At 38.2% G+C, this 57,237-nt stretch overlaps 3 protein-coding genes across 3 annotated transcripts; 2 read left to right on the top strand and 1 right to left on the bottom strand.

Annotated features, from left to right (window-relative positions):
• Positions 1-8,947: 8,947 nt before the first annotated feature.
• On the bottom strand, positions 8,948-14,541 carry LOC115927761 (cytochrome P450 2J6-like). Its single transcript, XM_030994016.1, has 4 exons — positions 14,019-14,541; positions 11,498-11,677; positions 10,257-10,450; positions 8,948-9,309 (listed from the first exon to the last, which is right to left on the bottom strand). Exons 2-4 carry the CDS (start codon positions 11,659-11,661, stop codon positions 8,948-8,950), a joined length of 720 nt encoding a protein of 239 aa, XP_030849876.1. The 5' UTR covers positions 11,662-11,677; positions 14,019-14,541.
• Positions 14,542-17,863: 3,322 nt separating this feature from the next.
• LOC578695 (retinol dehydrogenase 12) lies at positions 17,864-24,863 on the top strand. The gene is made up of 9 exons (XM_030994015.1): positions 17,864-17,950; positions 18,795-18,880; positions 19,873-19,958; positions 20,295-20,366; positions 20,700-20,841; positions 21,905-22,128; positions 23,066-23,222; positions 24,241-24,367; positions 24,776-24,863. Exons 2-9 carry the CDS (start codon positions 18,796-18,798, stop codon positions 24,861-24,863), a joined length of 981 nt encoding a protein of 326 aa, XP_030849875.1. The 5' UTR covers positions 17,864-17,950; position 18,795.
• Positions 24,864-27,689: 2,826 nt separating this feature from the next.
• LOC115927508 (retinol dehydrogenase 12-like) lies at positions 27,690-39,889 on the top strand. Its single transcript, XM_030993524.1, has 9 exons — positions 27,690-27,905; positions 29,940-30,050; positions 31,732-31,817; positions 32,260-32,331; positions 33,028-33,169; positions 35,988-36,208; positions 36,759-36,915; positions 37,945-38,071; positions 39,200-39,889. The coding sequence occupies exons 2-9, from the start codon at positions 29,966-29,968 to the stop codon at positions 39,291-39,293; spliced, it is 984 nt and encodes a 327-aa protein (XP_030849384.1). The 5' UTR covers positions 27,690-27,905; positions 29,940-29,965; the 3' UTR covers positions 39,294-39,889.
• The last annotated feature ends 17,348 nt before the right edge of the window (positions 39,890-57,237 follow it).

Raw genomic sequence — 57,237 nt, 5'->3', positions numbered from 1 at the left:
GTCACCATAAGCAGTTTGCTCTGCAAAAACACTGAGTGTGTCTCAAATAGACATGTTTACTAAGTGATTCAAATATGGATTTTTTTTTCTTTACTTGGGATGACCTAGTAACAGGTATTCCATTAATCTGTCATTAATGAATGAACTACAGTACTTGGAATCCAGTTTGTATACGTACTTGTTGCTATGTCTGGCAATCTGTCAGGTTGTCTAGAACAACCTCTTTTCCTTCCAAAAAGTATGCATAAAATTTGAATGTGTTAGTAAACGGGTCTATTAATGATCTATAAGTGTGATTGCAGGTATACATATATATATATATATATATATATATAAGAGTAAAATAATGTGTTGACTTTATTCAAAACAAAAGGTTAATCTAAGACTCAAATGCATGATACCATCAAGTGAACACCCAAGCAAACAAAATGCTTAATTATATACAGCCAGTATAATAAATATTATACCATCTACAAATTGAATTTCCACATCTACGTTCAATAATAATAATCCGTTTTATATAGTGCTTAAATCATCAAATATGTGTCTAAGCTGCAGCACGTGGCAGTTTTTATTCAACCTGTACATTAATGACATAACATCTTAGGATTTGCAATTGATCATTAATCTGATGTAATACAGATAGACTTCTGGGTATTGTGCAGTAGTGGGAATGAGCTGTGCTCTGGAGATTCAACTGAAATGAAAAGTACTGCATGTATACTTTCAAACTAAGGTGGTTTTTAGGGGGGAAAATATTGATAAATGTGTAAAATATAAATGAAATAAACATGAACTTGTTGTTGGTACTTTGATAGCAACAAGTGTACAATCCGGCTGGGGAAGTCCCATGTTGCTTTTACATACAGTATGAGTAGAGTGTACAAGAGGAGTCTCTTAATCAGACTGGGGACCGTCCCCTGTTGCATGTACATCTGTATGTGAAAAGTATGTTACATGATAGTCACATCTGTTTCATTGACATCAACTGGAGACTGTCCTTATTTGTTGCACATCTATGAAGAGTGTGTTACCTGGTACCATACGTGCTTACAGTGCAATTTGGGGACCGGTCTTGGATACATTCCAGCGAGGCAATTAAAGGACCAAAATGTATACAACCCACTTAAGGGGACTGAAAAATAAAAAATGTCACCAATAATTATGAACAATTCAAATTAAAAAATCATGCAAGATAAAATACGTAATTATAGATGGAATAGTAAACAGCGTCTTTTCAACCCCTCGTGTTCTCTTGGCAAAGACGTTTTCCTTGAAACCACAAAGATCACGGATACACACCTTACCTTGATACACCAGACTAAATAAAGGTATGTCACCATGCTTTATATGGCGCCAAAGTTGAGGGAAACAGTTTTATATTGTCCCATTTTTTCTTTAGAAATATATCCAAACTGTATTCTGAATATAAGTCGCGTGTTGCCATGGAAATGGCGTTCATATTTAAAAGGATGCAGATTTGTGTAGCCAATTTTAATGCACCTGATTCACAATTCATATTCGGTTTCTTTGGTTTTTCTATCAATATGAAGAAAAGGAAATCTTAACAAAACATGTTTATGTAATCGGCTGATTAAAATTAGTCATCTTCACCTCTAATAGTGTTTTCTGTTCCGCGATTGTTAATGAGCTCGCGTTTTGACGTACTCCTTAATAAATATAGCTGATCATAGTTATAATGTAGAACTAGATTTGACCCTATCTGAAATATTCATTGCAAGATATAACAATTATTGAAAGATAAAAGAATAATAAAAAAAAGTTATTTAATAAAATGTCCCAGACGAAAACATGACATGAGAAATGATTGTTTCTCTCTCTCTCTCTCTCCATTTCTCTCTCCATTTCTCCCTCCCTTTCTCGCTCGCTTTCTCAGCACACTTTTTCATCCTCATCTCTGGTACGGTTTTCCGCTCCGCTATTTGCTTTTATTACGAAAGTATTCCTTTCGATCTTGAGAAAACTATACCATAACCTTGATATGGAGAAATAAAACACGCCTGATAAATGAGAACAATGTTACTGTAATTATAAAAAGTACCTCTTTTGATTGTAAATCTCTGTTGCATCAAAATGATACGAACAAATGTTTATTATGGTATATTTTCGGTACTAATATACGTAGGACGTTATACGTTTTACTTTGTCTCTCCGATGAATCCCACCCCACCCGCTCTGGATTCCTCTTTAGTTTCCATTTTGTTATCATGATTTACATTCAAAAGTTTTACTTTTTATAATTATTGTCCAGTATTATTCTTCTTATTTCGATATCACAAGGCGCTCGTTCCGTGTTTTGTTATTCATTTATCTCAAGATCGAAAGGAAAGGAAAATCAAATAGCGGAATGGAAACAGTACCAGAGATGAAGATGGAATTTGGCGCTGAGAAAGCGAGAGAGAGAGAGAGAGAGAAAGAGAGAGAGAGAGAGAAAAAATAATTTCTCATAATCATCTCTTTGTTTGGGACATTTTGCAATATCACATCCTTTTGCTCAAGTAGGTGGACAACATTATAAGAGAAAGAATGAAACATTATCTCTGACTCATAAACAACAACAAATAGCAAGAATACCCTACACAAACAGAAAAATCATGGAGAGGGAGATAAGGACAAGAAAATAATAAATAAACATGAAAAGAGAGGATTCTAGCGGAAGATGATATAGGGGAAACAAAATAGTTTGTAACTATTGCTTGGAGAGCAAAATAATTATTCTGTATTTATTTACTAATGTAGAGGTTTTGTGGTCGAGTGGATGCGTCGCCGGACTGTCGATCACAAGGTCCGCGGTTCGAGTCCCGCCGCCGCACTAATGTCCTTAGGCAAGACATTGATCTACATTTGCCACACTCCACCCAGGTGAATGAAATGGGTACCTGGTAGGGATTTATTCCTTGAAATGCTAGAGCGCCGTATGGCAGCCGTGCTAAAGCCGGGCTAGGATAATAATCGGGAGCGCCAGGAGGGTCAAATCTGACTGACATGAGCGCTATACAAGAACCCACTATTATTATTAAAGCGTTTTGAGTATGTTTATGTATTGGCGCTATATAATTATCAATATGTATCAATGTATTGACAATTTTTGACAATTATAGTATGTTAGTATTTATTGACAAAGTATACAAACAAATATGACACAGACATATTTGCAAGTATTTGGGACTTTATATATAGAAGACGCGAAAAGAGCTATATCTTTGTCTTTGGCCCATTATCCTACAGCTAAGTTACGTAAGAGGAGCAATGAACGTGACCGAAGGTAAGGTCATTGTCATGGTTATAAACTCCAACAATAGAAGAGCGGATGTCAGGTTAAGGGTATGCATTCTGGCATTCAGCATGTATATACTACATATATAACCCTGTTTTTTTTTTGTTTTTTTTTGTTGTTGTTTTTTTTTTTTTGGGGGGGGGGGTCTTGTTGTTTTTGCAGTTGCTTTTGTTTAAAGAATTTTAATGGGATCACGTTCCGACATACTCATAAATAAAAATTGTTAATCATATAACGTAGAACCAGATTTTACCCTATCTGAAATAATCCTTCAAAGATATACAACCATGCAAGATAAAGCAATGAACAAGAATATGTGATAAGATAAAATGTCACAGACAAAAAGATGATTATGAGAAATTGTTTCTCTCTCTTTTTCTTTCTCTTTATGTATTTCTACCCTCCCCCCTCTCTCTCTCTCTTTCGCTATTTCTATATGTCTCTCTCTCTCTCTCTGTCTCACAGAGAGAGAGAGAGAGAGACATATAGAAATAGCGAAGAGAGAGAGAGGGGGGGGGGAGGGTAGAAATACATAAAGAGAAAGAAAAAGAGAGAGAAACAATTTCTCATAATCATCTTTTTGTCTGTGACATTTTATCTTATCACATATTCTTGTTCATTGCTTTATCTTGCATGGTTGTATATCTTTGAAGGATTATTTCAGATAGGGTAAAATCTGGTTCTACGTTATATGATTAACAATTTTTATTTATGAGTATGTCGGAACGTGATCCCATTAAAATTCTTTAAACAAAAGCAACTGCAAAAACAACAAGACCCCCCCCCCCCCCCAAAAAAAAAAAAAAAAAAAAAAAACAGGGTTATATATGTAGTATATACATGCTGAATGCCAGAATGCCACCAATTATACCCTTAACCTGACATCCGCTCTTCTATTGTTGGAGTTTATTACCATGACAATGACCTTACCTTCGGTCACGTTCATTGCTCCTCTTACGTAACTTAGCTGTAGGATAATGGGCCAAAGACAAAGATATAGCTCTTTTCGCGTCTTCTATATATAAAGTCCCAAATACTTGCAAATATGTCTGTGTCATATTTGTTTGTATACTTTGTCAATAAATACTAACATACTATAATTGTCAAAAATATGTCAAGCAAATAATCTTTGGATACTGTATTGGCAGATATATCTGCCAATATTGTTCCGCCATTTGATTGTATGCCGGCATCATTCCTTCGTTTACATTATTATAACATATCCCTGCTGATGTACACATATATACATTATATTTATTATAGGAAACGAAATAGAAAACGGGCAGCTGATAATGTCGAAATGAGAAGAATATTACTGTACAATAATTATACAAATGTTTATAATTTAGTATTTATTATACGTCGGACATTATATTATACTTTACTAAAAAGATATAAACAGACAAAAAAAGAGACGAACTAAAGAACAAATCAGAGTTTGGGGGAGGGGGGGACAGACAGAAAGATATCATAATAATAAATACAGTAATACAGTACAAATAAGTCTAACTTTCTATACCCCCCCCCCCTCTATCTCTCTCTCCCTCTCCCTGCTCCTGTCTTTCTAGCTGTCTCTCTGTCTATCTGTCAATGTCGTTTTCCATCTTCATCTTTCAAATTTTTTTTCTATTCCGCCATTTGCTTGTAAGCCGGCATCATTTGTTCCTTGAGATTAATTATTATAACATATCCCTGATGATGTACACATATACTATGTAAAGCTCTGTTGCGTCAAATCGATATATTAAAAAAATGTTTATTATGTGTCGGACATTATAATTTTTTTTTTTAAAGAGACAAACTAAAGAAAACAAATCGGAGCAGATGGGGGTGATCGGAGAGACAAATATCATAAAGATAAATAAAGTATACAGACTACGTACAACTTTCTATCCCCCTCTCTCTCTCTCTCTCTCTCTCCCTCTCTCTCCCTCTTTGTCTGTCTCTTTGTCTTTCTGTCTATCTGTAAATTTCGTTTTCCATCTTCATCTTTCAAAAAAAAATTCTATTCCTCCATTTGCTTGTACGCCGGTATTATTCCTTCTTTGAGATTAATTATTATAACATATCCCTGATGATGTACAAATATACATTACATGAATTGAAGGGAATGCCAACAAACGGCTGATACTGTCGAAATGAGAAGAACATTACTGTACGATAATTATACAAATTAAATTTTGAATGTAAATCTCTGTTGCATCAAAATGAAATGAAACGTTTTATGTTATCGCAGGAAATTGTATACGTCGGACACTAATTCGCACAAAAGAGTAATCTAGAAAAAGGGGACAACATTATAAGAGAAAGAATGAAACTTCCCTTTTTATTTACAACAAATATTACTGTACAATAATTATTAAGAGAGACAAATATCATACAAATAAATACAGTATACAGACTACGTCCAACTTTCTACCCCCCCCCCCCCCCCTCTCTCTGTCTCTCGGTATCACTGTCTATGTCGTATTCCATCTTCATCTTTCATAATGTTGTCTATTCCGCCATTCACTTGTATGCCGTTATCATCCCTTTATTGATTATTATGCTATATTGGCGGTACTATACGTCGGACATTATACTTAAGCCAAACGATAATTATAATCAAACAAAAAAAGCGACAAACTTAATAAAGAAAAGGTCTGAGCTGGGGGGGGGGGGGGGGGGGGTGATCAGAGAGACAAATTTCATAAAAATAAATACAGTATACAGACTACGTCTAACTTTCTACCCCCCCCCCCTCTCACATATACCTTATATTTATTAGTAAAGGGAACGAAATAAAGAAGGAGCGGCTGATAATGTCGAAATGAGAAGAATATTACTGTACAATCTTTATAAAAAGTAAAACTGAAGGATGCATGCGGTCCCCTGTTCCATGTACAAGAATGATGTCTTACTCGCAACCTACGACACTTTGCTCAGTCAGAGTGGGACCGTCTCTTTTCGCAAGGTCCGGAGTTCAAATCCCAGCCCGGCACGAACGTCCTTTGGCAGACAAGACGTTGATCTACATTTGCCACTCTCCGCCCAGGTGCTAAATGGGTACCCGATAGGATGCGAAAGTTAATGTGGTTTGCTTAGCATATATTGTGAGCCTCTGTATGATGCCTGGATAGAATGCTCCCCAGGGACTGGAAAATGTGCATACATTGTGTGCAGGCAAGCCTGAATCCAATGACCGGGTAATAATATATCTGTAAAGCGTTTAGAGACGTCGTAGATCTTTTAAGCGCTATAAAAAAAATGAATATTATTATTTTTATTATTATATAAATTGATATTTCCTAATACCTTTGCCAATCAATCTCCTGAATCAGACTGGGGACCATCCCCTGTTGCATGTATGACTAGTTTTATTCCTGATTCTTATATTTGTATCTATATTGTTTTAGGCGTATTTGTCTGTGCAATTATTACATTTGGCATGCATCATTGTGGGAAATATTTTTATTCATTTATCTATATATTTTGTAGACTACGTCCCCATTTCGGAGGATTTATGTGGCAAAATTGAAAACGTCCCCGGAAGCATTTAAAAAAAAATAGTCCCCGATTAGAAGGATTAACAAGTATGTGTGTACTTGGGCATAAACTGAAGTTCTTAGTTTCCAATTTCAAACTTAGCCAAATAGACTTGTTTCTGTTTGTTCATTTTGTGAAATAACCATTCCAATGATGGAAGATTTCCTTGAGCAAGTAGAGATTGACCCATTTTTTGCGCTGTTGCTTGCAAATTGCAGTAGGCCCATGTGTTTTGTTGCATAATTCATGATTATGTACATTTGCTTGTTTAAGCAAAGTTGAATTGTACATTTCAGATAAATAATGATACCCATCACATTCCAGTTTGTTATGTTTGGTAAAATTTTTAGTAATTGATGATCCTGACAGTCCCATTGTGTAATGTCTGAATTTCCACATTTTTAAGTTGTTTTGTCATGTCAGGGATGTACATGTAGACATGAGTTTGGAGCTTGCCTGGAGAAAATCAAGTTGATGCAGGGCGAGCATATTTTTATACCGCTTTTTAAAAAAGGGCACAATCTATACTGGAATGGTATGGGAGAAGTTGTGCAGTATCTGGAATTGAAGAAGATGTGCAATGGTATTCAGATTTTCTATTCTAAGTTTAAATTGAATCATCACTACGTGTAGAACTAAAGTACATGTTCAGGTAAAGTTGTGACACTGGGCAAGGATAATATGACATGATTTTCATGGGGAAATACATATATCATTGTCTACATTGCTCCCCCTTTTTTTCTTACATATCTTAATACCATACCCATTATGTATTGTTGAAAAGGATGTCTTTTCGAGAAGGAACATGTATATGTATTATGACATGAAATAAATTGAAAAAAAAAGCAACAAACAAAAGAATTGCCCAATTTCAAAGTTACTTTGTGTGAAATTTATACTCGGAGCTGTGTGTGTGTGTGTGTGTGTGTGTGTGTGTGTGTGTGTGTCGAGGGGAGGGGGGGGGGTGGTATACTTCTGTGTCTGGAATTGTGAGTAAACAGATGTATGAGAGGATATGTTTATAATGTGTGTAAAGGTATTGATGTGCATGGATTAAAAAAAAAAAAAATCTCATTTTTATGAGTGAGTTGGGCATTGTCTATGGAAAGGGAGGGGGGATGGGTCGGATTGTTTTTGCCAGTGATGTCTTTATTTTATGATGTGGGTTATGGTTGCATGCTGATTAACTCCCCCCCCCCCCCCCCCCCCTACCCCTCTTATGAGCAGCAAAACTTTTGGTTTGGGGGATGCAAGCTAGGTTAGCTTGTATATGGACATTCAGCCCCCTCCCACTTTTCCATGTACGGGGGGGGGGGGGGGGGGGGTTGAGATACAATACAAACAATAGCGCGAGTTGCTTTCTGGCTCGCACAGTTGTGTTTGAAATGTGGCCGACACAACACAGTATATTATGCACTTCAAAGTTTATACATGCACTGCGCGCGCGCGGTAGACCGGGCGAGTGAAACAAAATGGCGTCAATGCGCAAGTTGTCGCTACTCTCTATATATAGGTACTCTAGTTCTGACTAGTGTCCCTTTATTAGTTCTGACACCGCGGACCAAAATAAATACATTTTTCGGGGCAATGTTGCAAGGAAAACGGCTCTAACATAATAACGGGCAGAATCGGGCAGCCAAATCTGGTATCAACTTAAAGCTTAGACATCAGAGAAAATGTTGGTAATAAAATTCAAGCGAAAATTCCTGGAAATCCAAACATTTCCTCTGGATTTATAAAAAGTAAATCCCCAAACATGAGTTTTGGCGCACTTTGGCTCCTCCCTGGCCCACTGTGCGATGGTCACCGATCAGGCATTGTTTGCTATATAGAGGGCGCAAGTAGCTATAAGTACAGTGGATATTTAAATCAATAAACTAGCGCAAGAATATCAATAATCTATTTTGTCTAAAACTAATTGTCCCACGAGATCAAACACCCACTACACTGATGGTCCACAAAACGAAAAACAGAGAAGACCGCCATTTTCTATAGAAAATATACTATATTTCCTTAAGTATTTTCTTATGTATTTCCTTGTTTTGTTTGCCTCGTGGCCTGTCGGTATAGTGAATCTCTTGTAAATGTCAATGCCAAAGTTAAAGTAACAACTCTAAAGAGTTGCTACTGGATCATAATGTCCAGGCCTATTTGGAACAATTTTTTTCTTCTCAAAATCTTCTTTGAAATAGTGTAATAATAAGAGTAATGAGGTCTTAGACATACGTGTTGGAACTCTGAATCGTCGTACTTGTACTGTGTCCCGAAAATGACAGTGCAGATGACGTTGGCTACTGCTTGTCCAACGAGGATGCTGGGGTCAAATGGAGACCCTTTCGTCTCTTTGATAGCCCTCCCTAGCTGGGCCATCTCGGCTGCGACGGTGTCTTCGTAGCTCTTTTTGCCGACCCCGAGGCTACGGAAGACGGAGAGAGTGAACTTGCGCTGCTCCTTCCACGATTGTCCAGCCCCAATCAGCAGACCTGCTGTTGTACCGAATTACAGAAGACGTGAGATTATTATTTGGAAAATTATTATTAACAGACATTAATCAAGCAATGATTTGAAGGCAAATAGTCCACAAACTAGTAAATTATATTATTACAATTTATTATTTCAGTTTTTATTACTGATAACTGAATTGTTTATATTACTGAAGATTTGGCGTATATATTCAGTACTGAATGTTTGCCATTAAACTACTACCAACAACAACAACAACAACAACAACCGGTAACGCAATGTTTGGGATGTTCATGATGCATTCACCTTTTCTACCATGACATTCTTACAATGTGCATCGAAACCGCAGGACTTACTTCGACAGGCAAATACCACGTTGTCTGCAATTATGTATAAAGCAGGCCCCGTGGCACTGAATAGGGGCTACCCTGTGTTTTTAAAGAAGACTGAATCATAAATCAATAAATAATCGTGTTGCGTCATTGGTATAGATACATACATGTAGATGATAGAAAGATAAATGGATTTGATTTAGGTCTTCGTGTCTGGCAGTTAAAAACTGAAATGAACATGAATTACAAGGACAATTTCCAAAGGACATTAACATGATAATATGAGATACCAATAGGTCACTTCCGCAATGCAATCGAAAGGAAATAATAATAATAATATCGGATATTTATTTATTAGCGCACATATCCACCCTCAGGTGCTCAACGCGCTCAAATAGTACCCCGGCTCTGCCAGGCTACCGATTTCGGTGCTCACGGCATTCAAGGAATTCCTTCCTACCCGTCCCCATTTACTTCACCTAGGTGGAGTGTGGCAGATGTAGATGAATGTCTTGCCAAAGGACTTTAGTGTCGCGGCGGGATTCGAACCGCGGACCTTGTGATCGACAGTCCGGCGACGTATCCACTCGTCCACGACACCTCTACGTGGGAAGCACAATCAAAAGTCATGTACTTACAATTAGGTTTGAACCCAGAGACTTCTTCTGTCATGCGGCTCCTGGGTTTGCCCTGGAGATCGGGGTGTCGGAAAGCCTCCGCGACAGCATCATAAGAGTTCAGGAGTACCACCAACTGTGGACCGATGTTGAAGGACGTGATCTCACCGTACCTGTCGGCCCACTCCGAGAGCAGGGCGAGAGGGTCAGAAGTGCTACCCCCAACAAAAAATGAAATAGGCCTTTACATGGTTGCGTGCAGAGCCATCCATTCACAGAGTTTGACCAACCCGGTTCGAGTTGGACACAACACTGCGACTACTGCTTTGTTGGGCAAGCACAAATTAAGAGAATGTTGTAACCAAGTTGGCCAAACTCTGTGCATAGATGGCTCTGGTTGCATGTAATTCAATTCAATTTTTTATTTCTGTTTCCAACAAAACATAACAGATCAATTATAATCATTTATAGAAATTAAGAAATACATACTGGAAACGGACGGGTCCACTGAAAAGAGATGCTTGTCCAAATTGTGGAACCCTCAAAATAATGGGTAATCAAATTAGGCGAACGGTGATTGGGACCAGGTCCCACCCCTTCGCCGTGAAATACACATTTTCAGGCCTCCGTCACGAGGTGTCAAACGACCTCATAATCGGGCAGAAAGGTGTCTGAAAATGTGGGTTTTATGCCTAAGATATCTCAGATGCAAGTCCTCTCCCACAAAACCGACAGTAATTTACTTGTTGGCTGCCCTATGAAATTAAATATGATAGATAGATGAAGCCGTACGCGAATTTTCTCTTTAAAGCCTCCTATACACTAGTTTGGCCAGGAGGGATTAGACCTCCCTGCACGGTCACTGACAGGAGGTTATCTCATCAAATCAGCTCTCAATTAACATAAGGGGGGGGGGGTAATAGGGGACCAATGGTCACCGATTATCCGTTGTTTGTTATATAGAGGGCGCAAGTAGCTATAAGTAGTACAGTGGGGCTTTAATATATTTTTATTCGTATATCACAGTCACATCGAGAAGCCGACTCCAAACTGATAGATTCATGTTAAATCAGTAAACCAAACCGATCGATTGTTGGTCATCCAGGATAAAGCATCTTCCTTTAACCCACACTGTGCGATTAAAGCACTTTTGTACAAACCCTGCACGTAAATCCCTTACATGATTCTGTGTGGCATTCTAACAGATGTTGGGGGTTCAATTCGTTTTCGGTATCGTCGGTGTGACTGAGGTATTCATTTACCCGATAAATTTTGAAATGACCCCAAGGAGGGGCAGTCCCGTCGGCCCGGGTGGAAGGTTCTTCGGTAGCCTCATCAGGTGCTTCACAAACCACGCAGCCACTAGCCCAACCAAAGCCGTTACCAATAAATGATAAGGCGTTAACTGGTGCCATCTGAAGTCCATCGCAGTATTATAGATTCTGGAGATAAGCAAAACAGAAGTCATTGTTTCATTTCATTATAGGAAATATTTTGTAAGCATAAATTAAAGTATGACAACTTGATCCTCTATATTTTCAGGGCGGGGGCATACTGAACATATTTTATTTATAATCTAAAGAAAAGACTGAAATTGGTATCCTAGTGAAAGAAAAGACTTAAATGTTTTTATGTAATATCCTCTTTTCTTCCCCCCAAAAAATGATCCTCTGACGCGTGTTTGCTATGTTGTATGTAATTATGCATGCACAATATTGTTCCATATGGCGAAAGGCATATCATATCCACGTACATACCCTCTTTAAAACAGTACTGGGTTCAAGTAAAACATACGTATAAAATCCCACATAATTAATTTGCTCGGCATGGATATATCTTTAAATAAGTTTTTCCTTGGTTCCATAACCAAAAGGCCATTATTTAGTGATTAAGATATTTGCAAAATGGTAAATTATGGGCATACCTTTCCTCCAAGGCGATGGGATGTTTTGGATATCCAAGCAAGCTGATACGACTGTTACAAGCACTGTATGATCAATCCCAGAGTACGGTCAGAGTAAATGGAGAGCTGACAGAGTGGTTCAAGACAACCGTAGGAGTCAGGCAGGGGTGTGCCATCTCCCCACAACTTTTCAACATACTCCTCGAGCTAGTTATGACCATGGCAATGGAGGAAGTCCAAATAGGAGCTAAAATTCAAGGAACCTGCATAAACAACTTACGTTTTGCAGACGACATCGTCTTGATAGCCGAGACTCCAGAGGAACTGCAGACACTGGTTGATAAAGTCTACAAGGCAAGCTGTGACCTTGGTCTCAAGGTGAACATAGCAAAGACAGAAGTGCAAGCTATTAGCAAAAGCAAGTGCAACCTCAACATTGACATAGCCAACGACAGACTAAAACAGGTGGAAGATTTTGTGTACCTGGGAGGGAAAATAGCAGAAAACGGCTCAAGTACAAGTGACATTAAGAATCGTATCAGGAAAGCAGGGGCAGCTTTCCAAAGGCTAAATGACATTTGGACATCAAAAAGCATTAGTAGCCACACGAAGATGCAACTGTACCAATCACTCATCCTCTCTATACTGCTTTATGGGGCGGAATCCTGGACAGTTAAAAAAGAAGATAGCAACAGACTTCAAGTGTTTGAAATGGCATGCCTTCGTCGCATAATGGGGGTGACAAGACTAGATAAGATCCGTAACACACACATCAAAGAATCCCTCAACCTCGATCAAGATGTTATGGACAAAGTCTCCACTAAAAGACTCAAATATTTTGGCCACGTCCTAAGAATGAAACCTACAAGATACTCCAAAATTGCCGTGGAAGGAAAGGTCACAGGAAATCGACCCAGAGGCCGTCCACCCAAAAGATGGCTTGACTGCATCTCAGAGGACTGCAAAGCAAGATCCATACCAAGGCTGACAGATGCATCAAGACTGGCTGCTGACAGAAAAACTTGGCATACCATCACCATACAGAAGCCATCACGAGGCCCCCGGCCTGCGTGGACGGCATAAGTCAAGTCAAGTCAAGTCTTTCCTCCAAAATACGGCAAAATGTTCACCCATATTGTTCATCGAATCGCCGTTATTGCTTTAGCGCCTTATCAGCTTGTATAATATTAAAATATTTACTTTGTATGGTGGTGTGACCATTATTTACGCGTGACCTTTTCTCGGCATCTAAGAAAATCGGTAATATTGCGAAATTCTGATACCACCATTGGAAAGATGGAACTATTACCCAGAGCTTAAATTGTGTATGGGATTGGGTGTGAAATTATGAAAATATTGACAAAGATCGACAACTTTTGCAGCCTTTTGCGTCAGTTCCGAAAAAAAATATGAACTTACCCGACACGGGTCTGGATTTTTTTATTTTGAGAGCAGATTTCGTCAACATTGCAAGTAAAAAAAGTGGTATCATCTGATTATATGATTATTTGACTTGCGAAATCTTATACTTGATTGATCGGGTTTGTTTTGTGATAAATCAGCTGTAAACTTCCCTGAGCGAATTAAGGTTTCGTTTTTGTAATGACCTTTTTTTGAGTTGGAGCCCATTCCGCTCCGAGATTGAATTTTGAAATCGCAATATCTCTGGCATCTTTGACGATTAATTGTCTTGTTGCACCAGTAGTCAAAACTTTGCAGTCTAATTGGTAATAATCGAACTAATCAATTCTTTGTAGAATATGAGAAATCATGGATCGAATATCACATTTCCTAATAGCAGTGGAGCATATATTCTTTCAGTAGTGGCTCTCAGTACGCACATGATAAAAGTATGACAATGCGTTTATGGTAATGCTTACCTAACAAATGCAGCTGTGATAAATACTCAATGCAGCTTGTAAATGAAACAATCCTTGTCGGATCGAATCCGGATAACTCTCCCGAGAGGCTAGGGACGGTATTCTAAAAACCGTTATGTCACTCTGTAAATGAAACAATCCTATGAATATTTCCCACTCTGTCGGCTAGCTAGAGGAGGATAGCTACGGTAGTAGTATACCTAGCATGCATCGGACCAATTCATGTCGTTCACGTACAGCATCTCAACGTAGCGGAACCTACGATGGCCTATGACCTGTGTGTTTTTTTCTCCACAAGTGAATGAAAATATTCCTCGTTGGCAAATATGGACTTCGCACTGTATTCGTTTTTAGTGTATTGTTTTATATGTCAAGTGACAATCGGTTTTCATGTACAATGCTCGTACGAAATAAATGTAACTAATGTATTTTCAAAAAGTTACAAGAGCGAATAAGATGTAGTCTTCGAAAATAAATGGAGCGAGCATTGCGTGGTTTAGATGGCAAATTGTATATACAGACAAAATTAATGTACATTGCAGTAATATAATTCACATTTAAAAAAGGGGGCAATGGATGTTACTGTCAAAATAGTATACCAGCTCACATTATTTGGATACATACTCATTTACCTGTACGTCATGAAATAACTGCAACGACAAGAACACCAACAACAGAAAATTGACAGTTCACGGTTAGCACCTCACTGCAATGACCCCGAATATCCACAGATCTTCAAAACATGAAGAGGTCCCACTTTGTACATTTTGAAATAATCACTCCTACAGCGATGGAGTTGCTATATAAATAGCCTTTGTTCCCCCTTTTCAAAGAATACTTCCACCTGTGTACCATGGAGTGCACTGAATGTGCATGAATGAATAATGTTACATAACTTTCATGAGCACGTATCCAGTATTTCGTCTCCGTGTATTTCAAAATTTGTTCTGCAATGACCTTTATCTGCCCATGCTCAGACTGCAACCGTCTCACATCCTCCCCCCCCCCCCCCCCCCCCTCTCTCTCTCTCTCTCTCTACGTCTCTGTACTATTGTGCCTAAGTATACACCGAACAAATTCTATGTCTGTATGCGGGTTCTTTCAGGCACATTATTATGTACTATATTACCCTGCCTTAAAGTGCGGGTTCTTAGAAAATCACAAATATGGCAAATAGCGTATTACTAGAAACTGGTAAGCTAACAGATGGCCATCATGCAAGTTTTAGGTCAACTACATATCGGGTGATTTATAAAAATACAAATAAAACAACCTCCATAGCATCTAGGATATGCGAGAGATTCGCCGGAAAATAACGATGTTTTAATGCCGTCTCAATATGAACCAACCCTGCCCAAGCAGACGACATTCCATAAAGAATGAACATAATTGCAATGCTTTTATTTCTCAAATTATAATGAGTCTGGTGTATATAAATGTGATGGAACTTTACACCATTCAAAAAGGGATATGACCCCCATTCTGATAACTAAATTCTTTTGTTTGTAAAAACACAGGATAGGGGTTAATAAACAATCAAAGAAACCACACTTTCAAATTAAAAAACCTCCGGAATGATAGCATGGACGTCATTTGTTCCCTCTTGAAACGCCGAACGTGCCGCGCGGTGTATGCAGCTGAAAATACAATGGCCTCTTATTTTGTTTACAAGTGACGGATTCCTTTTTTTTAATCCTTGCATTTTACATCAAAATAATACCATGCACGGGGTTTAGAATGAGGCAATAGATTAAACATTTCGCCTGAGGGTAAGAGAAATAACTGAAGAAAAGATAAAACAGGCATTAAAATTGTATGAGATGTCATGGGACATCGTCTGCTTGTGCACATCATGTTCAACATGTGACGTCATATCTCAGCAGCGACCGGAGATCTTTTCAGGTGCTATGTCGGGGCTGTATCTAAGCGTTTTGTAATTGTTAATAATCATTACTTCGAATATTTCCAAGCATTGGCTTTTGATATCCTTGGCCAATCAAAGTGTTACCTTTGCAATAATGACATTAATGTTAGTTTTTTAAATCAACGAACCTTCTCTTTAAGAACTTATACCCTCATCGGTAAAATTCGGTCTTGTGTTATTGAAGTGCACTCTTTTTTATTTGATTGTTAATTGTTTTCAAAATAAATAAGAATTGATTAAAAAATAAAAATAAAAAGTGACTAGTAGGACCCTATTTTTCATCCCCTTCAACTTGAATACACATTCTCGGCAGTTTCCATCTGTACTGCGTGATAAGTCGCTAAATTACACGAGGGAGATAAGACTTAAAGTCTCACCTCCCTGGTGTGAAATTACTATTAAATTGTGTACAAAACTCGCACACAGCGAAACTCCATCACTTGCTTTTCAGTCTCGGAGAGCGTTAGGTGAGGGAAATATATGAAGATAACTTTTTCTTAGGGATTGGTAGTCCAAGATCTGGCCGGTGCTTCATATAATATTCCTTTCATTTGATTTAATCCGCCGAAGATGGCGTTATAAACGAACTCATAATAAAGAAAAAGTATATACGCTTACCAGCCTAGCCTAATTTAATGATTAGCGTCCTGATTTAATAAGAACGTCATCTTCGGCTGGCAGCAGGTAAGTAGGGGAAGGTCGCGTATTGCTTTGGTGTGGTGGAGATCAAAATTACATAGGCTAGATTCTGGACTTATCGATTGTTTTTTTTCTGAAGTCGATGGAGGGTGTGTAAGTTACGTATTAGACCAATCGGTCGCAAAACTGAAGTCCACTCTTGCATGGTGATTGGAAACACCAGTTATCGAGTAAACACACTATTCGTGTCAAATTCTCCATGACAACCCATCTTCTTCTTCTTCTGATTAAGTCTGCCTCCTTCAGTTGATTGAAGATTCTTGCAAACTATGTGCGTGTGTGTGTTCACCGCAATTTGCGTCCATTTCAGTGCTATTGACATTATAATACATTTTATTTACCAATGTTTACAAGCTTATGTATAGGATGGAGGAAGACTAGCCACTGTCACCGACCGTCTGTAGTCAAATGCGGAAGGCTCCAACAGATGGCGCTGCAACAATTTCTGAGGGCAGGGAATTCCAATTCCTTACTTTTCAATTGCCCCCGGTTTCATTAAAGAACACGCAGCCCAATCTAACTCAACCCAAACGAAATTGTCCTGTCGGCAAATTCGAAGGTTAAAAGACAAAAAATGCAGAAAAAAGGTCGCCAAGCCTTTCGTGAAATCAACTTTAGTGAGATTTCGAAACCCTATATTCATGGTATTCCACAAAAGAAATCATGACGGTGATTACGTAATGCACCATTGTAATGTTTGCACATATCGTAATGGACAATGCTATGTTCTCCTTGATTGTTTTGCAAACTTTAAACTTCAATTTGGCAACTCTTTTTTCTTGCAATTATATTCACTGAGACGAGTAAAGGCTTGTTCAGACAATGGCGCAAAAAAGTCACTTCCCCCCTCGTTTTGTGTGTACGTGTAAATAAATGACAAATGCACGCAACAAAAGTCCTGCGCGTATTCACTGAGCTCTGTGTTATTAGATACATACATAATAGTGCATTACACTTTACATTCATCATTAAAAAAAAAATGCCGAAGTTTCGCAGCATGTCTGATTAGAAACTAAAAGATAATTGATCGCTTAGAGAGCAGGCGCCCTCTAAAAATAAATTACAAGAGAAAGGGAGAGAGATAGAGAGAGAGACAGACAGATTCAGAGACAGACAGAGAGAGAGAAAGAAAGAGAGAAAAATATGATAAAGCCCGATCAAGGTTCATATTGAACAAGCGAACAATATCTACAATCACCATGCAATTCGTTGATTTTATTATTGTGATTACTTCTCAACTTGAGCTTGGTTGAACAAACACAGGTACGTTGAAGCCCAAACTGCACAAGGCGTACGCTACAGTCCAAAGGTAGGTATATTAAATTACCCTTTCGTTTTTCATACACCTCAACGGTCTAATGTAAAGTGTATATTTAAAACGGTTTAGGCCAATTTTTTTTTTACAATATGACCGTAATTCGATCGTACTCTTATTTGAGGTGTAGTGAAAACAATTAGTTGATATGTTTGTGGGAGTGTGTATGGAGCAGAGGAGGATGTCTTGTCTGCGTTAGCTGAGTGTGCGTTGAGTATTTACCGTTACTTGTGCACTCTCCAGCTTACTTTGAATTAATCTATTCAAGATAGTTTTGAGAAGCATACATGCCTGTACTCTTAAGTCAGACTAACATTATAATAAACCCCTCTCATAAAAAGTTTGGAAACTCAAGTTAGATCGATTATATCTCTTTTGTCGTATGATAATTATCGCTTTGTTTAGTATCATTAAACAATACGTTTAACCCTCTTTAAAATGACGCCACATGTGTTATGACTTTGCAGCTATGGAATTAGCAACACATCAGAATAAGGGGCAGGGTCATAAGTGAAAAGTTGCAAAAGGCACTGGTAAGCACTGGTATCGCAATATGGAATTCACTACGCAAATGGGGTATCATTTTAAGGAGGAAAACATACACTCTCCAATGATACTAAACATATAGCGTCGATCAGTGTGCTCTCTATGTTCTCGTCCTCCCTAATATACCCCTGGGTGTCAACCCATATTGTGGATAAAATGATTTATCTCTTGATTGGTAGACGTGTTTTTTAAAAACCTCTTTTGTTTGTATTGCTTTTAAAGATTTCCCCGTGAAAATCATTTTAGGATACTGGTAATAGCTATCAGTCCATGTGTCCCCTTTTCCCCTCAGAATGGGGGCAAGCTTTGGTACACCGCCCCAGCTTCCCGATATTGAACTGAAAGGAAAGACGATTATAGTCACAGGTGCAAATACTGGTAAGTTAAATGCATTACTTAAAGATAAACTCCAGTACTGGTAAAAAAAAAAAAAAAAATTCTCACAGAATCAAACGAAACTTACACTGAATGTTCAAGATTACAAATAAATGACATGTGCCAAACAATTTTGGAAGAAAATGTATACTGGCTGAGTAATGAGCATAGAAAGACAAGGAAATCAAGGTAGTACTAGCCCCGACACCATGTGTGTTGTCCCATATATAGCTTTCTATATGTGAGTGCTTGTTACTTTACCAAGATTAGGTCAAATTTATTATGATTTTGAAGACTCCAGAACCTTGCAATGCACACCAATACTTACATGCTACATGATCAACTGTTTCTGATCCTTTCCACACCATTTCTTTCACAATGCAATCGCATTACCAGTACTAAAGTTTAGCTTTAAAATCACATTTTCGCATTACAGGTTGATGTTAAAACGTGTATACCATACAACGGATAAAAACCAAAAACGCTGAGAGTATACAAGGCATAGTAGTAGAATAAATAAGACGTGTATCGGGAGAAAAAAGGTTATACGCCTACCGGTATATGAAGCTTGTAATACTTACTTAAGTCGGGTTAACTGCCCGAGATGTGATGGCCTTCCACACATTCCTGTCCAGCATGGCTGCTTTTACCTCTGACAGTTCAAGTCCCGTATCCTTCTTGAGTAGGTCTGTATAGGTAAGAAAGTAATGTTTAATGAAATGGTACAGTATAAAACTCCAAAGTAATTTAACGGATGCAGAAGTTTGTAATGATACAATCATAAAAGAACTATATATAATCCACATAGTCTACGTAAATTATGATTTGTTTTCTTCCATCAAATGATATAAATCATTATTGTTGTACACTTAAGGACGGTATAAGCGGATTCTTCTTATGTTCACGCTATAGCGAAAACCGTGCTGTGATATATCTAAAACCCCCTAATTTTTTTCTGCTTCTTTCAATAATGAAATCATACTTCTCACCTATAGGAATTGGGTATGAGACAGCGAAGACTCTTGCCCAACTGGGGTCAAAGGTCATTCTAGCATGCCGTTCAGAAGAAAAAGCGAATCAGGTATACTTTAAAAATAATTACTTTGATAACTTTTGTTTAGAGACTTGTATTTTTTTACACTAATAGTGTGTGATTACTTAAAATCATTAATCATAATTTGCTTTTGATTACTGAATAAATGAATCGTTTCAGTCTGCACACATTGGTGAAACATATGAGTATATATAGCTTATAGTCCTGTATAAAGTATACACTATTACAAAGAACATAACTATAGAAAGTATACACCATTACAAAGAACATAACTTCCCTTTGGGATCTGTTTTTATGTTTTATGTGGATGTTAAAGTAATCATAAAAATGTCTTTCTTTTTAAAAATGTAATTTCTTTGGCAGGCTATACAACGAATGAAAGAGGAACACATCCAAGAAAGGTCCTCGGAGAAAGATGCCAAGATTATTATCAAGGTGAGAAATACTTTCTCTCATACCCCTCTGGTGGTATGGTTATTGTATTGACGATATATTTCGTAAACGATATTCAACAAAAGTGATTGTGTCACGAACAAAGTTCTAAAATATTTGTTTAAAACAAAATTGCACAAGTCGTAGAGAAATAATGAGGGAGGGCATACAATGAAACATTTATAGTTACAACATATTCATGCCATGATCTAGGCAAAACCAAAGAGTATCTCTTTGGCAAAACAACCAACAATTATAATATATTGCCTGAAATTGGAAACAAGTGAGAGCACTCGCAATAATGATAAAACTTATTTCCCAATTTTACTTATACAGGCTGATGAACTTGATGTAGAGTTCATGCCCCTTGACCTCGGGTCATTGGCAAGTACTGTGACCTTTGCTAAGGAGTACAAGGCCAAGGGATATTCTCTCCACGTGCTCCTATGCAACGCTGGAATGGCCTGGGGGCCGGATGGTATGTATCAAGATGTATTATTTCGTCTAGGGTTTAAATCCCAGCCCGACACAATCGTTGTTGTTGTTGTTGGGTTTAGTTTGTTGGCGCTATCCATCGATTTCGATGATTTCCGCCAGGCTAATTGGTGTGAGAGGGCGTCTTGCTCTCTCTTCTGCAGCTCTATACTTACGTTTGTGTGATTATGATACTTGCCCGGCCCGGCCTGTGTGAGATAAAGACTTGTCTTGACCTTTGTTATTGGCGTAGTGCAAGGCTATGGAGGATCTTTTGGCAAGACATTTGTCACTCTCCACTCAGGTATAAATGGGTACCTGGCTAGTGCTGGTGTGAAATTTCAGGGCCCTCATGAATAACAGGTTAGTGTGGTGATGAGGTTTCCCGGGCATGCCTTGGTAAACAAAATTATTATCATTTTTATTATCATCATTATTACAATTATTATGACTATTATCATAAGAATGAAATATGTTAGCCAATCAGAAGCACAAATGGTCCACAAACAAAGACCCGTTTTCAAAACCCGTTATTTTAATTGAGTCACAAGGCTTTCCTCAATATCAATGCGCGGCACAGCATAATTACGAGAGTAACCATCGATTACCGGACAAAGAAAGGGAGAGTCAAACATGGAGGGGCTTTCAGGTAGAGCCAAAGAGAGCAAGAGAGAGAGAGAGAGAGAGAGAGCTGTAGTTTGTTTATGTGTTGTGGGTGTGTACGATGGAGAAAGGAAGAGACAGAAAGGAATATTTCCTTTTGTTTAAATTATTTATTTTGTATAGTCAAGCAATCTTCATCATGTCATTGCTTACCGTATTGGTGTTGAAGGTAGGTCTTTGTATAATGCCCTCCATTATATTCATTCTTCCATAATCGCAGTGGAAAAATTGTATCAATGCCACTTGTTTGCGACAAACTATAGGTTTGAAACGATGATACTTAAATCAATCTAATAAATACAACCAAATTAAATCAAATCATATATGTTTATGAAAAAAGTAATGTTTATCATTATAATCATCCTCACTTCTAGATAAGTATTTTGTTTTGGTCATTAATATAGAACCAACCGCTGACGGATTCGAGATTCACTTCCAGGTCAACTATCTGTCACACTTCCTGTTGATCCTGCATTTACTTCCGGTGTTGAAGGCGACAGGTAACGATACACGGATCGTTTTAATATCGTCGTTGATGCATCGGTTCTCAAAATGGGACCCTCATGATATGCAGTGCTTCAACGAGAGAGATAAGATGACTGTTTATGGAACGACAAAATTATACCAGGTGAGTGTCACGCATATATAAATTGGCGCTCATTGGGAATTCGACACCATTCGGGTGTTAGCCTATAATAACAGGTGTTGTCGATCACCAGGATCGAAACAAATTCAGTTTTATATGACCAACAGGCCTTATGTAATGCTCGTTATTTTCCACTAATGGTCCCATGTGGAAAGATCATATATTACATTTCCCTCACCCGAAGACTCTCTGAGAAAGTATTTTATTATTATGGGACTACGGATATTCTGTGTGCAAGATTTCCACCAAGTCTGGTGTCAGTTTACTATGACCTACTGCGCATGGAAAGTGATGACCTTCTCCCTTTAAGTGTCATGACCTTCAGACAATTTTATTCAATAAGTTCAATGAAATATTCCGGGTTTTACTTCAAGGTCAAGTGCAAGGTCAACGAGAACTTACTACTAACTATAAACTAAATTTCCTATTAGGGTACATACAGTGTAGTAATAATAAACTTGTGATTTGCTGGTTAGGCGTCTTGTGTCATATTCGCCTGTGTTCTAAATCTCCCCTCGCCAGGTGTATGTATATCTATAACTTAACGATACGAGTACCTAACTCCTTAGACATGTGCATGCAAAATCGAAAGCGAGAGGGAAGTCTTGAGAGTCTTGAACATAATTTGTTCAGAGCCCTATCAAATTTCGTCAAATAAACGTGAATTTTTTAAAAGACGAGTTGATGTATGATCATGGATGCAAATATATGTATATATTAGTACATAGATTACAAAGATTGTCAAGAAATTAATGTCCAATACCCGGCAAATTGTATTACCTAAAGAAAATGTTTAGGACTTAATTGCCATTGTCGTGTGTGCACTTCAATTACCATATATAGGTGGCGCTCAAGTCTCTTACAATATTGCCTTTGGTTTAGTTTTCTGACCTTTTTTCAATTGTTTTTTTCTCCATAGATTATGCAGATGTTTTCTTTAGCGAGAAGATTGGCGGGGTCAAAGGTCAGCGTGTTTTCTGTTCATCCTGGGGTCGTTGCCACAGAGATCAACTCAAGGGAAGACCAGCCAGTCACACGAAGTACCAAGATCTTCCTGTGGGCGACCAAGTCATTAAGTATGCCACTCTTTAGATGAAGTTGAGTTCTGGTCATGCGATTGCATTGTGAAAGAAACGGTGTGGAATCGACCAGAAAAGATTTATCATCTAGCATATAAGAATGTGTGTGTATTGCAAGGTTCTGGAATCATCAAAATGATAAGAAATTGGCCAAGTCTTGATAAAGTTACAAACACTGTACACGAAAAGATGTATATGGGACTACACGAACACGTGGCGTAAAAAACCTACCCCCCCCCCCCGAGTTTTACGATGTACATGACATATTTAGAATATGAAGGCATTTGAAGAGCCATGCTTTTCAGAGAACATGTCTTATCTGATGTTCTTCCACACTTGCATAATACGAATGATAACGCTCACAAATTATTTTTTACCTCTTCTCAGAACTCAACCTTCTCTTTAAACAAAATTACAATTTACACTAATGGCCAAAACGTCGGTTCTTGATCATTCGATCTGGTGTTATGATGTGTTGTGCACAAGCGCCCCTGTCAGCCAGCCACAAGAAAAACCAAGATTTTCCTGACGGCAACTAAGTAATTCAGTATCCCACTCTTTATAGGGCCATTCAAATTTGGTAAATTACTATTTGCACTTCTGGAAAAATTCATACTGGAAAGAAAAAGAAAACAAAAATCGTCGATCTTTGATGATAAGCCAGTTCATAGTTGCAGTCTGAGCATGAGCAGATAAAGGTCATTGCAGAAAAAATTGTGAAGTACATGGAGACAAAATATAAATACTGGATACGTGCTCATGAAACGGATATTTAATAGTGGTAAATCGATCTTATTTTGGAACAAAATGTGATATCATTTAATATGAACATATAAACATGTTAAGCCGAGGATCTAAATTTCACGGGGTTTGATGCTTCTTTGGAGAGGGAAAATTAAATCGGTTTAGAGTCGTTTATTTCTTTCCCGTTATTCAGCAAATTATAGTGCTTACGTATCAAGTAAAACTGTCTGGTTATTTTGCAGAAATTTTTCTGTTACTTTATACACTATAGGAATGATGAGAAATCCCTTCGACGGTGCGTTGACGGGACTTCACGCCGCGGCCAATCCGGTGTATGATGGGAAGACAGCGCTGTATTTTGAGAGCTCGAAGCCACAGAGTCTCACCGCTTTACCAAGGTAAACCTTTTATTATATTGATTATGATTTTGAAATTTGACAGAAAACGATATTCTCCTATTGTTAACAAAAAGGTCTTTTCACAGCAATCCGCTTAACAATAGCCAAGTAGTGCAATATTCTAAAATATGCTAAACTATGCTGAAAATAATGTACCTATTTATTGTTGATTTTCCATTTATTGTTAATTTTCCGTGAAAAAGTTTCAATCGATGTGCGATTTTCGTGTTCATCCTGATCATGCATTCATTAACCAGTTTGAACTTCACAGACAGCTTTTCTCAGTTCAAAAACATTAGAATTACAACATCAAAACGAGGACTGTTTAAACCACTATCGCACTTAAATGTTTAATGCTTAACCCTTAAAACCTCGTCTTTAAAGTCTTCTTTTCATTTTTCCTTTTAGAGACGAGGCGAAACAGGAGATCTTATGGAATTATACTCTAGATTGTCTCAAGGAGTACGTCACAGAAGAGATGCTAAACGTAGTCTGATATTTGACAAGAATGCGTTTCATATAATTATTTACATTAAATTATATCATCCACACAAATTATATTATATATTTTTTTTTAAAGACGTCATAATGACATCGTCACTGCATGAATGCGACAAAATTATCTTGGAAAAAATAGTCTTTTAAAGATGTCATGATGACCTCGTAATTACGTCATCCGTACGACGTGTTTACCACTTTTCGACCAATTTACGACAGTCTTCTATCACGGTATTGTTAAAATTGTATTAATATGTTATGTATGCCTGGCTTTCTAAAGGTAAACGGGTAAGAAATACGAAGGAAATAAAGGATAACATAAAACCCCAAGTATACAGGGAGCGCACGGAACTAAAGCCGGACAGGATGAATTTTATGTTTCCATTCCAATACATTAGTCATCTGCACAAATAAATTAAGATTACAGTCATGACGGATTACAGGACGATATATTATGTTCATATGCGTTAAATAATAAGAGAGAAAGAGAGAGAGAGAGAGAGAGAGAGAAGGGGAGAGAGAGAGAGTTTGAGAGAGAGGGGGAGCGTGTGTGTGTGTGTGTGTGAGAGCGAGAGAGAGAGAGAGAGGGGGGGAGAGAAGGAGTTCGAGAGAGAGAGAGAGAGTGTGTGTTTGTGTTTGTGTGTGAGAGAGAGAGAGAGAGAGAGATAGAGATTGATACGGTCACGGTTGCTGATAAAACTATAGCTCCTTGGTGTTCTTGACACTGCACTTAATTTGCCTATCGACTTCGTTTCGGGTCACAGTATACTCCAAGATCACCTGCGGCAATAGTCTCATACCTTAGTCACACCGACAAGACCGACTCCGGACCGACAACAGACCGAACGAAATATATCATTACTTCGAAAGCCAAAAATCGGTCAGTCGGTTTGTAGTCGATTTGAAGTCCGTTTGGCGGTGTAACTGAGGTATTAACCGTGCTGCTCAGAGCAGTCAAAAGTTGTATAATATCCCAGTTCTAATCGAATAGGACGTTAAACGGAGCCCCCGTGTAGAGGAGAGTCACCACCTTTACAAAAATAACACGATAATATTTGTATAGGTGTAGGGGGATATCCTGGTGTAGTGGTCCACCTGCACACCCCCAATCAGTTATACCAGACGGAGAGACCCGAGGGTTTAAGTGTTTCAGTTCGGTTTTTTGCCTCCCAGGCACAGGTGACGCCAAATACTTGATAACAATAACATATAATATCCCAGTTATAATCATTTCTTTGTGTATATCAAGAAATAATAGGGAGTTGATAAAACTAGGATCATGTATTTTACAGTGTGCCCAATGTGTGTTGTTAAATCTAATATATCCGAATCCGAATGTGATTACGTAGACATAATATGCTCTAAAATCAGCATATGGCTAATTAGTAAAATGATACAAATATATCTCAAGAATATTAAATGGGATTTATGTGTTTCTGTCACTATGGTATACTTGTATTATGCACACACACTGCATGTCAGTTTGCTTTAATAGTTGGGAAAGGAAGAACATGCAACCCCTTCCTAAAAAACACAAAACAACAACAACAAATGTATAAAAGAAAAAAGAAAAGAAACAAGAAATACAGCAGCAAACAAAATAGACCCACAAGATAATGGCTAGTCTAATGAAATGAAGTGCATTTAAAATTATCTAGGTCAATGTCAAATCAAGGGCTGGTTAAAACCTAACTGAAAACATGGACAAGATCGACACTACTTGTATATTTAAAGGCATCGTTTAGCAATGTTAAATCTGAGATGCATGACCCCATATCATTGTCTGTGATATGGTGTAAAATTAAAGCCTTAAAAAAAATCGCTTAAAATAATCATGAAATGCCTCAAAAAGTAAAACAATATTTGAGTGACCGATTTTACCAAACCCATTTTCCCCAAAGACTGTAGTGTTATGAATACCGTTAGGAAAATGCAAAATGAAATTTCGATTTTCAATCATTATTATCTTGATAATCAGACAGGCGATCGGCTTGAATAAGTCATGGGATTTCTGACTGAACTAAAGGTTTATAGTTATGATTTCAGCATGAGCTAAATCCAGGATTTTGTTTCAGCAAAGTTACCGAGTCACTTTAAAATCACGAGTGATCCTCGAAAGTTCAAGTTGATAACAAGCACAGGTTATGTTTACAAACCACGGATATTTAATATTTACTTTATAAATATATTGCCTTGACAAAGAAACCATAATAACCTGGACTTTGGACCGTGGTCGGAAATACGTTCAGGGGGGTGTTTCACAAAACTTGTCATCAGTGACAATTGCCAGTTTTCGTTATAAGCTACTGAAATCCTTGCTTCTGATTGGTTATCAGCAGATTTGTTACTGAATTTTGTCATTTGTCATTGAAAGGATGCTTTGTGAAACGGGGCCCACGTGTTCTGAAAGAGATACAATATCGTACAATACAATCATAGGGACTAGCTCCTTTTCACATGCATTCGAAACTAAAGTTCGAAAATTCTAGCTGTTTTGATAGCAATTTATTAAAGGGACAACAAAATTATTATATTCATGAAACTCTTCAGAAAAGGAAAAGGATGAGAATTTAATTTACTCCCACGTTATAGGTTGTATTCACACATACATGTATACTGCTGTATCCAATTGGAACGTTATATATATCAATACTACTAATATTTTTATTAGAAGTAGTAGTAGTAGCAATAGTAGTAGTAGAAGTAGTAGTAGTAATGATTGTAGTAGTAGAAGCAGTCGACGTCGAAGTTGTAGTCGTAGTCGTAGTAGTAGTAGTAGTTGAAGTGGTAGTAGTAGTAGTAGTAGTATTTGTAGTAGTAGTAGTAGGAGTAGGGGTAGTGGTAGTAGAAGTAGTAAAAGTAGGCCTAATAGTAATAGTAGTTATAGCAGCAGCAGGACAGAGCTTATTTGTCAAGGGTCCATTGTGCAAACCGACCTTTAAACCAATTTCATGTAGGCCGTCTCCGTACAACGAAACATAATGCTAGTCAATATTAAATTGGCTGGTTGTGTGCTTACAACAACAACGAAATGATCGGGGTATGTATTGTCATTGTGCATTCATTTTTCGAGTTTGTAAATGATTCATTGAAATCATAATCTTTGGAAACAGCGATGAAAAATGACTCTCCGTTTGCTTGTTTGAAGTAGGATGAATGTTATGCAGTTTGAAACAGAGACAACGCGCAACGCACGGTGTTTTTCATTTATGTACAGACTTGCGTTATGAAAATAAAAATCAGTCTTTCATTTAATCATGATTGTATATCCGATAATGTATTGTTTCTAATTTTGTGCAAAGAACCATGATGCTGATTATAGCGTAGTGCTAAACAAGCCACCCAATAAAAACTCAACAACAACAACAACTACTACGACTACACTTCAACTACTGCTAGAACTGCTACTACAACTACTCTTTAACTACTACTGCAACTACTACTACAACTACTTTCACATCTACTGCTACAACAACTACTACTACTACTACTACTACTACTACTACTACTGCTGCTGCTACTACTACTACTACTACTGCACTACTACTACAACTACTACTACAACTGCTACTACTACTACTACTACTACTACTACTACTACTACTACTACTACAACTACTACTACTACTACTGATGCTGCTACTACTACTACTACTACTACTACTACTACTACTACTACTACTACTGCTGCTGCTACTACTACTACTACTGCACTACTACTACAACTACTACTACAACTGCTACTACTACTACTACTACTACAACAACTACTACTACTACTACTGATGCTGCTACTACTACTACTACTACTACTACAACTACTACTACAACTGCTAAAACAACTACTACTACAACAACTACTACTACTGCTGCTGTTACTACTACAACTACTATACTACTACTACTACTACTACTACTACTACTACTACTACTTCTACTACTGCACAACTACTACAACTACTACTACAACTGCTACTACAACTACTACTACAACAACTACTACTACTACTACTGATGCTGCTACTACTACTACTACTACTACAACTACTACTACAACTACTAATACAACTACTACTGCACTACTGCTGTTACTACTACTACTACTATACTACTACTACTACTACTACTACTACTACTACTACTTCTACTACTGCTGCTGCTGCTGCTACTATTACTACTACTACTACTACTACTACTACTACTACTACTACTACTACTACTTCTGCTACTCCTACTTCTACTAATTGAGAGTTTCAAATCTCTATGGGCAACTCTGTATGTGTTTGTAGTGATACAAAAATGCAGGCAGACTTCACGCTCACAATATATGGTCTCAGCTTTGGTGTTAAATGTTTGAATAGGCGTTATATTTGTGCAGCCCTGCGAATTGAACTGTATCGAGTTCATGCGCGGAATTCCTCAGTCATGTATAGCCATGTAATATTACCTGATATTTTGCCGAGTCCTCATGTTTTAAACTACGAACTCAACTATCTAGGTCAGGCGTAAAAGAGATTCTGCACTATAGTTCTACCATAGGCCATGTACTATATAGCTGCTTTTTGAAACAACCAGATCGATCCATGCAGGATTGTCAGAAAGAAGGGGGGGGGGGGATTGAGGGTGTCCTTCGATTTAGGAAATCCTATTCGCCTTTTCTGAATCTTCTAATTCATTTTCCCCTTTTCCGTTTTAAGACTATGTATTAGGGGCGAGTTGTTTTGACCCTTCCTGGATCCTTATGAGCCTTTATTGTCAGTAGTATTATTAAAAAAATACACACACACATATATATATATATATATATATATATATATATATATATATATATATATATATATATTAGGGGTCTTTTTGCGACCTCAGGTTCTTGAATTCATACTTTACTTGTGCAGCGCCAACATACATTTATAATCTTTGTTTTTTGTTGGGAGGGAAGCTCATTTTTTTACTCTTTTTGTTGGGGAGGAAAGAGGTACATTAGCCCCAAGTAAGCGCCCCTCCAGAACCGTTACTGTGTTACCCAATGAGATAGAATGACATACTGAAGTTTTGCATTGACTTTTCTTTCCAGGAATGCTGACTCTAACCTAACCCAACATGGGTTCCAGTCTGAGCTCCCAGCCAGAACTCCCCGAGGTGGATCTGAAAGGGAAAGTTATCATTGTGACAGGGGCTAATGCAGGTTTGATTACTCATCTTTAGCCATATTTCTTCTTTCTTGCTATTTAATGTTTTGATGATCGCATCTATCAACAACAACAAATCAAGGGCATTCCAATATCTTTTGTCATGTTCCATCGGGTCAAGCTCGCTATCCATAAGGACCGCTATTCATAAGGACCTTTATAACGCGCGACAAAATGAATAGCGATCCTTTACGAACAGCAGCCCTTATAAATAGCGAGCAAACCATATACAATTTACGTCGAATTCTTAAAGACCGCCGTTCATAAGGACCGCTGTCCATACGCGCAACTAAATGAATAGCGGTTTTTTATAAAATAATCGCGGTCCTTGTAATAATAATAATAATAATAATAATAATAATAATAATGTAACTTATATCGCGCCAAATCCACTCTGTGGAGTGCTCAAGGCGCGTGTAAACTGGAAAAACGATCAAGACTTGAAAAGGAATGTTTTGAGATGAGTTTTGAAAGAATCAGAAGATAAACATTTGTTTGCCAATCAAACAGAGGATTGTTTTTAAGATTCTTTTATTTGTATACAAATTTTTTCATGATCAGGCACCAGAGTATTTTAGTGACTGTCTTGAGTTGTATCAACCTGTACGTACAAACCTTCGCTCCAATGCAGACCCATTTCGACTGACATTTCATGTGGCTCGTAGTAAGGCAGGAGATCGCACATTCACTGTTGCAGCAGCTAAGGAGTGGAATAAACTTCCCTCCAGTATCAAAGCTGCTGCATCAGTGGATGTTTTTAAGAAACTCCTTAAAACCTATTTATTTCCTACTTGATTCGCTATTTTTTTGTTTTTGTTCAATGTTATGTTATGTTATGATTTGTGGTTATTATTGTAAGCGCTGTGATATAGTGTACTATGAATAGCGTAGCTAAATGCCTAATAATAATAATAATAATAATAATTGATGTCTTCAGGAAGGCCATTCCATAATTTAGGACTAGAGTATGCAAATGATCTTTCCCCCCACGTTTTGGTAATTTTGGGGGTCACAAGAAAATAATAGCGAGCAGATCCCTAAATATCATGTTCGGATTGCGTAACTCCCTTTTTTTAATGTTCGCAAATTTCATTGGGTGACGTATTAGGCCATTTATATTGCCTTGGGTATTTTCTCGAAATGACATGCTATATCGCAATTGTAATATAATGTAAATATTTGTAGTGTCGTTACTGTTATATTAATTTCCCCAATGGTATTTCTAACCATCTTCAATTCGAAATACCTAGATAATATTATAAACCAACATCATGTTATGGTTTCGGTCACTTATCTAAAGATGTTTAGAGAAAACTCCAATTTATCTTCTGTCATGTGTAACGGCAGTGTATTTTATTTTACCGACATCGCTATGAGTGCTTCTTACAATCTTTCGATCCAACCCGAACGGTTTATTGATATAGCGCATTTTCATTGCAGTTACAAAATGTTTCACACATTTTTCCACAAGTCATGTTTTGATCGCTTAAACAATATCATCACTTAGAAAAAAATTCAAAACAATCCAATGTCCTTTATGACCAAAATGGGACTTCACGTGTTTCCTTAATTGGTCAACAGATGAAGCAGTCTCCACGATAGTAGGTAGTCGGTTCCTGAACTTGGCTGCAACCGATGGAAAATACATTTCTCCAATTGCTTTTATTCTTTGTTCAGGAATTGGTTATGAGACAGCGAAATCCCTGGCTCAAATGGGAGCTAAGGTGATACTGGCCTGCAGATCGGAGACAAAAGCTCTTGGGGTAAGTATATTATGGGGGTCCGTCCAGAAAGTTTGGGCAACGTTTGTGACATACCAGAAGTAAGACAAATTATGTTTCCTATCAACTGTAACAACTTTTGCTCAAATTGAGTTTAGCATAACAAGCATAGCCAACTATCTTCATAAGGATCAAGCTTTATGGTTATCCAATATTATGAAACCAAAGTTCATGTAATGTTATATGAATATGGTGTCCATGTAACGCTGGTAAAAAGAGAAATGTGTATTAAGCAAAGATTTTGAAGAAAAGCAACTGAAGCAGGACGGATTCTGGCAGGGCACTATTATATGGATCAATGACATAAAGATCTTCAACGGATTATTTCATCTTCTATATGTAGTAGAAGATCTCATAAAAACAAGCTCTTATTGTCAAATATGCGATTCTTTTATTAGCCCCGTAGTTGTTGTTTCTCATGTAGGCCATCGATCGGATGAAACAAGAACATAATGAGGAGCAGGAAGTGAAAGGAAGGTCAAAGGTCAAAAGTCAGGTATGCGTATCATCAGGATGGATGAAATTTTCTACACAAACAAATAACACAATCAATGCAATTATTATTTAATAAAAGATATCTTTATAGGTATTTCATGTTGATGAAAATTATTAAATAGTTTTTTGATCCATTCCGTTTTGTTATGGCGACCCCCCCCCCCCCCCACAAGCCCCGTGCTTTTAGGGAATTTCCCCTCATTCCTATATGTCGACTATATTAGTTCATGATATGTTTATTTTGATTTTATGATGGAAATAAACGATTATTTGATTTAAGAATAAAATATTGATGCAATATTGAGCCTTACGAGAATTAACACTTTTGTTTAAACCGTACGTTTGATAACCATGTTTAACTAGTTTGTTAGCAGTTTTTGTGACTTTAATTCTACTCCATTCCTATTTTTATACACTTTCATATGTGTTAGCTAGTCTCCCCCCCCCCCCACAAAACACGTTCCTTTTCAGAAAGGAAAGGAAGGCATCTTTAAATACAAAATTAGTTTCAGTTTTCTTGACTAAATATCCCCATGACTCGTGTTATGTCATTTACGACAGAATGTCACAATTTGTCCATTCATATCTACGATTTTTTGGGTAAATATTCACATTTTCAGACAAAACTTACAATACTTGCAGATAACATGTTGTTCTTCAAAATTAATCTCGTTCAACTTTATATTACACCGATCAGGTCGAAGAACTTGACCTTGTATACATGAACCTTGACCTCGGGTCACTAGCGAGTACAACGAACTTTGCAGAGTCATTCAAAGTCAGAGGAACACCCTTGCATGCTCTCATATGTAATGCTGGCATGGCCTACGGACCTGATGGTAAGGTATATTTATTCGTACTACACTACTAGTTTTCCTAACATCATGATAACGATAAATTATGCAATTTCTCTGCTTAACCTTTTCATAGTAAATTTATCAAAAGCCTCAGACAAGGTCTATTCGGGAGCATCGTGGCTATCTTTTTTTCTTTTTGTTGCTTTAATATGACTCATGAAGAATGAATCATTTTGAGGTGTTTCTTCAATGCTCAGCATAATTGTAAAGAGTTCCACAAATAATTTTTCGGTGGCTTTGGTGTGTCCCCTATAAAATGGTCGAACATAATAATATTATGTCATAATACGTAATGCGAATATGACTTCTATTAGCAATACGACAGGGTGTTTTTTTTTTCTCAAATGTAATCTTGATATAATAAGAGGTTCGTCGGGGGTTAATTGGGAGTCAAACTGGTGCGTTTATTAGGTCTTTCCATTCTAGCCAAAAATTTGGTCAATAAACGCACCCTATGTATGGATGCGCGACAGCTCAGTTGGTAGAGCAGTGGTTTCGTAATCGGCCCGGTAATGCCTAGGTCACATATAAACCGGGCCCCGTACGATTTTCCCTACCCGGCGGCTTGCCGTAGATTTAGAGACCGTACGGGAACCGTCCGATTTTCATTTCTACGGCATGTGTGGTCACATATTATGCGGCGCCCGGGAGGTGCCCGGAGAAAATTGGTCGAGTGAAATGCAAGGCGCCCGTAAGGGTGCCGGCAGGGTGCCGACCGGTAACCTTACGGGCTCCGTCCGATGAGCAGGTGTACCGATGGCTCCCGGAAGGTGCCCTGCCGGGGCCCGGCCGGGGTCCTCAAGGCGCCAGGCCGGGTGCCGTGCGGTGCACTGAACTACAGAGTGAGTCAGAAGAAATGTCCCACTTTTTAAAAGTTGTATTGTCTGAAGTATGAATATTTAATCATGGGTTTCATGATATATCTTTATAGAGTTATCCTCCCAGTACATTTAGGTACCATTTTCATTTGAATCCCTGCATGCATCACTGAATATCAGACACTGCCAGATCTCACTTGCGCCAAGTTACTTGGTGAGGAATAAAACAATGCATTGGACAAAGACAGTCAGACACGTGCACACACCAACACGCACACACACAACACACACAACACACACGGTGACAATTATTTCATAATTGCCCCTTTTCTGATTGAGCATTGATTTTTATCAAGATCGCTGAATGTTTAAGTCGCATAACCCTAAAGTAAAAATCTTTCCCTTTTAAACACATTCACTACCACGATCATGTCATCATTGTCATCATCTTAATCTTCATCATCATCATCATCACCATCATCACCATCTAGCACAACATCCGCCAATACGCACCAAGAGGACAGCGGCCACTCAACTTTTCGTACGATAAGAAGAATTCCCGACAAAAAGTAACAGTTTTGGTAGGCCTTGTCGGGAATGGAATGCTCATTTGTGGACGTGTGCCTGTGCATGTTCGTATATATATATATATATATATATGTATGTGTGTGTGTGTGTGGGGGGGGGGGGTGCGTGTATTTGTGTGTTTTTGTCTGTCTGGCTGATTGGATAATTGAACAAAATGGCTGTCTTTGTTCAAAACATTATTTTGTTCCTCACCTAGCAACTTGGCACAAGTGAGATCTGTCAGTCTTGTAAATATTGTCTGATGTTCAGTCATGCATGCAGAAATTCAAATGAAAATGGTACCTAAATGTACTGGGAGGATAACTCTATCAAGACATATATCATAAAACTCATCATTAAATATTCATACTTCAAACAATACAACTTTTAAAAAGTGGGACATTTTTTCTGACTCACTCTGTATGTGTCCTCTGGTATCCGTACCTCCTGTATTTAAATCTGCGTTGTACATTTCGAGATGCCGCCGTGAGGGACCCGCACGGGCAATATTCATTTTAAATGGCCCCCGGACGGCAGACGCCTGTTGTTGTGCATATCACCCGGGGCTCTTGAGGGGCCCGTGAGGGCGCCGTAGGGTACACGTACGGAACCCTTGAGCACTGCAAGGCGCCCGTAAATATTTTTTATTAAAATTGAAGAAAAAATTCGTAAGGGGCCCGTCCGGGCACTGTCCGGAGCCCGCACGGGACCCGTAAGGTGCCTCATGGGCCCTTTACGGGTTTTCTACGGGCTAACGGTCAGTTAAAAACGCCGGGAGAATTGGGAGCAGCCAACTCAGCACCACGGGGCCCGTACGGCTTAGAAAACTGTCCCGGCGCCCGTAGGAACTTGTCGGCAGCCGGCCGGACACCGGCCGAAAATTCCCAAAATGTCTGTTTTTACTCGCCGTACGGGCCCCGGAGTGTATATGTGAAAGCCCCATAATCCGGTGACCCGGGTTCGAAACCAAGTCGATGCGCTAGTGCCCTTTGGTAAGGCATTAATCCTCATTACCAGGTCCCTCGAATTGGACCAAAAGCCGTCGGTCCTCTGGTTGCTTACTAACAAGCATTTATGCTTTCTTATCAGTCAGATAAAATATCCACCACTAAAATTTGTGTATACGCAATTACACCGTTATTTACAACTACAGTATCAAAGATTCCCTAACATTTGGATATACCAACCGACCTGCACTTTTTCTATATAACAATTTCTTTATCTTGTTTTCATTTGAAAATAACCGAGCGTGGATGGGCTCGAGATTCACTTCCTGGTCAATTATCACTCCCACTTCCCGTTGATTCTGCAATTACTTCCGGTGCACCGTATAAATGATTACCTAACATGTTGATACACCGACCTACACTGTTTATATGTAACGAGTTCTTTATCTTTTTTTTTCCTTTGAAAAGAACCGAGCGTGGATGGACTCGAGATTCACTTCCAGGTCAATTACCTGTCCCACTTCCTGTTGATTCTGCAATTACTTCCGGTGTTGAAGAGCTCTGGACCTAATAGTCGCGTCGTTCTCGTCGCCTCTCTGGCGTATCGATTCGCAAGATGGAATGAAGAGGATATACAGGGAACAAATGAGAACAAAACTACCATTTACTCAAATACAAAGTTGTATCAGGTTAGCGTTTTTTGTTATAAATATTTGTATACAATTAAGGTACAAAGATACAAGGACTGAACTATATCGAAAATTCTTTTTCCTTGCAACAATCGTGACAATTAATGGTTCAAAAGCTCATATCGTACTTCGCTTCCATGGCATATCAAGTTGCAAGATTGAATTGAGGGAATATACATGGGACCAATTCTGAGAACAAAACTACAATCTATTCTATGCATGTATAATTAAAAAACAACTGTATCAGGTTAGTGATAAGGATGCGCGGAGTAGATCACGATGATGACGACACAAATTATGATGATCACGCTGATGGAGATGTTGTCGTTATTTGTTATGATGATGGTGATTTTGATGGTAATGGTCTCTCAAGGGATGTACGTATTGTGGTCACAAATCTACAGAATTTACATTGTTTGAAAATTCATTATTGAAGGATTTATTTTTAAATCTAACGATCGTAATGGTGAGAGCAATCAGTGGCATGAATGGCCTGCCATAGTTAAGTCCAACTTAAAGTCGATCTTAGTCTTTGTGAAACACTCCCCAGATCATGCAGATGCTCGCTTTGGAGAGACGCCTGGAAGGATCTGGAATTGGGATATTTTCCGTGCACCCAGGTATCGTGGAGACAGAGCTTGTAAAGAGAGAGGGACAGCGAATTCCAATGATGACCAGCTTCTTTGCCAGACTGGGCATGTCTACACGTAAGTTTGGTTGTCCAATAGACCAGTTCACATGTCTCAAATAACTTCGAATATCCACAGATCTTCAAAATATGAAGAGTTCCCACTTTGTACAGTTTGAAAAAACACTCCTACAGCGATGGAGGTGGTACATAAAATAGCCTTTGTTTCCCCCTTTTCAAAGAATACTCCCACCTGTGTATCATGGGGGCAGTGCTTGTGCATAAATGAATAATGACTACATAACTTTCATGAGCACGTATCCAGTATTTCGTCTCCGTGTATTTCACAATTTGGTCTGCAATGACCTTTATCTGCTCATGCTCAGACTGCAACTATGAACTGGCTTAATTTTCAAGTGATAGCTCATTTGTGTTGCCTGATAAAGTATATGCATGTGTATAAGTCTAATGAGGCGTTGCAAGAAAGTTGCGATTGATTGCAAGTTGCAAAATTTGCAACTGATATTTGCAATCGATTGCAACTCAACTTTCTGGTAACGCCCCACCAGCCTCCTAAATTTCCTAGGATTTCGTTAGGATTAAAGTTTTAATAATTAAATTCATTTAACTAGATCTAGCTTTTACCCCCCCCCCCCTCTCTCTCTCTCTCTATCTCTTTCTTACTAATGGGGCGTTGCAAGATAAATATGAATATAGATGTGGGTATATATTTGAATATAATGTATTATTATGAGTGTAAGTATATGCGGCATCCATTGCTCCGAATTAAATTGTCTGTTTAACGTTCTTTCATCCACATACAAAAATCATACAATACAAAATGGTTCACAAAAAGTAATGTTACACAAGCCACGAGCAAGCATAGTTCGATTTGAGAGTTTAGCAGTACAATTTGTCGAAAAAAACCTCAATGTAATACAATTTTCCGTCGCACTTAATGATAGTAATTCTGTTGCAGTTCCACTTAAGATACCCGGTATGTGCGGAGAATACAGTATGCATACACTTTACAAAATAAAGAAGAAGATAAAGCATTGGCAGAATTACCACTTCCAAATTTCGATGTACTGTAATTTCTTCCCGCCAGATTTCTTACGTAATCCTTTTAAGGGTGCACTGACTACCCTTCACGCTGTCGCCAACCCGATATACGATGGCAAGACTGCCCTCTACTTCGAAAACTCGAAACCACATAGTCTGACGTCACTACCGCGGTAAGGAACCCCGTTGACATGTAGCGAGTATTCAGAAATTAAAGGGCAATCGACCTTTGTAATGAGATCATTTGTATCGATGTATCAAGTAGGAGAAATGTAATGGCGAAAGTCTTTACCCAATCGGACCAATAATAAGAGAGTTATGAATTAAAACTAATAATATTATGAGATCACTAACTCTACGCGAATGAAATAGAAATGTTTTTTGACTTAAATGAATCAATATCAATTATGTGCGTGGAATAATATAAACCAAGACATTTAAAAAGAGGTTTCCATGCGTAATGAACAGGGCCCCATTTCACAAAACTTGTCATCAGTGACAAATGGAAGTTTTTTTTTATTGGCTACTGAAATCCTTGCTTCTGATTGGTTATCAGCATATTTATCACTGTTGTATGTCATTTGTCATTGAAAAGAGCTATGTGAAACGGGTCCCAGGTGTTGTGGTCTAATTATTGATAATGGCACCGGACTGTAGAGAACAAGGTACAAGGTCCAATCCCTGCCCATCAATAAGGCCCTTTGTCCAGACATTCATCTAGATTTTCCACTCTTCGCCCGGGTGTATAAATGGGTACCTGACATGCTTGAGCCCTAGTTACCTTTGCGGCTCCTTAATATAACCAGGATAATAATGTCCAAGCGCCATGCACCTCACTGGTTGACGGATATGAGCGCTATATAAGAGGCCAGTGATATTTTCATTTTCATTATTATTAAAGGCATCGTTAACAATGTTAAATCTGAGATGCATGGTCCTACGTACGTGTTATCTGTGTCTATGATTATGGTGTGGTATTGAAGCCCTAAAGAAATTGCGATTCAAATTGATCATGAAGTGCCTCAAAAAAGCAAAAAAAGTTGAGTGACCTGTTTTACCATACTCATTTTCCCCAATAGACCCAATAGGAAAACGAAAAAAGAAATTTTGATTTTCAATCATAAATATCTTGATAATCAGACAGGCGATCGGCTTGTAAAAGTCATGGGATTCCTGACTGGCCTAAATGTTTATAATTATGATAGCAGCATGAGCTAAATCCAGGATTTTGTTTCAGAATCTGTTACCGAATCACTTTAATAAAATGGTTCTCTATTAAATGGTTTGTCCTTCTCCACCAGTGACCGCTGGAAGCAGGAGCATCTATGGAAATATTCTGTGGAGTGTTTGAGGAACTACATCACAGAGGATATGTTGGATATTTTCACTTCGTGAGATGCAGATCATGGACTTCTTTTCCATCTTCATCAACATGAACAATGTGGACACCATGAGGATGTAGGCTGTGTCTCGTTGGACGAACTGATCAGAGGCATTACGTGCGTCCGCACAGTGGAGGGGCACTGATATCTTGGGGGCACCGGTCGGTCATGCTCAGCAAATTAAACGGGAATTTTAAATGCCACTAATTAGTAAGGTCTTATCAATTTGTTTCCTCTCCATTTTCCTTTTCTCTCTTCTCTTTTATATATGTTTATCTTTTCCTCTGTGCTTTACATATACATAATTATATTTGCCTTCCGATTAGGGGAGATACATGCCCCCATGTGCCCCGTTGCAGCTACGCCACTGGTACTTATTAAAGGGGAGCTTGTCTAACATTGTTGGTGACATTCGTTCAGCCACTCAACTACAAACACTCTAGCGATGTAAACTGTATTTTTCTACTGCTCCCTATGTACAGTTGTTGTTGGATGTATTTTGGGTGTTCAGTCAAAGTTGACTTCTTCCATTGATTCCAATTTAAAGAGAAGGTTGAGTTCTGGGAAGAGGTGAAAAATAATTTGTGAGCATTACTCATTCTTATTATGCAAGTATGGAAGAACATCAGTTAAGACATGTTCCCTGAAAAGCATGGCTCTTCAAATGCCTTCATATTCTAAATATGCATGTAACATCGTAAAAATCGGGGGGGGGGCAGGCTTTTTACGCCACGTGTTCGTGTAGTCCCATATACATCTTTCTGTGCAAGTGTTTGTAACTTTACCAAGACTTGGCCGAATTTCTTATCATTTTGATGATTCCAGAACCTTGCAATACACACAAATTCTTATATGCTAGATGATCAACCTTTTCTGGTCGGTTCCACACCGTTTCTTTCACAATGCAATCGCATGACCAGAACTCAACTTCATCTTTAATAACCTCTACCGGTGCCATTTATTTATCATTAGTCAAAGAGTGTACTTTCAGCTTAAATAACCTGAGAAATCATCATTTGCTGTGCCTTTGCCAAAATATTTGTAAAAAAAAACTTTTTTAAATTCGTCTTTTTGTAAAACATGAAATGCATTACAAGGATACAACTCTAATGTATGGACAAGTAAATGTACATTTGATTGACACGTTTTGATATGTCTTATTTGCTAATCACAATTTAAGTCCTTCGTGGAAAAGTAACAATGTTTGTTTTTTTAAATACAAATTATGTAACAGAACAGTCAAATCCTGTTGTATTTGTTTGTGTGTGTACACGAATGATTTTCCGAACGTTACAAAGATAACGCGGGAAATGAGTTAGTTTTAGTTCATTGGTTTTATTACTTGTAAAATGTTGAAGGGACAGGTGCTATTATTTGTACCCTGCGATTCTATTCAACGCGATATGTATGTAACATTAGAAAATATCACGTCTTAAAAAATTCATTTCAATTTTCAATTCGTTTTATTAAACCATTTAAAAAAAATCGTGCCGGCCGATATTTCACTCAGTGGTAGAGGGGGAAGGGGGAGGGGGGGGGGGGGGTGAGGGGTAGAGAGCACTATTTTTTTGTTTGGCCCTCGAAAATTTGAAAAATCATCCCCCCCCCCCCACATTAATCGCCAGGGGGTCCCATCGACAGCTAGCTGGCAATCGACAGCTAGCTGGCAATCGACAGCGTAGCCTGGCGGCGGTAGTGGGTAGCCCCAAAGCCATGTCCATTTAAAAACTGCATTCAAGAGCCTCTTATTGCTAGGTTTACAACGTTGTTTTACATTTGCAATTATAATTTCCTAGTTTTATTCACTCTCTACAGTCCCGTACTATCCCTTTTTCAGTCTGTAAACAACTTTGCAACACGAAAACAATGATGAACAGGGTTTTACTTCTCGTATAAATTTATTAGAAACGCCCTATGTCATTTTGCACGAAGTGATACAAAGGGCCTTTCAAATTTAAGTCTATTGAAAGCATTCCCCCACCTAGCCTGTATGACCGAGCACAATCATTTAGTGCTCAACAATAAAAATCCACAGTCTTGGCTAAAGAGGTCCATTATTTGTTTGTTTATTTAGTTATTTTATTTAATTGACATTGTACAGTACTATTAAATATCAGGTATATTGGATGCTCTGTTTTAAATACAGTCAAGATTGCCGAGCAATGAATTACATCCTGCTTCTTGTCCTCAAACCATATCTTTCTGGTTTTTAAAACGGTATCATTTGAATTTCCATTTCCAAGCATTATTTTGAACTGTCCCGAAATTGTTTTCCTTTCTTTAAATGAGACTACAGCCCCAGTCTAAAGTGCTTGTCCTCCCAGACAAGGACAAAGAGCCTCTTCTAGGGACAATGCATGACAATAACGCGGTCATTGTTGCAATGTTAGGAATGCTATTATTACCTCCTCTTTGGGTAATCCTCGCATTTGACCAAAAAAGAATCTTAAAAAATCGCTCAATTATGAAGGGAGGGTCAGGTTTGTTTCAAATTCACTAATTGATGCCATGTCAGAAAGAGCTGAGTAGTTTGTTACGTAACTATTCAAAAATTGCAGGTGCAAGCTATTGAAAACAGAATCGAATAGCCAAGCTTCCCTATTCATTGGTGCCCTGTTATAGAATTCGTAGCATATACTGAATTGAATAGACCCGTGTTCTATTCATTATACTATGTGAGGGCAGTGGCCTCTTGTCATATCACTTTAAGTTTAAGTCAGCAGTTTGCAAATTAAATGAAATAAACATAAAACCTCACTATTATATCAGTAATATCAGTAACTGAAAGAAAAAAAATACGGGCAATCTTGACAACATCGGACTACAAAAATAATGATAATAATGCATCCCGAAAGCGTCAAATCAGTAAATCGGCACATTTTGTAAAGTCATTAGCATGCAGAAAGTGTTAACAACAAAAAGCGAACCAGTTATCACGGTGAGGCAAAATGGTCTTGTGGATAAAAGTGATCACTTCACAATGCAATGTACTCGGTTCGAGTCTCAGTTTCTCCTTTATATAAACCCATGTTATTTTTTTTTCTTCACTCCATAATATTGACTTGTCATCTCTTTTTTAAAGGGGACACCCCCCCCCTTAACAAAGAAAAAATAGCATGTAATACTCTTTCTTTAACAAGCGACTCTCTGAATTAGTCAGAAAACATCTATTGCTACATCTACAACAATTAGTGTAAGTATGAAGAATACATGAAGATTAGCAATGTGACACTTTAGTCTAGTGGGTAGGCAATCGTCTGATAACTGGAAGGTATCGGGTTCGACCCCCAGCTGTTGCGTTTTTTTCTTTTGCTACATCTACAACAATAAGTATAAGTATGAAAAAAAAACATGGAGATTAGCAATGTGACACTTTAGTCTAGTGGGTAGGCAATCGCCTGGTAACTGGAAGGTATCGGGTTCGACCCCCAGCTGTTGCGTTTTTTTCTTTTGCTACATCTACAACAATAAGTATAAGTATGAAGAATACATGAAGATTAGCAATGTGACACTTTAGTCTAGTGGGTAGGCAATCGTCTGATAACTGGAAGGTATCGGGTTCGACCCCCAGCTGTTGCGTTTTTTTCTTTTGCTACATCTACAACAATAAGTATATAAGTATGAAAAAAAAACATGGAGATTAGCAATGTGACACTTTAGTCTAGTGGGTAGGCAATCGCCTGGTAACTGGAAGGTATCGGGTTCGACACCCAGCTGTTGCTTTTTTTTTAATCTTTGAAAAAGAAAAACTGATGTCAAACCCATTTTGATCTCACTCAAAGTCCATATTTATTGCTATTCTCTTAATTGATCTATACAATGAGCTTGCAATTAACTTGTAAGCAAGGTAAAGTATTATATTTACGAAGTACAAGAAGGACAGGAATCCTGTTTATCTATTTATCAAACATTATTACATTCAATACTTTTTCAGTCCCAATGAGAGAGAGAGAGAGAGAGAGAGAAAGAGAAAGAGAGCCAGAAAGAGACAAGTGAAGAGAACCCAATACACCTCATCAGTGTAATAAAGTCTGATGATCTTAATCTACATACTTACTTCAAATATTTTGCCGGGCAGATATTATTATTTATAAAAACAAACCAATTTTGGAGTTTTATAATAAATATTAATGTTGTTGTTGTTGTTGATGTAAAACAATGAGAAAATAGGGACCTTTTGTGGGGGGGGGGGGATAGTAATGTAGAAAAAAACTACAGGGGAGCCTTGGGATTTTCATTTGGGGGGGGGGGAGGGGTGGGTATCGGCGCGGATTCAGGATTTCTTAGGGGGGCCCAAACTTGAAATCAATTTGAAATTTAATGTGCTGAAATAAAAAAAAATCGTGCCGGCCGATATTTCACTCAGTGGTAGAGGGGGAAGGGGGAGGGGGGGGGGGGGTGAGGGGTAGAGAGCACTATTTTTTTGTTTGGCCCTCGAAAATTTGAAAAATCATCCCCCCCCCCCCCCCCCACATTAATCGCCAGGGGGTCCCATCTTGCCAGCTGGCAATCGACAGCTAGCTGGCAATCGACAGCTAGCTGGCAATCGACAGCTAGCTGGCAATCGACAGCTAGCTGCGTAGCCTGGCGGCGGTAGCGGGTAGCCCCAAAGCCATGTCCATTTAAAAACTGCATTCAAGAGCCTCTTATTGCTAGGTTTACAAGTTGTTTTACATTTGCAATTATAATTTCCTAGTTTTATTCACTCTCTACAGTCCCGTACTATCCCTTTTTCAGTCTGTAAACAACTTTGCAACACGAAAACAATGATGAACAGGGTTTTACTTCTCGTATAAATTTATTAGAAACGCCCTATGTCATTTTGCACGAAGTGATACAAAGGGCCTTTCAAATTTAAGTCTATTGAAAGCATTCCCCCACCTAGCCTGTATGACCGAGCACAATCATTTAGTGCTCAACAATAAAAATCCACAGTCTTGGCTAAAGAGGTCCATTATTTGTTTGTTTATTTAGTTATTTTATTTAATTGACATTGTACAGTACTATTAAATATCAGGTATATTGGATGCTCTGTTTTAAATACAGTCAAGATTGCCGAGCAATGAATTACATCCTGCTTCTTGTCCTCAAACCATATCTTTCTGGTTTTTAAAACGGTATCATTTGAATTTCAATTTCCAAGCATTATTTTGAACTGTCCCGAAATTGTTTTCCTTTCTTTAAATGAGACTACAGCCCCAGTCTAAAGTGCTTGTCCTCCCAGACAAGGACAAAGAGCCTCTTCTAGGGACAATGCATGACAATAACGCGGTCATTGTTGCAATGTTAGGAATGCTATTATTACCTCCTCTTTGGGTAATCCTCGCATTTGACCAAAAAAGAATCTTAAAAAATCGCTCAATTATGAAGGGAGGGTCAGGTTTGTTTCAAATTCACTAATTGATGCCATGTCAGAAAGAGCTGAGTAGTTTGTTACGTAACTATTCAAAAATTGCAGGTGCAAGCTATTGAAAACAGAATCGAATAGCCAAGCTTCCCTATTCATTGGTGCCCTGTTATAGAATTCGTAGCATATACTGAATTGAATAGACCCGTGTTCTATTCATTATACTATGTGAGGGCAGTGGCCTCTTGTCATATCACTTTAAGTTTAAGTCAGCAGTTTGCAAATTAAATGAAATAAACATAAAACCTCACTATTATATCAGTAATATCAGTAACTGAAAGAAAAAAAATACGGGCAATCTTGACAACATCGGACTACAAAAATAATGATAATAATGCATCCCGAAAGCGTCAAATCAGTAAATCGGCACATTTTGTAAAGTCATTAGCATGCAGAAAGTGTTAACAACAAAAAGCGAACCAGTTATCACGGTGAGGCAAAATGGTCTTGTGGATAAAAGTGATCACTTCACAATGCAATGTACTCGGTTCGAGTCTCAGTTTCTCCTTTATATAAACCCATGTTATTTTTTTCTTCACTCCATAATATTGACTTGTCATCTCTTTTTTAAAGGGGACACCCCCCCCCCCCTTAACAAAGAAAAAATAGCATGTAATACTCTTTCTTTAACAAGCGACTCTCTGAATTAGTCAGAAAACATCTATTGCTACATCTACAACAATTAGTGTAAGTATGAAGAATACATGAAGATTAGCAATGTGACACTTTAGTCTAGTGGGTAGGCAATCGTCTGATAACTGGAAGGTATCGGGTTCGACCCCCAGCTGTTGCGTTTTTTTCTTTTGCTACATCTACAACAATAAGTATAAGTATGAAAAAAAAACATGGAGATTAGCAATGTGACACTTTAGTCTAGTGGGTAGGCAATCGCCTGGTAACTGGAAGGTATCGGGTTCGACCCCCAGCTGTTGCGTTTTTTTCTTTTGCTACATCTACAACAATAAGTATAAGTATGAAGAATACATGAAGATTAGCAATGTGACACTTTAGTCTAGTGGGTAGGCAATCGTCTGATAACTGGAAGGTATCGGGTTCGACCCCCAGCTGTTGCGTTTTTTTCTTTTGCTACATCTACAACAATAAGTATATAAGTATGAAAAAAAAAACATGGAGATTAGCAATGTGACACTTTAGTCTAGTGGGTAGGCAATCGCCTGGTAACTGGAAGGTATCGGGTTCGACACCCAGCTGTTGCTTTTTTTTTAATCTTTGAAAAAGAAAAACTGATGTCAAACCCATTTTGATCTCACTCAAAGTCCATATTTATTGCTATTCTCTTAATTGATCTATACAATGAGCTTGCAATTAACTTGTAAGCAAGGTAAAGTATTATATTTACGAAGTACAAGAAGGACAGGAATCCTGTTTTATCTATTTATCAAACATTATTACATTCAATACTTTTTCAGTCCCAATGAGAGAGAGAGAGAGAGAGAGAGAGAAAGAGAAAGAGAGCCAGAAAGAGACAAGTGAAGAGAACCCAATACACCTCATCAGTGTAATAAAGTCTGATGATCTTAATCTACATACTTACTTCAAATATTTTGCCGGGCAGATATTATTATTTATAAAAACAAACCAATTTTGGAGTTTTATAATAAATATTAATGTTGTTGTTGTTGTTGATGTAAAACAATGAGAAAATAGGGACCTTTTGTGGGGGGGGGGGGATAGTAATGTAGAAAAAAACTACAGGGGAGCCTTGGGATTTTCATTTGGGGGGGGGGGAGGGGTGGGTATCGGCGCGGATTCAGGATTTCTTAGGGGGGCCCAAACTTGAAATCAATTTGAAATTTAATGTGCTGAAATAAAAAAAAAATCGTGCCGGCCGATATTTCACTCAGTGGTAGAGGGGGAAGGGGGAGGGGGGAGGGGTGGGTATCGGCGCGGATTCAGGATTTCTTAGGGGGGCCCAAACTTGAAATCAATTTGAAATTTAATGTGCTGAAATAAAAAAAAATCGTGCCGGCCGATATTTCACTCAGTGGTAGAGGGGGAAGGGGTTAGTGGTGAGGGGTAGAGAGCACTATTTTTTTGTTTGGCCCTCGAAAATTTGAAAAATCATCCCCCCCCCCCACATTAATCGCCAGGGGGTCCCATCTTGCCAGCTGGCAATCGACAGCTAGCTGGCAATCGACAGCTAGCTGGCAATCCCAAAGCCATGTCCATTTAAAAACTGCATTCAAGAGCCTCTTATTGCTAGGTTTACAAGTTGTTTTACATTTGCAATTATAATTTCCTAGTTTTATTCACTCTCTACAGTCCCGTACTATCCCTTTTTCAGTCTGTAAACAACTTTGCAACACGAAAACAATGATGAACAGGGTTTTACTTCTCGTATAAATTTATTAGAAACGCCCTATGTCATTTTGCACGAAGTGATACAAAGGGCCTTTCAAATTTAAGTCTATTGAAAGCATTCCCCCACCTAGCCTGTATGACCGAGCACAATCATTTAGTGCTCAACAATAAAAATCCACAGTCTTGGCTAAAGAGGTCCATTATTTGTTTGTTTATTTAGTTATTTTATTTAATTGACATTGTACAGTACTATTAAATATCAGGTATATTGGATGCTCTGTTTTAAATACAGTCAAGATTGCCGAGCAATGAATTACATCCTGCTTCTTGTCCTCAAACCATATCTTTCTGGTTTTTAAAACGGTATCATTTGAATTTCCATTTCCAAGCATTATTTTGAACTGTCCCGAAATTGTTTTCCTTTCTTTAAATGAGACTACAGCCCCAGTCTAAAGTGCTTGTCCTCCCAGACAAGGACAAAGAGCCTCTTCTAGGGACAATGCATGACAATAACGCGGTCATTGTTGCAATGTTAGGAATGCTATTATTACCTCCTCTTTGGGTAATCCTCGCATTTGACCAAAAAAGAATCTTAAAAAATCGCTCAATTATGAAGGGAGGGTCAGGTTTGTTTCAAATTCACTAATTGATGCCATGTCAGAAAGAGCTGAGTAGTTTGTTACGTAACTATTCAAAAATTGCAGGTGCAAGCTATTGAAAACAGAATCGAATAGCCAAGCTTCCCTATTCATTGGTGCCCTGTTATAGAATTCGTAGCATATACTGAATTGAATAGACCCGTGTTCTATTCATTATACTATGTGAGGGCAGTGGCCTCTTGTCATATCACTTTAAGTTTAAGTCAGCAGTTTGCAAATTAAATGAAATAAACATAAAACCTCACTATTATATCAGTAATATCAGTAACTGAAAGAAAAAAAATACGGGCAATCTTGACAACATCGGACTACAAAAATAATGATAATAATGCATCCCGAAAGCGTCAAATCAGTAAATCGGCACATTTTGTAAAGTCATTAGCATGCAGAAAGTGTTAACAACAAAAAGCGAACCAGTTATCACGGTGAGGCAAAATGGTCTTGTGGATAAAAGTGATCACTTCACAATGCAATGTACTCGGTTCGAGTCTCAGTTTCTCCTTTATATAAACCCATGTTATTTTTTTTCTTCACTCCATAATATTGACTTGTCATCTCTTTTTTAAAGGGGACACCCCCCCCCCCTTAACAAAGAAAAAATAGCATGTAATACTCTTTCTTTAACAAGCGACTCTCTGAATTAGTCAGAAAACATCTATTGCTACATCTACAACAATTAGTGTAAGTATGAAGAATACATGAAGATTAGCAATGTGACACTTTAGTCTAGTGGGTAGGCAATCGTCTGATAACTGGAAGGTATCGGGTTCGACCCCCAGCTGTTGCGTTTTTTTCTTTTGCTACATCTACAACAATAAGTATAAGTATGAAAAAAAAACATGGAGATTAGCAATGTGACACTTTAGTCTAGTGGGTAGGCAATCGCCTGGTAACTGGAAGGTATCGGGTTCGACCCCCAGCTGTTGCGTTTTTTTCTTTTGCTACATCTACAACAATAAGTATAAGTATGAAGAATACATGAAGATTAGCAATGTGACACTTTAGTCTAGTGGGTAGGCAATCGTCTGATAACTGGAAGGTATCGGGTTCGACCCCCAGCTGTTGCGTTTTTTTCTTTTGCTACATCTACAACAATAAGTATATAAGTATGAAAAAAAAAAACATGGAGATTAGCAATGTGACACTTTAGTCTAGTGGGTAGGCAATCGCCTGGTAACTGGAAGGTATCGGGTTCGACACCCAGCTGTTGCTTTTTTTTTAATCTTTGAAAAAGAAAAACTGATGTCAAACCCATTTTGATCTCACTCAAAGTCCATATTTATTGCTATTCTCTTAATTGATCTATACAATGAGCTTGCAATTAACTTGTAAGCAAGGTAAAGTATTATATTTACGAAGTACAAGAAGGACAGGAATCCTGTTTTATCTATTTATCAAACATTATTACATTCAATACTTTTTCAGTCCCAATGAGAGAGAGAGAGAGAGAGAGAGAGAGAAAGAGAAAGAGAGCCAGAAAGAGACAAGTGAAGAGAACCCAATACACCTCATCAGTGTAATAAAGTCTGATGATCTTAATCTACATACTTACTTCAAATATTTTGCCGGGCAGATATTATTATTTATAAAAACAAACCAATTTTGGAGTTTTATAATAAATATTAATGTTGTTGTTGTTGTTGATGTAAAACAATGAGAAAATAGGGACCTTTTGTGGGGGGGGGGGGATAGTAATGTAGAAAAAAACTACAGGGGAGCCTTGGGATTTTCATTTGGGGGGGGGGGGGGAGGGGTGGGTATCGGCGCGGATTCAGGATTTCTTAGGGGGGCCCAAACTTGAAATCAATTTGAAATTTAATGTGCTGAAATAAAAAAAAAATCGTGCCGGCCGATATTTCACTCAGTGGTAGAGGGGGAAGGGGGAGGGGGGAGGGGTGGGTATCGGCGCGGATTCAGGATTTCTTAGGGGGGCCCAAACTTGAAATCAATTTGAAATTTAATGTGCTGAAATAAAAAAAAATCGTGCCGGCCGATATTTCACTCAGTGGTAGAGGGGGAAGGGGGAGGGGGGGGGGGTGAGGGGTAGAGAGCACTATTTTTTTGTTTGGCCCTCGAAAATTTGATTAATCGCCAGGGGGTCCCATCTTGCCAGCTGGCAATCGACAGCTAGCTGGCAATCGACAGCTAGCTGGCAATCGACAGCTAGCTGGCAATCGACAGCTAGCTGGCAATCGACAGCTAGCTGGCAATCGACAGCTAGCTGGCAATCGACAGCTAGCTGGCAATCGACAGCTAGCTGGCAATCGACAGCTAGCTGGCAATCGACAGCTAGCTGGCAATCGACAGCTAGCTGGCAATCGACAGCTAGCTGGCAATCGACAGCTAGCTGGCAATCGACAGCTAGCTGGCAATCCCAAAGCCATGTCCATTTAAAAACTGCATTCAAGAGCCTCTTATTGCTAGGTTTACAAGTTGTTTTACATTTGCAATTATAATTTCCTAGTTTTATTCACTCTCTACAGTCCCGTACTATCCCTTTTTCAGTCTGTAAACAACTTTGCAACACGAAAACAATGATGAACAGGGTTTTACTTCTCGTATAAATTTATTAGAAACGCCCTATGTCATTTTGCACGAAGTGATACAAAGGGCCTTTTAAATTTAAGTCTATTGAAAGCATTCCCCCACCTAGCCTGTATGACCGAGCACAATCATTTAGTGCTCAACAATAAAAATCCACAGTCTTGGCTAAAGAGGTCCATTATTTGTTTGTTTATTTAGTTATTTTATTTAATTGACATTGTACAGTACTATTAAATATCAGGTATATTGGATGCTCTGTTTTAAATACAGTCAAGATTGCCGAGCAATGAATTACATCCTGCTTCTTGTCCTCAAACCATATCTTTCTGGTTTTTAAAACGGTATCATTTGAATTTCCATTTCCAAGCATTATTTTGAACTGTCCCGAAATTGTTTTACTTTCTTTAAATGAGACTACAGCCCCAGTCTAAAGTGCTTGTCCTCCCAGACAAGGACAAAGAGCCTCTTCTAGGGACAATGCATGACAATAACGCGGTCATTGTTGCAATGTTAGGAATGCTATTATTACCTCCTCTTTGGGTAATCCTCGCATTTGACCAAAAAAGAATCTTAAAAAATCGCTCAATTATGAAGGGAGGGTCAGGTTTGTTTCAAATTCACTAATTGATGCCATGTCAGAAAGAGCTGAGTAGTTTGTTACGTAACTATTCAAAAATTGCAGGTGCAAGCTATTGAAAACAGAATCGAATAGCCAAGCTTCCCTATTCATTGGTGCCCTGTTATAGAATTCGTAGCATATACTGAATTGAATAGACCCGTGTTCTATTCATTATACTATGTGAGGGCAGTGGCCTCTTGTCATATCACTTTAAGTTTAAGTCAGCAGTTTGCAAATTAAATGAAATAAACATAAAACCTCACTATTATATCAGTAATATCAGTAACTGAAAGAAAAAAAATACGGGCAATCTTGACAACATCGGACTACAAAAATAATGATAATAATGCATCCCGAAAGCGTCAAATCAGTAAATCGGCACATTTTGTAAAGTCATTAGCATGCAGAAAGTGTTAACAACAAAAAGCGAACCAGTTATCACGGTGAGGCAAAATGGTCTTGTGGATAAAAGTGATCACTTCACAATGCAATGTACTCGGTTCGAGTCTCAGTTTCTCCTTTATATAAACCCATGTTATTTTTTTTCTTCACTCCATAATATTGACTTGTCATCTCTTTTTTAAAGGGGACACCCCCCCCCCCCCCCTTAACAAAGAAAAAATAGCATGTAATACTCTTTCTTTAACAAGCGACTCTCTGAATTAGTCAGAAAACATCTATTGCTACATCTACAACAATTAGTGTAAGTATGAAGAATACATGAAGATTAGCAATGTGACACTTTAGTCTAGTGGGTAGGCAATCGTCTGATAACTGGAAGGTATCGGGTTCGACCCCCAGCTGTTGCGTTTTTTCTTTTGCTACATCTACAACAATAAGTATAAGTATGAAAAAAAAACATGGAGATTAGCAATGTGACACTTTAGTCTAGTGGGTAGGCAATCGCCTGGTAACTGGAAGGTATCGGGTTCGACCCCCAGCTGTTGCGTTTTTTTCTTTTGCTACATCTACAACAATAAGTATAAGTATGAAGAATACATGAAGATTAGCAATGTGACACTTTAGTCTAGTGGGTAGGCAATCGTCTGATAACTGGAAGGTATCGGGTTCGACCCCCAGCTGTTGCGTTTTTTTCTTTTGCTACATCTACAACAATAAGTATATAAGTATGAAAAAAAAAACATGGAGATTAGCAATGTGACACTTTAGTCTAGTGGGTAGGCAATCGCCTGGTAACTGGAAGGTATCGGGTTCGACACCCAGCTGTTGCTTTTTTTTTAATCTTTGAAAAAGAAAAACTGATGTCAAACCCATTTTGATCTCACTCAAAGTCCATATTTATTGCTATTCTCTTAATTGATCTATACAATGAGCTTGCAATTAACTTGTAAGCAAGGTAAAGTATTATATTTACGAAGTACAAGAAGGACAGGAATCCTGTTTTATCTATTTATCAAACATTATTACATTCAATACTTTTTCAGTCCCAATGAGAGAGAGAGAGAGAGAGAGAGAAAGAGAAAGAGAGCCAGAAAGAGACAAGTGAAGAGAACCCAATACACCTCATCAGTGTAATAAAGTCTGATGATCTTAATCTACATACTTACTTCAAATATTTTGCCGGGCAGATATTATTATTTATAAAAACAAACCAATTTTGGAGTTTTATAATAAATATTAATGTTGTTGTTGTTGTTGATGTAAAACAATGAGAAAATAGGGACCTTTTGTGGGGGGGGGGGGATAGTAATGTAGAAAAAAACTACAGGGGAGCCTTGGGATTTTCATTTGGGGGGGGGGGAGGGGTGGGTATCGGCGCGGATTCAGGATTTCTTAGGGGGGCCCAAACTTGAAATCAATTTGAAATTTAATGTGCTGAAATAAAAAAAAATCGTGCCGGCCGATATTTCACTCAGTGGTAGAGGGGGAAGGGGGAGGGGGGAGGGGTGGGTATCGGCGCGGATTCAGGATTTCTTAGGGGGGCCCAAACTTGAAATCAATTTGAAATTTAATGTGCTGAAATAAAAAAAAATCGTGCCGGCCGATATTTCACTCAGTGGTAGAGGGGGAAGGGGGAGGGGGGGGGGGGGGGTGAGGGGTAGAGAGCACTATTTTTTTGTTTGGCCCTCGAAAATTTGAAAAATCATCCCCCCCCCCCCCCACATTAATCGCCAGGGGGTCCCATCTTGCCAGCTGGCAATCGACAGCTAGCTGGCAATCGACAGCTAGCTGGCAATCGACAGCTAGCTGGCAATCCCAAAGCCATGTCCATTTAAAAACTGCATTCAAGAGCCTCTTATTGCTAGGTTTACAAGTTGTTTTACATTTGCAATTATAATTTCCTAGTTTTATTCACTCTCTACAGTCCCGTACTATCCCTTTTTCAGTCTGTAAACAACTTTGCAACACGAAAACAATGATGAACAGGGTTTTACTTCTCGTATAAATTTATTAGAAACGCCCTATGTCATTTTGCACGAAGTGATACAAAGGGCCTTTCAAATTTAAGTCTATTGAAAGCATTCCCCCACCTAGCCTGTATGACCGAGCACAATCATTTAGTGCTCAACAATAAAAATCCACAGTCTTGGCTAAAGAGGTCCATTATTTGTTTGTTTATTTAGTTATTTTATTTAATTGACATTGTACAGTACTATTAAATATCAGGTATATTGGATGCTCTGTTTTAAATACAGTCAAGATTGCCGAGCAATGAATTACATCCTGCTTCTTGTCCTCAAACCATATCTTTCTGGTTTTTAAAACGGTATCATTTGAATTTCCATTTCCAAGCATTATTTTGAACTGTCCCGAAATTGTTTTACTTTCTTTAAATGAGACTACAGCCCCAGTCTAAAGTGCTTGTCCTCCCAGACAAGGACAAAGAGCCTCTTCTAGGGACAATGCATGACAATAACGCGGTCATTGTTGCAATGTTAGGAATGCTATTATTACCTCCTCTTTGGGTAATCCTCGCATTTGACCAAAAAAGAATCTTAACAAATCGCTCAATTATGAAGGGAGGGTCAGGTTTGTTTCAAATTCACTAATTGATGCCATGTCAGAAAGAGCTGAGTAGTTTGTTACGTAACTATTCAAAAATTGCAGGTGCAAGCTATTGAAAACAGAATCGAATAGCCAAGCTTCCCTATTCATTGGTGCCCTGTTATAGAATTCGTAGCATATACTGAATTGAATAGACCCGTGTTCTATTCATTATACTATGTGAGGGCAGTGGCCTCTTGTCATATCACTTTAAGTTTAAGTCAGCAGTTTGCAAATTAAATGAAATAAACATAAAACCTCACTATTATATCAGTAATATCAGTAACTGAAAGAAAAAAAATACGGGCAATCTTGACAACATCGGACTACAAAAATAATGATAATAATGCATCCCGAAAGCGTCAAATCAGTAAATCGGCACATTTTGTAAAGTCATTAGCATGCAGAAAGTGTTAACAACAAAAAGCGAACCAGTTATCACGGTGAGGCAAAATGGTCTTGTGGATAAAAGTGATCACTTCACAATGCAATGTACTCGGTTCGAGTCTCAGTTTCTCCTTTATATAAACCCATGTTATTTTTTTTCTTCACTCCATAATATTGACTTGTCATCTCTTTTTTAAAGGGGACACCCCCCCCCCCTTAACAAAGAAAAAATAGCATGTAATACTGTTTCTTTAACAAGCGACTCTCTGAATTAGTCAGAAAACATCTATTGCTACATCTACAACAATTAGTGTAAGTATGAAGAATACATGAAGATTAGCAATGTGACACTTTAGTCTAGTGGGTAGGCAATCGTCTGATAACTGGAAGGTATCGGGTTCGACCCCCAGCTGTTGCGTTTTTTTCTTTTGCTACATCTACAACAATAAGTATAAGTATGAAAAAAAAACATGGAGATTAGCAATGTGACACTTTAGTCTAGTGGGTAGGCAATCGCCTGGTAACTGGAAGGTATCGGGTTCGACCCCCAGCTGTTGCGTTTTTTTCTTTTGCTACATCTACAACAATAAGTATAAGTATGAAGAATACATGAAGATTAGCAATGTGACACTTTAGTCTAGTGGGTAGGCAATCGTCTGATAACTGGAAGGTATCGGGTTCGACCCCCAGCTGTTGCGTTTTTTTCTTTTGCTACATCTACAACAATAAGTATATAAGTATGAAAAAAAAAACATGGAGATTAGCAATGTGACACTTTAGTCTAGTGGGTAGGCAATCGCCTGGTAACTGGAAGGTATCGGGTTCGACACCCAGCTGTTGCTTTTTTTTTAATCTTTGAAAAAGAAAAACTGATGTCAAACCCATTTTGATCTCACTCAAAGTCCATATTTATTGCTATTCTCTTAATTGATCTATACAATGAGCTTGCAATTAACTTGTAAGCAAGGTAAAGTATTATATTTACGAAGTACAAGAAGGACAGGAATCCTGTTTTATCTATTTATCAAACATTATTACATTCAATACTTTTTCAGTCCCAATGAGAGAGAGAGAGAGAGAGAGAGAAAGAGAAAGAGAGCCAGAAAGAGACAAGTGAAGAGAACCCAATACACCTCATCAGTGTAATAAAGTCTGATGATCTTAATCTACATACTTACTTCAAATATTTTGCCGGGCAGATATTATTATTTATAAAAACAAACCAATTTTGGAGTTTTATAATAAATATTAATGTTGTTGTTGTTGTTGATGTAAAACAATGAGAAAATAGGGACCTTTTTGGGGGGGGGGGGGATAGTAATGTAGAAAAAAACTACAGGGGAGCCTTGGGATTTTCATTTGGGGGGGGGGGGGAGGGGTGGGTATCGGCGCGGATTCAGGATTTCTTAGGGGGGCCCAAACTTGAAATCAATTTGAAATTTAATGTGCTGAAATAAAAAAAAATCGTGCCGGCCGATATTTCACTCAGTGGTAGAGGGGGAAGGGGGAGGGGGGAGGGGTGGGTATCGGCGCGGATTCAGGATTTCTTAGGGGGGCCCAAACTTGAAATCAATTTGAAATTTAATGTGCTGAAATAAAAAAAAATCGTGCCGGCCGATATTTCACTCAGTGGTAGAGGGGGAAGGGGGAGGGGGGGGGGGGGTGAGGGGTAGAGAGCACTATTTTTTTGTTTGGCCCTCGAAAATTTGAAAAATCATTTAATTCCCCTTCCCAGCTGGCAATCGACAGCTAGCTGGCAATCGACAGCTAGCTGGCAATCGACAGCTAGCTGGGCCAAATTAGCCATGTCCATTTAAAAACTGCATTCAAGAGCCTCTTATTGCTAGGTTTACAAGTTGTTTTACATTTGCAATTATAATTTCCTAGTTTTATTCACTCTCTACAGTCCCGTACTATCCCTTTTTCAGTCTGTAAACAACTTTGCAACACGAAAACAATGATGAACAGGGTTTTACTTCTCGTATAAATTTATTAGAAACGCCCTATGTCATTTTGCACGAAGTGATACAAAGGGCCTTTCAAATTTAAGTCTATTGAAAGCATTCCCCCACCTAGCCTGTATGACCGAGCACAATCATTTAGTGCTCAACAATAAAAATCCACAGTCTTGGCTAAAGAGGTCCATTATTTGTTTGTTTATTTAGTTATTTTATTTAATTGACATTGTACAGTACTATTAAATATCAGGTATATTGGATGCTCTGTTTTAAATACAGTCAAGATTGCCGAGCAATGAATTACATCCTGCTTCTTGTCCTCAAACCATATCTTTCTGGTTTTTAAAACGGTATCATTTGAATTTCCATTTCCAAGCATTATTTTGAACTGTCCCGAAATTGTTTTACTTTCTTTAAATGAGACTACAGCCCCAGTCTAAAGTGCTTGTCCTCCCAGACAAGGACAAAGAGCCTCTTCTAGGGACAATGCATGACAATAACGCGGTCATTGTTGCAATGTTAGGAATGCTATTATTACCTCCTCTTTGGGTAATCCTCGCATTTGACCAAAAAAGAATCTTAACAAATCGCTCAATTATGAAGGGAGGGTCAGGTTTGTTTCAAATTCACTAATTGATGCCATGTCAGAAAGAGCTGAGTAGTTTGTTACGTAACTATTCAAAAATTGCAGGTGCAAGCTATTGAAAACAGAATCGAATAGCCAAGCTTCCCTATTCATTGGTGCCCTGTTATAGAATTCGTAGCATATACTGAATTGAATAGACCCGTGTTCTATTCATTATACTATGTGAGGGCAGTGGCCTCTTGTCATATCACTTTAAGTTTAAGTCAGCAGTTTGCAAATTAAATGAAATAAACATAAAACCTCACTATTATATCAGTAATATCAGTAACTGAAAGAAAAAAAATACGGGCAATCTTGACAACATCGGACTACAAAAATAATGATAATAATGCATCCCGAAAGCGTCAAATCAGTAAATCGGCACATTTTGTAAAGTCATTAGCATGCAGAAAGTGTTAACAACAAAAAG

Source organism: Strongylocentrotus purpuratus, unplaced genomic scaffold, assembly GCF_000002235.5.
Source record: "Strongylocentrotus purpuratus isolate Spur 01 unplaced genomic scaffold, Spur_5.0 spur5_scaffold_20, whole genome shotgun sequence".
In the NCBI taxonomy this organism is placed as follows: Eukaryota; Metazoa; Echinodermata; class Echinoidea; order Camarodonta; family Strongylocentrotidae; genus Strongylocentrotus; species Strongylocentrotus purpuratus.
Note: the sequence above shows the minus strand (reverse complement) of the source record. Positions and strands in the feature narration are given on the sequence as shown.

What these genes read in the sequence shown, in the direction of transcription:
- LOC115927761 (XM_030994016.1), bottom strand. Translation starts at nt 11,661, where the DNA reads ATGGACTTCAGATGGCACCAGTTAACGCCTTATCATTTATTGGTAACG. An exon ending in GTCATTTCAAAATTTATCGG is followed by an intron (nt 10,451 to 11,497) that starts GTAAATGAATAC and finishes TGTTGGGGGTAG; the next exon opens with CACTTCTGACCCTCTCGCCC. An exon ending in CTCTGGGTTCAAACCTAATT is followed by an intron (nt 9,310 to 10,256) that starts GTAAGTACATGA and finishes TCGGTACAACAG; the next exon opens with CAGGTCTGCTGATTGGGGCT.
- LOC578695 (XM_030994015.1), top strand. Translation starts at nt 18,796, where the DNA reads ATGGGGGCAAGCTTTGGTACACCGCCCCAGCTTCCCGATATTGAACTG. An exon ending in ATGCCAAGATTATTATCAAG is followed by an intron (nt 20,367 to 20,699) that starts GTGAGAAATACT and finishes TTACTTATACAG; the next exon opens with GCTGATGAACTTGATGTAGA. An exon ending in GAACGACAAAATTATACCAG is followed by an intron (nt 22,129 to 23,065) that starts GTGAGTGTCACG and finishes TTTTCTCCATAG; the next exon opens with ATTATGCAGATGTTTTCTTT.
- LOC115927508 (XM_030993524.1), top strand. Translation starts at nt 29,966, where the DNA reads ATGGGTTCCAGTCTGAGCTCCCAGCCAGAACTCCCCGAGGTGGATCTG. An exon ending in CAGACTGGGCATGTCTACAC is followed by an intron (nt 36,916 to 37,944) that starts GTAAGTTTGGTT and finishes TCTTCCCGCCAG; the next exon opens with ATTTCTTACGTAATCCTTTT. An exon ending in AGTCTGACGTCACTACCGCG is followed by an intron (nt 38,072 to 39,199) that starts GTAAGGAACCCC and finishes CTTCTCCACCAG; the next exon opens with TGACCGCTGGAAGCAGGAGC.